The 61,467-nt window shown below is 36.3% G+C and overlaps 3 protein-coding genes across 4 annotated transcripts; 1 reads left to right on the top strand and 2 right to left on the bottom strand.

The window, feature by feature from the left end:
• Positions 1 to 22,967: 22,967 nt before the first annotated feature.
• LOC104244346 (uncharacterized) lies at positions 22,968 to 23,729 on the top strand. Its single transcript, XM_009799758.2, has one exon. The coding sequence runs from the start codon at positions 22,968 to 22,970 to the stop codon at positions 23,727 to 23,729; it is 762 nt and encodes a 253-aa protein (XP_009798060.2).
• A 1,470-nt stretch (positions 23,730 to 25,199) lies between these two features.
• Positions 25,200 to 29,873, bottom strand: LOC104244345 (GDSL esterase/lipase At4g01130-like). 2 transcript variants are annotated; one of them, XM_070169792.1, is made up of 6 exons: positions 29,725 to 29,845; positions 29,501 to 29,608; positions 26,939 to 27,148; positions 26,701 to 26,858; positions 25,696 to 25,966; positions 25,200 to 25,578 (listed from the first exon to the last, which is right to left on the bottom strand). In XM_070169792.1, exons 2-6 carry the CDS (start codon positions 29,562 to 29,564, stop codon positions 25,322 to 25,324), a joined length of 960 nt encoding a protein of 319 aa, XP_070025893.1. In that variant the 5' UTR covers positions 29,565 to 29,608; positions 29,725 to 29,845; the 3' UTR covers positions 25,200 to 25,321. The 2 variants fall into 2 exon arrangements, with proteins under 2 accessions (XP_070025893.1, XP_009798059.1); XM_009799757.2 differs by having other exon boundaries at positions 29,501 to 29,873.
• Positions 29,874 to 46,052: 16,179 nt separating this feature from the next.
• On the bottom strand, positions 46,053 to 49,495 carry LOC104244344 (GDSL esterase/lipase At4g01130-like). The gene is made up of 5 exons (XM_009799755.2): positions 49,148 to 49,495; positions 47,667 to 47,876; positions 47,436 to 47,593; positions 46,949 to 47,219; positions 46,053 to 46,411 (listed from the first exon to the last, which is right to left on the bottom strand). Exons 1-5 carry the CDS (start codon positions 49,380 to 49,382, stop codon positions 46,143 to 46,145), a joined length of 1,143 nt encoding a protein of 380 aa, XP_009798057.1. The 5' UTR covers positions 49,383 to 49,495; the 3' UTR covers positions 46,053 to 46,142.
• Positions 49,496 to 61,467: the final 11,972 nt, after the last annotated feature.

Below are 61,467 nucleotides of genomic sequence, written 5' to 3'. Positions count from 1 at the left end.
GGGCCCTCAGTAAATATTTGCTTTAAAATTGCTTAGACTTCAAGATGGACCGTTTAGCAAAATTCCACGGCCCTACCCAAAGTAGATGATACGCTAGTCGCTTTAGGCGCGCCTTTAATAATTTAATTTTCTTAAACTCGGGTGCACATTTATGTGACCCAAATCCAAATCTCAATGGAGTCAAAGTGTGTCGACGACCACGGGTACATTGATTGTGACGCGGTTCGAGATACATTTTCACAACGTTACAATTCCCTGTAAAAAATAATAATAATAATTATGAAAGCGGTAAAAAGTTAAAATTTGCACATAAGTTCATATTTGTATAAAATCAGATAATTAAGCCGAATATGACAGTTGAGTGACCGTGCTAGAACCACGGAACTCGGGAATGCCTAACACCTTCTCCCGGGTTAACAGAATTCCTTATCCTGATTTCTGGTACGTAGACTGTAATATGGAGTCATTCTTTTCCTCGATTCGGGATTAAATTGGTGACTTGGGACACCCTAAATCTCCCAAGTGGCGACTCTGAAATAAACAAACAAATTCCGTTTCGATTGTCCTTTAATTGGAAAAAACTCCTACGCCCCTCGCGGGGGCGGAGAAAGGAGGTGTGACAGCTCTGACGACTCTGCTAGGGAATATTTACTTACCCCAGAACCACTGGTTCAAGGTTAGAAATTCAAGCTTAGATAAATTGTTATATTTGGTTTTATCTGATTTTGTTACATGTTTGGGCTCAATGTGCTAAATGATGCTTTTACCGCTTTGATATTATCTGAATTGTATATAAACTGTGTCGAAACCCTTCTCTTCTTACCTCCGGGGAGAAGCTCGCTGGTCGAGACTCCCTATTATGTTAGTGTCAATACCTGAAATAAGAAAGAGGCCGGACAAGTTACAAAGCCGGACGATCCCGCAGGTCCCCGGTACGTAGCCCCCTCCTCGACTCGAGTTGTCCGCTCGGGTACACAGTCTAGAACAAATACCCAGGTTATGAACCTAGAATAACTCAGCTTCATGCCGGATCCCTAGTAGGAACGTTTATTTGCATCACGTGCATTTGACTTTGGAGGCTCAACACAGGGGTTGGGTCTGTCTAGGACATGTGTACCAAAAATGAAAATGACCATCCTGATGCATCTTACCTGCTGCTACTTGCGCATTTATTTGATTCAGACTTGTGTGTTGACCGATTTTGAATATCAGGAATATTGTGAAATTGAAAAAAAAAGGAAAAACAGAAATAGCGGTTAGGGAATTGATTGTTTATTTTTGGAAAAAACCAATGCCCCAATATTGTCAAAACTTTGCCGAAATTTTGAGAAAACGAGAAAAAAATATCTTATAAGTTTGTTTTATTAAAAGCAAAGGAAAAATAGGAAAAAAAAGTCGTTGTTCTGTTTTGTTTTTCAAAAAAAAAAAAAAAAATTTGTCTTGCCATTAAAATGAAAATGAAAAAGAGTCTTGTTAAATGGTTTTTTTAGTTTATTTATTTGTTTATGAAAATGCCAAAAATAAAAAAAAATAAAAAGAGTCGGGCGTTGAAAGTGGTTTTATTATTTGTTGCAAATATATATATATATATATATATATATATATATAAATCCAAAAAGTTTTTCTTTATTTCCAAAAATATATATATATATATATATCTTTATTTGTTGCAAAAAATATTTGTCTTTCCAAAAAGTCTAGAAAAGTTTTTTAGACCCCCAATTTTCAAAACAAAAAATCCAAAAATATTTTTCATTATTGACTTCTTTAGAAAGTCTTTTTAATTATTTTTAAAAAAAATAAAAAAAAATATAATAAAATAAAAAAATCCGAAAATATTTTCCTTCTTCTTTCAAAATTGAAAAGAAAATTCAAAATTCAAAAAGTACTTTTAGAAGCATTTCTTTCATTGAAAGTAAAATTCCAAAAATATTTTCTTAGAAATCCTTCTTTGCAAAAATGCTCCCTTTCTTCTTTATAAGTCTTTCCTTCAAAAAAAAAAAAGTTAGTTCATTTACTTATTCATGATCTGCCCGAACTACGCGGGTTTGATTCTCACCGGGTGTGAGATATGTAGGCAACCCTCATCGGGTCCAACCTCCCTTTTTGCTAAAATAACCAAAAACAAATAAATAAACAAAAAATCATGTCAAAATTTTAATTTTGTCATAAATAAGTCGGGTGATGTCCAGCCTCCACTTTTGCAAAAAATAGCAAATATATATATATATATATATATATATATATATATATATGTCAAATTTTAATTTCATCATGAAGAATGTCGGGTGACGTTGTTCTGTCAAGACATAGCCGAATGTTCCCGAAAGGGACGCCGGAAGGCTGACTTTGCATAAACAGCCACCTTTTGGGTCATGTTTAAGATTTGGTCCAGTTGACCCCCACAGCCTTAAAAATCTTCGTCCCCGAGGCGTTGAAAGGCCGTGTTTGCAATATTGAGTTTTTTATTTTGAAAAACGATAAAAAGAGTCATAAATAAGTCGGGTGATGCTGTTTTTGTCAAAAATAGCCGAATGTTCCCGAAAGGGACGCCGGAGGGCTGACTTTGCATAAACAGCCACCTTTGGGTCATTGTTTAAGATTTGGTCTAGTTGACCCACACATCCTTAAAAATCTCCGTCCCCGAGGCACTGAAGGGCCGTGTTTGCAACACCAGGTTTTTATTGTAATTTGAAGAAAAAAAAACAGTCAGCGGTCAGGTGAATACCGTTTGGATTTTTAGTCAAAAATAAGCCGAGCCAGCTTCGGTCGCGTCTTAAACCGTTCTTGCCGAAATAGCCTTAGAGTATCTTTTAGTTGTCGAAAGGCTATTTTCGTAAAAGAACAAACAAGTTTGTAAAGTGTCATAAAATAATCCTCCCCGGCCTCAAAATTCATGTGAAATTTGGAAGGGGCCACATTTGCAAAAAATAACCGTTCGGTTGCATTTGTCAAATGGAGAAAGGAACTGGCTGTTTGTTTTTGAGTTTGTAATTCTTTGATTAGAGTATGCGAGTTATTTGATTTTCGAGGTCGTTTGTTGTCTTTTGTCAAAGTCTGTTAGTATGGTCAGTTTTTAAACTTTTGTAATCAAGTTTGTTTTAATATGAAAATTGAAAATTCCAAAAAAAAAATGTTTTATTAATATTTATCTTTTATTGGGCTGAACTACGCAAGGTCTGATTCATGCGGGCTCATGATACGTAGGCAATCTCCATAAGATTCGACCACAACAAAAAAAAGAGAGAAAAGAAAAAAATGAAAAAAAGAGAAAAGCAAAAATGAAAGAAAAATGAAAAAAAAAGAAAGAAAGAAAAATGAAAAAAAAGAAAGAAAAAAAAGATCTTAATAATGAAGACCGACTGAGTCCATTCTAACCTGTTTTGTTTTGAATCGCAAGAAAGATAAGGTGGTTGGTTTGTGGTAAGCTGGAAACACAAGATCCAGAAAACCCTAATTGTGATCCAAGACAATGACACCCAGAATATCGCGCAGAATCCTTTACCTGCACATCATGATACACACTTTGCGGGGAAAAGGCTTGATAATAGAAGCACTCGAATCCTATCGGGGACTTGTTGACTAAAGTTGATGATATTGAAGTTGGCAATGGTCTGGGCAATACTGATGCGAAGCTCAGTGGCTAAGATGCCAGTTTTGATAAAGTGGGAGGATGCTCCGTTCCTTGGTTAGCAAGAGAGAAGCTTGTGGTGGCTTATTTTGTTGTCATTTCTGTTGTTCGGATTATTAGGGTTGTAATTCGGATATTGTCATGTGTCAAACTGTCTTATCTTTCCGTTTTGTCATAGCGGTTTGTTTAAGTTTGTCCAGGTTGTTTTAGGATTTTATTCTGGTTTGTTTTTGTTTGTTTTGTTATTCAAACCATTTCACCGGTAGTCTAATTCAAAATCCGGTCTTTTATTATTTCCAGTCATCTTTTTGTTTAGTCCTTTTATTATTTTGTTCAACGCCGATTCCAGTGACATGATATGCACACACAGTTTGGGCCTAATCTTAAAAGTTAATCATAAAACCCCGGAAAGGTGGTCAGAACATTTAAAGGAAATAAGGACGGTTGAGATTATTCGGAGCTCGAGTCATGTGGAACTAGGGCAAGTAAAACACAAAGAAAACCGTTTAAAAGCAAGATTCGCCAAATTGGCATGAGGGTCGTTCATGATAATAGGAGTGAGAGTGTCGCCCAACGGTGCTTTAGAAATGACAAATGAAAAGCAAATGTTGAATATAATTGTCAAGTCCAGCACCATCAGAAGAGACTATAAATCTATGTTCAATTGTGTTGTTTTCACTTGGCATGTTTTGAAGACTGGAATGACGAAGGCATTTCGTTCTGCTACCTAAACACTTTATCCTTCGTTATCCCTTTTGAGCCTTGTTTATTTTCTTCTTTCATACCCCTCTTTCGGAATCAGTAGCAAAGAGTAGAAACACAAACATAAAATATAAGAAAAGAAAAAGAAAAAGAAAAAAAAAACACAAAAAGAAAAAGAAAAAAAATCAACAAAACGACAAAAGAAAAATGAAAAAAAGGAAGGAAAGAAAAATGATAACAAAAAACAAAAGAGAGTCACAAGAAAAACAAAGGAATTGGGAACTATGTTTGACCTGATTCCTCAAAGAGGATACGTAGGCGCCTCACGGCTCGGTCATAGGGTGCATAGTGTGCATAGTGTAACATAGTGTAAAGCAAAAAATAATAATCCCCAAGCAAGAAATTGGGGCAAGGGTTGCGCTTGTTGTAAACAAATATGGTTCTGAAGGTTGTAATTTTGAACCCCAAATTGATTTGTTTTTTGAGCCTTTAATACCCTTTCTTTCTAGCCTATCCAAAAACCCACATTACGGTCCAAAGAAAGACCTTCTGATCAGTCTTCAAAAGATGCCAAGTCAGACAAATGAGAGTCTTACCGGTGAACACAACACTCTGTCCCACAACAGAAAGGACTCTAATCCCCAGCAGAGAGAGTCATACCAGCAACACTCCAAATCCCCAGCTGGAAAGTGATACAAATGAGAGAGTCTTATCGGTGAAAATCTTCACGGACACCATAAGGCGATGAAAGCTGAGAGAAAACCAAAATGAGAGAAGCTTGATAGTGAAAACCCTTCGGGCACTACAAGTCGAATAAGATTGAGAATCAGATGGGGAATCGCCAAGCGAAGATCTTGAAAGATGATTGACGGCAAAGGATAGGCCACATGCGCATGTCATGACCATTAGAGTCGATATCTGCGTTTGATAGGTTTTTATTTATAGTCTCTCTTGTTAAAAAGTTATCTTCTTACTTTGTCTTTTATTCGGTTCCTTTTTTGTTTATATTTCTCCTTTCATAGAAAAATTCCCCAGTAGAGTCTGTTTGGTCAGAACAAGTGAGAAATGACTTCAAAATAGGCCATCAACTTTCCAATCATGCAAGATGAGATCTGACTAGTACATCCAAGTGGTATAGTCAGCAAGGAACGAGGGCGAGGCCAGTGTCAAAAAAGATATCCCCAGCAAAAGGGAATTGACAAAAGGATTGACGAGTGTCAAGAGAGATGTCCTTGCCAAAATCAAAGGTTATAAACCTCAAGGCCGAAGCCCGTGGACAAAGCAAGGAGAGCAATGGGCATGATTTGGGAAATTCATACGAGACTAAAAGGTCGGGAAAATGTCAGTTTCCGAACTATGCCACAAAAGAAGAGGGATATCCCCAGCAGAAAGGGATTATCCCCAGCAAATAATATCACCCCCAACAAGTTTTTTGGAATGCAGAACAAGGAAGGAGAAAGGGAAAAGCCATCCCAGTGGAGTATCACAACCAACCACTGCGTTTTAAACTAACAAATTTTGTTTGATTTGAAACAGGTAAAGGAAATGGCATTGATGACAGAAATGCATGCCACAAGGGAGATTATCAAACTGGGGCAGAAAATTTTCCTTTCATTTAGAAAATTTTCTAAAAGTCAGATACCCATTTGGGGAAGAATAAAGATAGCACCAGTCTCAAGGGAAGTGGTCTTTGAACTAGTTTTACCCCAGCATAACAAGTTTTAATAAAGGAAGTTGTTCCCCAGCGGACAGAACAAAAGGATGAAACTTGTGCTCGGAAAAAGCAAAAGGCCAGTATCATTCCCAGCAGCCTTCAGAAGAGTGAAGCTCTAGTTTTGAAGGAATCAAAATCTCCCAGCAATGTTATCCTCAACAGCGTTATCCCCGGCTGATAACATTTTATCCCCAGCAATGTTGAGAGAGAAAAGTTTTGAAGGAAGTGGCTTTGCAGAAAGGGAGAAGAAAGGAGACTCCCCAATAATATTATTCCCCAACAGGTAAGTAAATAATTTCCCAGCAGTGTTATCCCCAGTAGTCTCGGGGAAAGACAACACGAGCTTTTAAAGGAGAAAATCATCCCCAGCAAGGCCACAAATCGGCCACCATTTTAAAAACTGATAAAATTTTCTTTGCTTGAGAGTTGAAACAGGAACAAAGCAGCGCAAGGGAAAAAGAAAAAAAAAAGGGAATTACAAAGGTAAGTTTCTCAAACCTTTGATCTTTACATTTTCCTCCTAGGATAAAAGTCCTAGTCTGATGAAATTTTCTCCTGAGATATCAAATCTTAGTCCGATCTTTCTCCAAAGCTCAAAAGGAGCTTGATTTATTTTTAAAAAATATTAGAGTTGAAGTCAGGAGCCCGCCTGGAGAATAGAGGTGATAGAATTTAAGAAGTTGTTGAAGTCAGGAGCCCGCCTGAAGAACGGAGGTTGTTAAATTTTAAGTTGGAGAAGTCAGGAGCCCGCCTATAGAACGGAGGTTGTTATATTTTAAGTTAAAGAAGTCAGGAGCCCGCCTGGAGAATAGAGGTGATAGAATTTAAGAAGTTGTTGAAGTCAGGAGCCCGCCTGGAGAACGGAGGTTGTTAAATTTTAAGTTGTAGAAGTCAGGAGCCCGCCTGTAGAACGGAGGTTGTTATATTTTAAGTTGAAGAAGTCAGGAGCCCGCTTGGAGAATGGAGGTGATAAAATTTTGAGGAAGTTGAAGAAGTCAGGAGCCCGCCTGAAGAATGGAGGTGATAAAATTTTGAGGAAGTTGAAGAAGTTAGGATCCCGCTTGGAGAATGGAGGCTGAATTATTTTGAGCAGTTGTTGAAGTCAGGAGCCCGCCTGGAGAACGGAGGTTGTTAAATTTTAAGTTGGAGAAGTCAGGAGCCCGCCTGTAGAACGGAGGTTGTTATATTTTAAGTTGAAGAAGTCAGGAGCCTGCCTGAAGAGAGGAAAGGCGTTTATTTTTCAAGGTTGTTGTTGAAATCAGGAGCCCGCCTGAAGAGAGGAAAAGCGTTTATTTTTCAAAGTTGTTGTTGAAATCAGGAGCCCGCCTGAAGAGAGGGAAGGCGTTTATTTTTAAAAGTTGTTGAAGTCAGGAGCCCGCCTGAAGAGAGGAAAGGTTTTTATTTTTCAAAGTTGTTGAAACCAGGAGCCCGCCTGAAGAGAGGAAAGACGTTTTATTTTTTAAAAAAAAGTTGTTGAAATCTCGCCAACCTAGAGAAAGGAATGACATTTTATTTTCAAAGTTGTTGAAGTCAGGAGCCCGCCTGAAGAGAGGAATGGCGTTTTATTTTTAAAAGTTGTTGAAATTTTGCCAGCCTAAAGAAAGGAATGGCATTTTTATTTTAAAGTTGTTATTGAAGTCAGGAGCCCGCCTGAAGAGAGGAAAGGCGTTTTATTTTCAGAGTTGTTTGTTGAAGTCAGGAGCCCGCCTGAAGAGAGGAAAGATGTTTTATTTTTCAAAGTTGTTGAAGTCAGGAGCCCGCCTGAAGAGAGGAAAGGCGTTTTATTTTTAAAAGTTCAAAATCTCGCCAGCCTAAAGAAAGGAATGACATTTTATTTTCGGAGTTGTTTGTTGAAGTCAGGAGCCCGCCTGAAGAGAGGAAAGGCATTTATTTTTCAAAGTTGTTGAAATCAGGAGCCCGCCTGAAGAGAGGAAAGGCGTTTTATTTTTTAAAAAAAAGTTGTTGAAATCTCGCCAACCTAGAGAAAGGAATGACATTTTATTTTTAAAGTTGTTGTTGAAGTCAGGAGCCCGCCTGAAGAGAGGAATGGCGTTTTATTTTTAAAAGTTGTTGAAATTTCGCCAGCCTAAAGAAAGGAATGGCATTTTTATTTTAAAGTTGTTATTGAAGTCAAGAGCCCGCCTGAAGAGAGGAAAGACGTTTTATTTTTAGAGTTGTTTGTTGAAGTTAGGAGCCCGCCTGAAGAGAGGAAAGATGTTTTATTTTTCAAAGTTGTTGAAGTCAGGAGCCCGCCTGAAGAGAGGAAAGGCGTTTTATTTTTAAAAGTTCGAAATCTCGCCAGCCTAAATAAAGGAATGGCATTTTATTTTCAGAGTTGTTTGTTGAAGTCAGGAGCCCGCCTGAAGAGAGGAAAGGCGTTTATTTTTCAAAGTTGTTGAAATCAGGAGCCCGCCTGAAGAGAGGAAAGGCGTTTTATTTTTTTAAAAAAAGTTGTTGAAATCTCGCCAACCTAGAGAAAGGAATGTCATTTTATTTTCAAAGTTGTTGAAGTCAGGAGCCCGCCTGAAGAGAGGAATGACGTTTTATTTTTAAAAGTTGTTGAAATTTCGCCAGCCTAAAGAAAGGAATGACATTTTTATTTTAAAATTGTTATTGAAGTCAGGAGCCCGCCTGAAGAGAGGAAAGGAGTTTAATTTTCAGAGTTGTTTGTTGAAGTCAGGAGCCCGCCTGAAGAGAGGAAAGATGTTTTATTTTTCAAAGTTGTTGAAGTCAGGAGCCCGCCTGAAGAGAGGAAAGGCGTTTTATTTTTAAAAGTTCGAAATCTCGCCAGCCTAAAGAAAGGAATGGCATTTTATTTTCAGAGTTGTTTGTTGAAGTCAGGAGCCCGCCTGAAAAGAGGAAAGGCGTTTATTTTTCAAAGTTGTTGAAATCAGGAGCCCGCCTGAAGAGAGGAAAGGCGTTTTATTTTTTAAAAAAATTTGTTGAAATCTCGCCAACCTAGAGAAAGGAATGGCATTTTATTTTCAAAGTTGTTGAAGTCAGGAGCCCGCCTGAAGAGAGGAATGGCGTTTTATTTTTAAAAGTTGTTGAAATTTCGCCAGCCTAAAGAAAGGAATGGCATTTTTATTTTAAAGTTGTTATTGAAGTCAGGAGCCCGCCTGAAGAGAGGAAAGGAGTTTAATTTTCAGAGTTGTTTGTTGAAGTCAGGAGCCCGCCTGGAGAGAGGAAAGACGTTTTATTTTTCAAAGTTGTTGAAGTCAGGAGCCTGCCTGAAGAGAGGAAAGACGTTTTATTTTTAAAAGTTGTTGAAATCTCGCCAGCCTAAAGAAAGGAATGACATTTTATTTTCAGAGTTGTTTGTTGAAGTCAGGAGCCCGCCTGAAGAGAGGTAAGACATTTTTATTTTTCAAAGTTGTTGAAGTCAGGAGCCCGCCTGAAGATAGGAAAGGCGTTTTATTTTTCAAAGTTGTTTGTTGAAGTCAGGCGCCCACCTGTATAACGAGAGGAATACTTTTCAGTCTTATACTGCATATTTTGAAATCAGTAACCCCACCGGAAGGCAGAAGGTTACAACAGGAATCCCCAGCAGGAAACAATAAAAATCCCAGCACCGGAAAGCAGAAGGTGGCAACAAGAAGTCCCAGCACAAATTCAAGCGCATGAGTCAAAAGGAAGAAAAGACGCGTCTTGAAAGAAGCGGCTTGTGAACATTAAATTATGCCCAGCATAACAAATCTGATGAAGAAAGCCGTATCCCCAGAGGAACCGCCGAAAAGCTTAATGAAGAAAGCCATATCCCCAGCGGACCGAACAAAATGATGAAAACTGGTATTCAGAAAAGCAAAAGGCCAGTGCCATCCCCAAAGTCTCGGAAGAAACACAAGCCGACAAGAAAGCAAGGCAGCAAGAACAAGTTGAAGATAGATGAGATCTTAGGATCCATAGTCTAGCCTAGCTTCTTGTTTTCTTTTAAGCACGGTGTAACAAGGAGATCGGTAAGCAGGGGTGATGGTATGCAACAGCAGTAACATTGCAGTCCCATGGTAGTCCCAGCTACCAAAACTTCCCGAACTACATTGACCCGATTCCTGTTTAGCCCAGGATATGTAGGAAACCTCTGAAGCAAAGGTTCGGTCAAATCTTTTTCAAAAAATGCTTCATACGGAGTACTCGGATGGGCAAAAATCGCTCACTTTATCTTTGCACGAAAACCCTTCGTATCTTCGGGCAAAGAGGGGCAGTTGTAAGCACGTGATTTTTGCCCTATATGAAAGAATTACTCCCAAAAATTTAAAATAAAATGATTTTCCTTGGTGTGCAATTTTGAGAGTTTTTGCGACATTTTTGGATAATTATTTGTATTTGTCTGTGCATGTTTATTTGTTAAATTAATAAAAATACAAAAATATGTCGCATTTTGCATGTAGGATTTAATTCTACAATTGTTAGTAATTAAGTTTGTTTTACAAAAATTAAAAATTACAAAAATAGGCATCTTTTGCATTTTTAGCATTTAATGTCCAAATATACAATTTTATGCTTAATTATTACTTAATTGTGTGTTAATTATTATTGAGAGTTAATTTGCGCTTTCATAACTTAATTTAGTTCTATATGATAATTTAAGGATTTTAAAATTTAGTTTTAGAAAAATAAAAGAAGAAAAGAGAGCAAAAATACAAAAAATCGGAATTGGGCTCTTCTTCAAATTCAAGCCACAGGCCCAAAAAATATCCAACCTTCCCCATGACCCGGTCCATCTCCACACGGGTCGACCCGGTCCGCCCCATTAACCCCAAAATGACCTAACCCTTCCTAATCTTCATTTTCATTTTTTTTCAAAAACCCTAACACTAAAGCCCCCCCCCTCTTCTCCTCCTTCTCCTTCACCTCTGCAAGACTAGCTCCCATGGATGCCCGACAACCACCCTCCAAACAGACCCCTCACGTCTTCATCTTCTTCCTCACCTCCAAATGACCCCTCCAATCACCAGAAAAAACCAGCCTCCTCCTCACGTCCTCCATTGACGAGCAACCATCGTTGTTGCGTCAACCATCACTACTGCGTTCGTCGTCCATGGCTGCTCCCCGTCGCTCGTCAACCACCATCCATGGCTGCCATGGCTAGTGCTTCCACCGCTGCCCCTTGCTGCTTTGTCTTCTCCATGGCGAGCTCAGGCTCGTCCATGGACTGCCCTCCACCACCATCTCCCTTGAACCCACGGACAGCCCAAACGACCACTCCGCTTCACCTCCTCGACAACCATGGCTACTGCCCATCCAGTTGAGCAGCATTTGCTGCCATTGCTTCGAGCTCCAGCCATGAGCGAGCAAGCAACGACAATCCAAGTTCAAGCTCAGTCCGTCAAGCTCCGGCTCAACGACGCAGCAACAGTCAGGCTCGTCATCGTTTTCATCGTCAAGTTATTTTGGTGCGATAATCGTTTCCGGACAGATTTGTTTTTCATTCACGTTCTTCGTCGTTTCGATCCGGTTAGTGGGTTTTGAGTTTTACTTTTGTCCGTATTTTGTTTTGATATTCTCAAATCTAAAATCGGTAAATATTTGTTTTGTTCGTGTTCATTGTTTTGTTAATTTTTCAGTTTGTTTATGTGAAATTGTTAGTTTAATGTTTGTTAGATGCAAAATTGAAGTTTAATTAATTATTTCTTCAGTTTGTTTTATGTGTTATGTATTTTTTTCATAAATTGTTAATGTTGGTTAAATCGTTTGAATCCGTCATGTTTTGTTGTTTAAAATAGATTTAATTCATGTTCATCTTTGTTTGAAGTTCGTTTTTAATCCAGTGATTTAATGTGAGTTTATGTTTTGGTTTTTGATTTGTTGATTTAGTTTGAATCATGTATTGTGTTGTTAATATTGTTGTTTCCTTGCTCATCCATTTTTTGTCTAAGTTAACCAGGATTGGTTCCCAATATGGTTAATTTATTTCCCTTAATTTGAAGTCGTATGATTCATCTGTGTTCATATGATTTGTTGTTGAATTTATTTAGAAATTGGTCATATTGGCTATATTTTGGTTGAGATTGATTATGTGAATTGGTTATAGCTGATGGGGTAGTTTGGTAAATTGCAGTACGTTCAGGGTTAAAATGGTAATTGCAATAAGGTAGGAGGGGTAGTTTGGGAATTGAACATTTTGAATAATTCTTTATAGTAAGCATGGGGGATAAGATATAATGGGGTGGGGTTGATATAATTGTTTAATATAGTGGGGGACAAGACATAATGTAGTGGGGTGGTAATAATGTAATTATTTATGTTAAGCATGGGGGACAAGGTTTAAAATAATGAAAACATTAATTAGTGGGGACAAAGCATGCCATTGGGGGAATATTTGGGTTGGGGATTCAAGACAAGAGTCTTGTTATAAATAGAGTCATTTGACACATTCTTAAGTTTTTTTTTTAAAAAAAGACTTGAGAGCTAAAAAGACTTAGAGGAGAAAGACTTTGACTTAGAAAAAGAGAAAGGAAGAGACTTTTAGAAGAAGAAAAAAGTTGAGAGAGTTGGCTGAATTTTGAAATCAGAATTTGAGAGTAAAAGAGAAAGACGATTTGAACTTTCACTTGAATAATTTCCGTTTGCCTTTCCTCGAGTGTTATTCAAAATCAGTAAACTACTGCATCTTGTATCCGTCTCTCTTCTGCTTTGACTGCGATTGCACTTTGGTATTGCTGATTTTTCAATCTGTTACTGGGTTATTCTACTGGTCGTTACTGGTTTTGCGGTGTTGCTGAACCTGTTGTTGCTGTGTTATTACTGTTGCTGACTCCTCCTTCTTTTCTTCTTGTACTGCCATTTCCAGGTACACATTTGTACACTTTCGGCCTGAAGCGAAATGAAATATTAATCAGGCTTTGTTCCTGTTGAATTCCTCCTGTTTAGATTTGTGTTTGAATAGAATTTTCCCTTCTTTGTATAAAAATGTAGTTGACTGATTAATGAGTAATAGGGTTGCATATGTATAACTTCTTCATCTAATAGTGTTAGTTTAAATTAATCAAAGACTAGTTAATTTGTTTTGATATTATTGTATGGCAATCTCATGTTCTAGTATTATTAAATAATAGAATATAGAATGAAAGCAGTCTTTCTTTGTACAAACTCGATCGCAATTTTCCATTCGCATTAGCCGTAAACTAATAACTAATAAGTTACGTTTTTCAGCATGTAATTAATTGAGAGATTTTCTTTTATTTTAGAGACAAACTTAATAGAAGAAATTTAGTCACTGTAGGTTTATCCTTTAAAATAAAAATGAGACGAGCCTCGCCAAATAAAACGCACAGATTGCGGGGTCTTCACAAAATGTACGTGTTAATTACTTAGAACTCGGGATAGGCCGCTTAGCGAACTCCACGGCCTTACCCAAAATAATAATACGCTAATCGCTTTAGGCGCGCATTTTAATAAATCATACCTTCTTAAACTCGGGTGCACATTTATGTGACCCAAATCCAAATCTCAACAGAGTCGAAATGTGGCTCTAATCACGGGTACATTGATTGTGACATGGTCCGAGATGCATGTCCACGACATTGCAAACTCATTTTAAAAGTAAGAATTAGATGAGCTTCGCCGAATAAAAATACAAAATTGCGGGGCCCTCAGTAAATATTTGCTTTAAAATTGCTTAGACTTCGGGATGGACTGTTTAGCAAAATTCCACGGCCCTACCCAAAGTAGATGAGACGCTAGTCGCTTTAGGCGCACCTTTAATAATTTAATTTTCTTAAACTCGGGTGCACATTTATGTGACCCAAATCCAAATCTCAACGGAGTCAAAGTGTGTCGACGACCACGGGTACATTGATTGTGACGCGGTTCGAGATACATTTTCACAACGTTGCAATTCCCCGTAAAAAATAATAATAATAATTATGAAAGCGGTAAAAAGCTAAAATTTGCACATAAGTTCATATTTGTATAAAATCAGATAATCAAGCCGAATATGACAGTTGAGTGACCGTGCTAGAACCACGAAACTCGAGAATGCCTAACACCTTCTCCCGGGTTAACAGAATTCCTTATCCGGATTTCTGGTACGTAGACTGTAATATGGAGTCATTCTTTTCCTCGATTCGGGATTAAATTGGTGACTTGGGACACCCTAAATCTCCCAAGTGGCGACTCTGAAATAAACAAACAAATTCCGTTTCGATTGTCCTTTAATTGGAAAAACTCCTACGCCCCTCGCGGGGGCGGAAAAAGGAGGTGTGACAGAGACTACGGATGGGGAGAAAAGGCGGTACTATGGGTACCTTCCCTAGAAGAGAGCATCATGGCTCATGTAGAGGGTTTTTTGAACGTATACACGTACCCCTTTACATTGGGCCCTCTCGATAGAGTCGTGCTCGAGTTTTGTAGAAGATATCGGGTTACCCTGGCACAAGTTCACCCGTTGTTTTGGAGGATAGTGTTGATAATAAGGTTCTTTGCAGATAAAATTGAGTCCTGATTACTCTACGATGTCGATCCACCCGACCCTTTGTCGCCAGTAATGAAGGAGATGGGGACTGAGGGCTGATGAGTCAATTTTTTAGAGTGTAGACTGTTGACATTATCCCCTAGAGTTCCTGCCATTCCCTAGGAAATGGAATTTCACACGTAAGTGGTACACTTGTGCTTTTGCCATTTTTGTTCATAGTGGAGGCAGACTCCGTAAAGGTGTTTTCTTTCCCTTTTCGCAGCAATCTCGTGGTTTCCATACGAGGTCCCTGATCTGGAAGATTGGACTTGGAAACAGGTAGCTTGCTCGACCTATGATGAGCGTAAGTGGCGAGACCTGTTGAAGGGTTGATGGGAGGCAAAACACCACGGTCAGTACCGTATAATTCTTTTCTTTAAGGAATATTTCCCTTTATGTTTCCTAACTTCTTTACTGCAGGCGTTGGAGAATTTTCCGAGATGAGACCATGCCCTCTCGGAGCGGAGGGAGGATCATCGGTTTCGGGGCCGAAGAGTGATAACATGCGTAAGGAATCCTCGGTGGGCGAGGAGATTTATAATGAGGCAAGGTTTACCCGGAGGCGAAAAGGAGATCCAACCGTTGAGGTAGATCATGTACCTATCGGCCGTCGTGTGGACATTGGTGCAACAGAAGGGAGCGGCTACATACCGATGGTCTGAGCCGAGAGACCTCTCGGGGCAGCTGAGCCTGCAATACCCAAGGTTTCTAGCCTCGGGGAAGTGGCTCCTCTTTTGCCACCGTCTTCTTCCCTGGTCGAAGGTACTTAGAAGGACAAGGATCTTTCGCCGCTATCTTCTTCTCCCGTCGAAGGTACTTCGAGGGATACAAATTTTCTGCCGCCGTCTTCTTCTCCCGTCGAAGGTACTTTGAGGACGTTCGAGGCCAGGGGCCGCCTAAATCAAGTGAGGTCTCGAGCGATCATATCCCAACCGAGAGTGGTTTGATTGGGGCCAATGAGACCAAGTGAGTAGATGTACGCTCAACTTTTGAGGAGGCTCAGCGGCTCTGTTCTGTGGTGAGTTTTGGTTGACTTCATTGGTTTTTCGGTTTTGTATTTTCATTTTCTCACTGAGCTTCTTTTTCATAGGCTTTGACAAACTTAAGTCCGAGCTGCTCCGCCGTGAAGCCAGGTTGCGGAAAGCCTTGGACTGGGAGAAATCCCTCGGGCTTCTTTGTGATAAAAGGGCAAAGGATTTGATACACCTTCAGTACGAGATGAATCGAAGCCTAAACTACGAAGGCCATCTCGAGAGACAGGTAACCTTTGTTTCGAGGGGGTACATGTTTCTTCTTTTATCCCCGGAGATTAATATTTTGATACTTCAGTTGAAGAGTAAGACAGAGGACCTGGAACGCCTTTGGGGCAAAGTTGGTCAGGCCATGTATGAGTGTAATGAGCTAAGGGCTCAGATAGATGCCCAAGTTACGGCCAAGAAGAATGCTTAGGACAAGACTTCTACCCTCGAGGTGCAACTCTGGAATGCTCGTGAAAATAGCTTGGTCCAGATGAGCAGGATTGTAAGGCTCGAGTCTGACCTTTTGAAGATAAAGGCCGAGTTCGTGGACGCCCGGGCTGAAGCTGAAGAGATTCGAGCTAAGGCTGATAAGAAAGTGGCCGTCTATTTAAAAGACACTACCGACGCTCGAGCTGAGTTGAGAGGGGCTTCCTATTGGTAGAGAAGAAGTAATGAATATGCCCGATGCAGATCCCAGAGGGAAACCCTCGAGGAGATCCACGCTAGGGGCCTCGATCTCTCGGAAGAGATAGAGCAGGCCAAGGCGGATGAATATGATGTCAAGTTCCTCATATCCGATGCCGAAGATAATGAGGAAGAGGCAGATGGAGCCGCAGTCCCCGAGGGGAAAGTAGACTAGGCCTTTCCTTTCTGATTCTGCACACAATGCTCTTAGAGAACATTGTAAATGAAGCCTTGTATTATTTCACATATACATATAAAAAGAAGCCTTTCGGTTTTCCCCTTTCATGAATTTTCCTTTGCTTGTGTATGTTTTTCTTTTGTTTTGAATTTTGACATTTGCCAATGATTAGCCAAATGAGTTGGATTTCGAGGTAAAACCCTTAGGTTTACAAATCGTCCCTAAGGCTTGTTGGGCTGGCCCGTAGGCGCTTACGCATTTGCCCTTAGGCGTTTTTTGGTTAACCGTTTCGGTCTCAGTCTTTGAGTCGGGTTTCGACTCGAGCTCATCGACCCTTAAGTTTTTGAATTTTAAGATGGCTCTTAGGCTTTTACGCGTTGGGTCGGCATGACCTTTAATATGGGTTGGCGCTTGGGCTCTTGCGTGTTGGGTCAGTACGACCTCTAATAAGGCTGGCACTTAGGCTCTTACGCGTTAGGTCGGTAAGACCTCTAATATAGGCTTTATTTTTCCCTCGTCAAAGACTTTTTGAAGTTTTTGTGTTCATCTGACTCTTCGATGGTTCGATAAGAACCTCGATTGTGAGCCGTTATGTGATGATAAATGAGCACCTCGGGAGGTTTTGCCCGATGGCTGAATTGTTTCGAAGCCTTTTCATTGTTTGAGGATGACATGATTGAAGCTCTTTTGCTTATGTAGAGGGTAGCCTAATTAACCGATTCTTTTCAAAGTATTTCGAAGTAATTGAAGGCCTATGATTTTATGGCGACGGTCGGGCGTCCCCGAGTCGTGTTAGTTTAGCCGGAGCCTTATGACCATAGTCATTGTGTTTGGTTGTAGCCTTTTAGTCCCCGAGTGATGTAGTCTTAGCGTCTATATCGAAGGTATGCCTTTTTAGGGGTCTTACAATTTTGAATATATAACCTTGACTTTAAGATCGAGATTATGACCTTTGTAAGGTCTTATAAATTTGAACATGCCTTACTTGAGGTCTTACGGATTCTTTGGTTACTTGGCACAAGTATAATTCATGCCTTGCTTGAGGTCTTACAGATTTGGTATTGCCTTATAGAGGTCTTATGAGCTCGAGTTTGCCTCATGGAGGTCTTACACTGTTGATAATGCCTTATGGAGGTCTTACTTTTTCTAGCATTGCCACATGAAGGGCTTTCGAGATCGAGGTTGCCCGCTTGAGGTCTTATGGCCTCGAGTTTTTGATAGATCGATGGGGTGACAGTCGGCTACATTCCCCTAGACATCGAAAGTTTTTTATGTCAGTTCCCGAGTGTTTGGGAAATTTCTGGCCCTGGGGTCGTTTCTTGTAAAAATAGCAAACTTCTTTGAAGCGCGAAGCATTTTGATGGTAAAAGATACTTCTTTGATTACTTGGTACAAGTATACATTTTTTTCGTTGTCGGGGGTTTGATTATTCTATGCGGACACGGTTCATTTGACCATTTAGCCCGATACATCAATTTTCTATCGAGACACTCTTTGGCTCATCTTGATTTCTCCGGGGAGATGATCTCCCGGGGGGATTCCCCCCAGTATTCGAGGTTGATTGCAGAGAAGCCTTGAATACTTGTTAAGTTCTCCTTAGGTAGCATATAGATGTTGCCTCGTTAAAAAACTTGCCGGTAAAACCCTTCTTGGGATAAAATCCGATCGAACGAAAAGAGTGCAACGCATGCTTTAAAACCTAAGGTCTTCAAGCTGGAAGGTGCTTTAATTTTTCTAACCAGACATCTGCACACACAGGTTAGTGTAATACGTAAATAAAAAGTGAGACGGTTATACCTTAGTAGTGATGGCGCTTCGAGCCTCGATATGCTTCAACTGCTCGCTTCGAGGACGCAGTACGGTCCTTTGCTCATTCACTCGGGTGCAACCGAGAATGTAGCTTGTGATTGCTACTTCGTTGTTTGCTTATCTTTTGGCTCCTTCGATGTTGAAGGTGTCGATGCCGGTGCCACATCGTGCACCGCAAACATCTCTCTTGTTGCATGCTGCTCCCCGTATACCATTTTTATTCCGTCCTTCGTTGGAAACTTCATCATTTGATGAAGGGTTGATGGTACTTCTCTCATGCACTGTATCCATGGACTTCCGAGCAAGGCATTGTACCTCATGTCTCCTTCGATGACATGAAACTTTACATTTTGGGTTGTGTCGGCCACGTTAGCCGGGAGTGTGATCTCCCCTTTCGTTGTCTCGCTCGCCATGTTGAATTCGTTGAGAACTCGAGAGGTGGGCACGATCTGGTCGAGTAGTTCGAGCTGCTCCACCACCCTCGACCTGATAATATTGGCCGAGCTACCTGGATCCACAAGCACACGTTTAATTTGAAATGTATTTACAAGAAAATAAATTACCAATGCGTCGTTGTGAGACTGAGACAAGACCTCGATGTCTTCTTTGCTGAATGTGAGAGTGTCCTTGAGTATGTACCCTCGAGTTCGCTTTTTCCTGGTGATGGATATTTTTGTTCGTTTGACAATGGGTTCATATGGGATGTCGATTCCTCCAACAATCATGTGGATGACATGTTATGGCTCTTCTGTTTCATTTTTTCTGTTCGCCTCTCTTTCCCGGAATTGATTTTTGGCTCGGTCGCTGAGGAACTCTCGAAGGTGCCCTTTGTTGATTAGTTAGCCTATTTCTTCTCGGAGTTGTTTACAATCTTCGGTCCTATGACCATGTGTGCCGTGAAATTCGCACACCAGGTTAGGGTTCCTTTGCGACGGATCTGATAATATGGGTTTTGGCCACCTGGTGTCTTTGACTTTACCTATGGCTGATACGACGTCCAAAACGTCAATGTTAAAGTTGTACTAGAAAATCGAGGTGCCTTCGTCGGTCCTGCATGTCGGTTGAATCCGGCTATGCTCACGAGTCCCCGAGGATTCTGACCTCGATCTGCCCTTTTGGTCATTTCGGGGTATGTTATGCCTTGGGGCATATATTCGATCTTCAGTGTACGATTGGTACCTTTCCTTATTTGGCCTTGGTTCCTTTGCCAGGTGCATGCTAGGATATACTGAGCCCGAGGGGGCTCCTAGTTGGTCATCCTCGACCCTAATCTTTGATTGATACCGGTTGTGGACATCCGCCCAAGTCACAGCGGGATATTCAACCAAGTTCTGCTTTAGCTGCTTCGAAGCTATCGAGCTTCGTTCTTTCAAACCTTGGGTGAAGGCCTGCACTACCCAATCATCGGAGACTGGTGGTAATTCCATTCGCTCATTTTGAAAGCGAGATACAAACTCCCGTAGAATCTCGTTTTCTCTCTGTTTGATTTTGAAGACGTCGGATTTCCTTGTAGCAACCTTGATGGCACCGGCATGTGCCTTTATAAAAGAATCTGCCGGTATGGCAAATGAGTTTATCGAATTCGGGATAGGTTGTGATACCACATCATGTCTCCTTTTGAAAGTGTTTCTTCGAATTTTTTTAACAGGATGGATTCAATCTCGTTGTCCTTCAGGTCATTTCCCTTTACAGCACAAATATAAGCAGTGATGTGCTCGTTAGGGTCCGAGGTTCCGTTGTACTTCGGGGGATCGGGCATTCTGAATTTCTTTGGGATGGGCTTTGGAGCAGCACTCGATGGGAATGGCTTTTGTACGAATTTCTTTGAATCTACATCCTTCAGAATTGGAGGAACTCCCGGGATATGATCGACCCTTGAATTGTAGGCTCCACCTTTTTGTCATTGGCTTCTATCTTCTTTTCTCCCGATTCAATCCTCTTTGCGAGGTCCTCGAGCAGCTTCATAATAGCGGGGTCGGCTGCTGACCCGTTGTTGCTCAATTTTTCTGGTACCTGTTCGGCTCGAGGAGTCATTTTCGGTGTTGCTGTGCTTGGAGTTTTTTGGTGGCTTTGCAGTTGAGCAATCGCCAACTGTTGTGCCTGCAACATCTCAAAAATGACGTGAAGGCTAACCTCTTGTTCCTCCCGAACTGGGGTTCTCTGAGTTTCTTGTTGGTCTTCTTGGCGTATACTCCCGTTAGTGTGGGAGCTTATATCGACGTGTTGGGCGTTGCGTGAGCCCACATCCACGGGGATTGGCTCTAGTGCGTCCTCAGGGTTTCGCAGGTACACCGGTGCCTGGAACAACTACACCATTGATCCTCAGGACCGTTGTTTTCATGTGCATTCACTGAGTTAGACATTTTGACCTGAAATCAAAGATTCTTGGACAATAAAAAGTGTGAAGAATAACTTGTGTTTTCAATAAACCAACACGAAAACAATCACTATTATTTTTAGCCCTACAGTGGGCGCCAAACTGTTTACCTAAAATGGTAATTACAATTAAATTTGATTTTGTGGTTCTTAAAATATGTGATTTATTTTAATGCTAGTTGTTAAGCGATAGATGCTAAGTGTGAGTCAGGAAAATGAGATAAGAGCTTGAGGACAGTGTATTATGCAGACCGAATGGGCGTGAATCGGGGTCTCGAGCTGGCCTATGCTGGGCCTCGAGGTCGGGCTGAAGTGTCAGACTGGGGATGGTTGTTGAAGAACTAATAGTTCTAAGGACTGTGAGATTGCTCTTTATGATCAATGATGAGTAATAAATGAAGAACAATCAATAAAACACAATAAATGTAAGCAATAAGATCAAAGGAGCGACAATAGAATATGTTTTAGTTGAAGAGCAGAGAATGTTATTGTTCTTTTAGTGATTATCATGTGTGTTACAAAATGATAAGGGTCCCCTTTATATATAGGAGCGGGAATCCTAACATAGTATATGTACATTTATTACAAAGATATGCGGTTGGTACAGCCATTTAATACCACGGTATGGACTTGTACAGACCTGGTCAGCTCTAACCACGTGCCTTGGGAATTTTCCGCTTGTCCATCATAGCCACCGATTTGCACTGCCCCGAGGTCGAACATAGGGAACCCTCGAACCGTGCCTCGAGCCTTCTAGAGACGGGCTATAGAATGTCATAATGATCATAAAATCGGATTCTTCGATTTTAGCCTATACACTATTAGCCAACAATACCAAACATGTTATTAACATTCAGAAGTGCACCCAAAAATAATTGGTGAATTCCTTCTTTTGTTAAGTATGTCAATAACATTTTCTTAGAATAAATTGAGGAATTTTACATTTGTATTTTTGCAGTCTTAGCACTAATACCGATTCTTATTGCATAGTGAATGGCTTGTGGAGGTAAGCTTTCGGCTAATATGGTATCTTGAGTTGGCCGCACTGAGGCCACCTAATCACCAAGTTGACTCAGCACAAATATCCACGTGTCAGCTGGCCGTCCTTAGTTAGTACCCCTCGTACAAAATTTACTTACCTCTAATATTTATACCAATTCAAATAAATTTATTTTAGTTAGGTATAAATTAAGATTAGAATATATGCTAATTAACTTTGGTCAAGTGGAAATTATATATTAAAGACTTATGAAATGAATTGAACAACAAGTATAAGTAAAAAATTCCATTCTCGTACCATATGTGCACATTTATCTTAAGAACATTATGCCTAAATAATCAAAGACGTATTTGGAAACCAAACTTAAATCAACTTTGTCGTCTAAACGAGTCATTTTTGCATCCTAGATATAGATCCAATATAAGCGGTGTTTTGTTCTAATTTTGAAAAAGAGTTTTTGCAAAAAAAATAAAAATATTTTGTTGCGAAAAAAAAAAAAAACTATGTATCAACCAATTGAGGTTTCTGCTTCATATTGAATTTTTTTTCCTAATAAGCAAAATTGTAACTTGGAATACAGATAGATTTGACAACAAAATGGACCATTCAACCCACCCCCTTGAAATAAGCATTTTGTGCATATTTTGTATGCATAGATTTGTCCTTCTTGTAAGATTGATCCCAACAAAAACCCAGTTGGCACATTTTATATAGTACAATGGATTAGGAGAATAAAATTAATATCATATTTCCAACCAACCCAATTGACACAATCTTGATTAAACAAATTGAATAACAACATAGAACAGATTCCTAAGGGACCCTTTTTTAGTATAGTATCTTTCTTTTTGAGGTGCCAGATTAAGGTTAGGCCCCTAACCTTCCCTTCTAGCCACCCCACGAAAATATTACAAACCATATTTAAAAAGCCCCTTTTTTTCATTTATACCTAAATATTCTTGTTTGTTGCATTTACCAATCATTACATCAAAGAGTCCAGCCTCTCTCATACAACTCATACTCCAAATCTTGGGCATTGCCAAGAAGATTAGCAATGCTAATTCTTGTTTAATATCCTCACTCCACCCCAAAACCCTGACTTTATTTCAGAGGTTCAATTATTATTTAGTTGTGAATAATTGTGATCTTCTCTATATTCTTTCGTGCAATATATGTCACATTAGGCTAGAGAAGATCAAGATTTTCATATTTTTGAAGAAATGAGGATGAAGAGGTCATTTGGCGATTGTTGATGGGGTCTAACAATATATGTCACGTCATCCCACTGATGTCTTGGCTATTATTGTTATTATTGTTATTGCCATCAAAAGTACGAGGATCAAATCATATATTAGATCGAGACTCATTAGATTCATTCATTCATGACTATGCAATCAAGAATATGACGAGACATTATACAGGTAAATTGTATAATATTCCCCTCCCTACAAATTTTTCTGGCATGGAAACTTCAATTGTTCGTTTTAGAAGTGCAAGTTTTTGGAGAAAAGGAGCCAATTTTAGCTTCTTCCACATCCCACCAAGTGTATTACCATGGCCTTTTGTTAAGAGATTTGACATCGTATATCAAAATCTTGGTAATTGGTCATCAAAATACTATGATGTTCCAAATTACACATTTATAACTCCTGTCATAGGCTTTTTAGCATATGATGCAAATAGAAGCAGAGAAAATTATGGAATGGTTGAGCTCAACATTATGGCAAATCACATTTTGGTTCATTTTCCACACATATATATGCCACAAGACCACAACAAGAATGTGACAATGAAATGTGTTAGATTTGTCACAAATGGAAGCATAGAGTTCAGCAATGTAACGATGAATAACTCGTGTATATCGCGAGGACAAGGTCATTTCTCCATAGTTATTCCTTCATTGAAACCAGAGGAGGAGGAAAAGAAAAGATGGCAATGGAAATGGTGGGTAATAGGATTTGGAGTAGGAGTTGTTGGATTAATATGGTTGATTGTGATTGGAATTTTGGTATATAAATGTGTTAGGCTAAAAAAGAGGAAAAAAATGGAGAGACAATCTGAAAAAAGTGAGGCTTTGGACACAGTTTGGGTTGGGAATAGCAGAATGCCTTCTGCTTCAGGTATCAGAACTCAACCAGTTCTTGAAAATAGTTATGTTCCTTGATTCAATTTTCTTTTTTTCCCCCTTTGTTGTTTTCACTATTTCAATTTTTGTTCTTTCCATTTTAAGGTGTATATACATTCAGGTCTCATCAAATTCATTTATTATAGGAAACCAATGTAGTATGAATCATGAATATTGCTCACATTTCTCCCCCTAACCAGAATTCTCATGGATAGTTTCTTGAAATTTTACTTGAAATCATCTTAACCGGTAAAGTTCTTGTCATATGATCAGAAGGTCACGGGTTTGAAACGTGGAAACAGCCTCTTGCAGAAATGCAGGATAAGGCTGCGTACGATAAAACCTTGTGATCCGGTCTTTCCTTCGATCTCGCGCATAGCGAGAATTTAGTGCACCAGACTATTTTTCTTTATCATCTTATATTTTTTTTAGGAGCAGGGGAATAATTCAACCCCAAAATTAAATTCTGCTCCTACCCTCCAAATAAATGAATAAAATAAGAAGGCAAAGTGCTTTCTCTAAAGAAAACTATGCATAAAAGGTGAGATTCCTTTTCAGTGTACATACTGTCATTAGACTTTATAGTTGGTTGAAGATATTAATTTAATCCAACGAAGAAACTCCAAAATGATTAGAATGTACTAAAGCGAGATCATTAACTTATTATGCTTAAATAATACAATGCCATTTAAATATTAAGTTGACTGTTCTATGTGAAAGAAACATTCAGAGTCTATATAATTAGTGAAGTCACCTCATTAGGTTTTTATCTGTAGTTTTAGGCTAACATACTTGTTTGTTTCTGTTAAATACTAAATTTATTCTTGACAGGTAGAAGGCACAATTGCCTACAACTTTGTACTAAAACCAAAATTTTATACAATTTTTTGACATAAAGATCAGCACATCTGACCTTTTCTCCTCAAAATGTATGGGCCAGCCTTGAATTTTAGAATATTCTTCTTTTGAGCTGTCTGCTTGTTTGCTAAAAGTTTGATGTGTAAGCTAAGAATTTCCTAAATGATTATAGCATTTGAAATTGTTGTTTCTGATGTAAAGAGTAGTATTTTTTTTTTTTTTTTTTTTTGTGATGACCTCTTGATTAAGTTGAATTACAGTTTTAGAAGAAGAAAGGTTTTTTCTTTTTCTTCAAACATTTTGCAAAGTCCAGTCTCAAATTAAACAATACCTAATGATAAATTGACATCATATGGATTGAATTTTTTAAGAAAATTAGATTAGGATATGGATCACAGCTCATAAATTAAGTCTGTTTTCATGGGATGCAATTCAATAATCTTAATTTCAATTATCAAAGTCCTGTAAAGTTTTTTCCATTATCTGTCACATTTTAAAGATAAGTCATACTACTAGGCAAATCTTAAAAATTTAACAAAATACGTAATCATTAGATCAATTCAGCATTTAAAGGTTCTTTTAAGCTTGTAATGCTTACCAACTACTTTCAATCAGTAAAGCCAAACGGACTATCAGGTTATTAACTATCTATTATATGAACTTGATGCTAAAAATCAAAGCATCAAGAAATTTTCATTTCTTTGGCTGGTAATGACTCATGAGTCATGGTTTATCATTGCTACACACAAGAAACAATAGAGTCAACCTATAGGCTAGATATCACAAATGTGGTGAAGTGGAAAAGGAGGATCAAAATAAGAACCATTTAGAATGGCATGTACAGTGAGTTCGTTTGCTGCATCTGTAGTATGTATTCCATCCCAGCTTACATAATTTTGTGGATCTTCACAGGCATTGGCTGTCACTTTAGTTCCATTAACTTGTTTAGTTTGTCCACAGAATAAATGCTGGTTAAAATTGTAGTCACCACCTCCATATCCACAACATGCTTTAGTTCCATATTTTAGCCCTGCAAAAAAGAACAAAAAAACAAAAAAACAAATTATCATTAGAATATTTGGCCTTTCAAGAGCACAACATGTACTATTCAGCATCTTAAAAAAGAAAGAAAAAAGAAAACAAGAACCATGAGAAGTAGGGTGTTGGAAGAGGTCCAAGAGCACAGCGTGAGAGTCCACGTATACTACATTTGCATCAGAAATTTCTTCTCTTGTTTTTGCCAATGCTGCTTTGAGCATATTGTTATAATCCACCACTGCATTATTGTATGATACTAAACAACCAAACTGGTCAATATCAGAAGTGTTATGAGGCAGCTCCACCAGAAATGCAGGGTAACATCCAATCGGTGCTAAATTTAGCACCCAAAATGTTCTCCCACCCAATGCATATATCTCCTGGCAAATAGAACAGAACCAACATCATATAAGCGTTTAGTTAGTTTGAGATAAACTCATAATCAGATGTTTCCTCAACAAATATCTTCTTTTATTGAATGTCCCATCTCTCCGCTCAATGCTTTATCAAATAGCTAGCCAAACTTATTTTATAAGATCGTTAAACACTTAACATGATATTAGAGCTCGTTTGGATTGGCATATTTTAAGTGCTTTTAAGCCAAAATAGCTTTTTAGTCATTTTGTAGTGTTTGGATAAAGTAAAAAAGTGCTTTTAAGCACTTGTTTTTAAGCCAAAAGCTAGAATTCCTAACTTATGGCTTTTGGCTTAAAAGTCACTTAAAACAAGCACATCCAAACGGGCTCTTAGAGCAGATAGAGGTCTTGATTCAAATCTCTCAGTCATTTATTTATCAAGGAGAGTTAGCATGTGCTTCATCTAGGAAAAGAGAGTCAGACCACATATTGAAGACATAATTAAGTAAATCAAAGTTTATTTTATTCAATAATTTAAGTTTTTAAATAAGATGGTTACACAATTCAACAGATTAACTGTATTATTAGTCTGAAGTCAGAACTTGGGCTTGATCATAGCTAAATGCACTTTCACTTTATGCTCACCCGGACTCACATTGGTGTTCCAAAAGAAAACGTAAAATAAAAAGAGAAAGAAAAGACGAGCGACTAAATATTCATCGGATGCTAGCTAGGAAATTGAAGGTCAAAGATCTTACCTTGATGGTGCTAACAATTTGAGAAATCAGTTGAGGTAGAAACTCTTTCACTCCAATTATTCCTATTCTTGCCAGATTTCCAGTGAAGTCATTTTGACCAATGTAGAATGTATAGAGCGACTTTCCAAATACGTCTGGGGAAGGCAGATTAGTTTGCCCTGAAAATTTTTCGGTTATGGTTAACAATAAAAAGTAATATTCCTCGAAAATTTTGTAGAATGGAACACTAATGGTATACCTTTATGCTGAAGTTCATCGACTTTAACCTTAAATTCTTTCATTTGTCGAAGCTGAATCTCAAGAGAAAAAGGACTAACTCCAGTAACAAATAAAGAAGTTTGTGGCAAGCGCACTGTGGATGCCGCTGTTGCAAAATTTGCACCATGCCTGTAATCAGATCCTATTGATTGCAGATATGGACTCAAAAATGGCAAACCGAACGCTTGAGCTGCACACAAGGAATGAATAGACTTTCAAAAAAAAATTACAGGTTTAAACAACAATGTAGGAAAGGCTGGATGAAGGACAGCTTTATGTGATCATCTTATCTAAAAGCAAAGGCGTATGTAGCCTATCAGTACCGGGTTCATCTGAACCCAGTACGTTTGATGCGGAACATAAGTTTATATTTAAAAATTCACTAAAATTGCACCAAATAGTAAATATGAATCCATAACCTTAAAGATACAATAGTTTCAACATTAATAATGTTAAAGGTCTGGATTCATCGGTCATCATCAGTGTTATAGTATGGTGGCAAGAATTAGGGACTAGAACACTCAATAAAAGGGCTAAAATGGTTAGGATAAGGATCTAGGACAGAACCTATATATTATTGACAAACAACAACTTCCGATGATAATCAGAACATGCATGGACCTATATTGCTGCTTTTTCCAGCAAAAGCTATTTCATTTACTTGTAAATGCAAACTTCTGTAATCTCGGTCCGAAAGTTTACAGGTCCTTAAAGACATGACACTAACACAGTACACTTCGTCTCCTTCATATTATCTATCCTTTAAGGTATTTAATAGTCTAAATCATAATACTATTCGTAAAAACTATCCTTTATCTCTCTGTTAAACGTCTGTCTTAATTAATTTGATTGAAACAGCAAGAGCATAAACTAGAACCGATGTTGGGAGCGATGTTTTTGTTAATCTAATTTTACAATGTTTAATGCTTATCATGGAACAAATAAAAACCATAATTGTAAGAAATCATGTTTTCCAAGATGGCAACATACTACAGCGACAGCCAACAAGCACGCATTACTAAAAATGTAGTTCAAGCATAGTCAATATGATCACTCCTTAGTCGTCCGAAGAACAACAGAAGGCATCACTATAGTGTTAGTATATGTTGATGATATGTTAATTACAGGGGATAGCTTGAAACTGGTTGAGGAGAGAAAAGCTTCATCACAGCAGGCTTTTAAGATGAAAGACTTAGGGGAACTAAGATATTTTCTGGGATTGAGTTTGCGAAATCCAAGCAACGGATTATCATGCACAAAGGCGGACTTAGGTATAAACTTGAAGGGTCACAGGAGCCCGTAAATTTCGGCATAGATCTTGTATTTGTATATGTGTATACTTTGAAAATGGTTAATTTAAATCACTTGGCACCCTGAACACTAAAAGCCTTTAGGGGTACTGGTTAAGCAGAATACTGGTGCCCCTGTCACGTTAAAATCTTGGTTACGCCTCTGATCATGCTTCAAAGGAAATATGCACAAATTATCTCAGAAGTAGGGCTATTTGCAGCCAAACCAATGGAAACTCCTATTGGCATCAATGTCAAGATTACCTCAAAGATGTATGATATCACATTAGTACAGCAGGAAAAACACAAGAAGATCCTCTTACTGATCGAACCTCTTATCAAAGATTAATAGGTAAGCTCCTATACTTGACTTTTACTAGTCTTGACATCTCATTAAGTGTTCAAACACTAAGTTTACTTCAACCCAAAAAATAACATATGGAAGCTGATCTAAGAATTGTGAAATATGTGAAGAACCAGCCAAGTCAAGGAATACTATTATCCAGCAATTACAGCAATACAATTACTGCATACTGTGATGCAGACTAGGTAGCATGTCATCTTACCAGAAGATCTATTACAAGGTTCCCAATCAAAGTTGGTGACTACTTAGTTTCCTGGAAATTAAAGAAACAAACTATTGTATCCAAGAGCTGAACAAGGACTTGTGTCTACTAAATACATCTCTATTAAAGACCAACCAGCAGATATTCTCACAAAGGGATTAACAACATCAATATCTAACCTCCAAGCTAGGTGCTCTTAACATCTTCACCCCACCTAGTTTGAGGGAAGTGTTAAATGAAGCAAAGGCATTTTGGTCATTATATGTAATAGTCCAATTAGTCATTATGTACTGTTAGTTCAGCTTCTAATGTATTACTTGTTATCAGTGCTTCTTTCATCTTGTATCTTGCTATCTTAGTCTCAGTTTTCTAAATATCTTGTACTGTCATTACTTGATACAAGTGCCTTTTTCATCTTTTCTTTAGCTGAGCGTCTATCGAAAATAGTCTCTCTGCCCGTCCAGGCTGGGTAAGGCTGCGTACATCACACCCTCCCCATACCCCACTTGTGGGAATACACTGGGTCGTTGTAGAACTGTTAGTTCAGCTTGTATATATATACACTACATAAGTTTTTTACACCATCAGATTAATTTGATCAACAATTAAATAGTGTTCTTCATAGCAAGTTTGATATGCTAATCTAAAAAAATAGGTCGGTTAAGGAATGGAGAAGAATCATTTGACCTAGAAAATCAAGGATGACTCTGCCATCAGTTGCCCGGCCAACAGGTTTCTTGAAGTAGGTCATTCCATGGGGAGGACCCTGAGCTGGGAAAGCTGCCCAATAACCACCTGTATCAGTATTCGAATCTCCAAAGTTAAAGATTGCCTTAAATCCACAGTTTTTGCACTGTGTTGTATCCACCATAAATAAAATTGCTGCAAAAAAAACCCAAGTAATCACCGACCATAAACTCATTCTTACTAATGGCTTCATGTTTTCTAGTGCTTTTGTTTTGGACAGAATGGAGCTTGTTGTGCGATTCGCTGAAAGCACTGTTCTTTCCATATTTGTAGGTAGAGAAGCTGTGCACGCGGACAACAACTGGTCAAGCAATGAAGTTCATGTCAAAACATTGTTTGGTAATGTTTTCCGGTCATTAACGTGGACTTTAATTTGTTTTTCACTTTCTTTTTTCGCTTTTTCTGAATTATTTTATCAAATGGGACATAGAAATTTTAGAAAGTATATTTCTTATCAAGAAAATATGTAAAATTTTCAAAATATTTGCATAATGAAGTGGAAAAAAAAAAGTTATCCACAATCTTGAAATTTTTATTGTGTAATCCCCGCCACTTAAAAAGGAATAATAGGTTTTGGAATATAACGGTCAAACTATCTCATTTTCAGCCTTAATTCGTATATCAATTTCTTAATTTTTAATGAAAATAAAGCCCACATATTCAAAAATTATATTATAAAACTACTTGAAATCATTATTGTACATAGTCAAGAGAAAAAAATCAGTATTTGATTCCCCAAATATTAGTAGTTTTGTACACAAAATTATGGAAATTAATGTACATCTATGAGACTTGTTTTTCATAGTTCCAAAGATATACAAAACTCAAATGAAAGATGTTAGTGTCATTATTTTATTGATGCATGTAAGTATTAATTCACAAATTATTGGAGATTTGATGTGGGAAAATGCATGAGTTTTTTCCCTATATCAGCTTGGTTTTAGAGTGTAAGGGAAATGCAATGAACAATAAGATTGTATTCGTTGGATTTAGTTTAGAAAAGGGACAACGTGTATCAACGACTGTTTTTTTTTTTTCTACTACTAAAAACCATGACAGATTACAATGGTGAATATTTTTCCTTTGAGAAAACAATATTATTCACACGTCCGTTTTATGTGACATTATTAATCCATTTTAAAAAATGATGCATTTTTATATCTAAAAATAATTCAATTTAAAATCTGAGCTTTTATTGTTAAGGTTAGGTGGGAGAACAGTACAACTAAATACTAATTGATTCAGACACATCTATCTTGCAAAAGATTTTGTAAGGGTTTATGGAAATCTTTCACAAATATAATAGTACTTCCCCCGTTCACAATAAGTGACCAATTTATTTTTTCAATTTAGTTCAAAATAAGTGTCCAGTTATGTAATTAAGAAAGAATTCAATTTGTTTTTACAAAATAACCCTTATGTACATATCCCTAAAAAGTTTTCTTACTCCTCACATTAAATGTTTAATTAGGGGTAGTTTAGTCATAGTAGGTATTTTTGTATAGAATTTAATATTTTTCTTAATGGGCGTGCTAAAAACAAATTGGTCACTTATTGTGAACCGGAGGAAGTAGTAAATAATAACACGCAGTTGGCCTTGACACTCAAATTAATTCAGATAGTCCACAAACAACTAGTGCTTTTTTTCTAGTAAATAACAATGAGAAATTTTCATAAAGCACTATCTTTTAGTAGCAATAGTCATCTATAGATACTATTTGCTATATTATGGAATATAGATACCTTTTATGTGGTTATAAGATGTATTTGATGTATTTAAGCTATTGTATTCATGAATACAGTAGCAAAAATAAGCGTGAATCAAGGAAGTCCAGCTAATCAGTTATTGTATTCGAGTGTATTCGACTGTATTCATGGAGTGAAACATGGGATTACAGCTGGACAGATTATTGTATAGGACTGTATTCACGGCGTGAAATAGGGGATTACATTGTTTTTAAAACGGAAAGTGAATCAATTAACATAATAGACTCCTAATATAACTCAACAAACTCAATTATAACACACAAATTTTGTATTTTTCAGTTATAAAAAAGATTCTCAACCGCAAAATACAATGAAATAGATAGAATACAGAGGGATACATTAAAATACAATAAGAAAAAAAGACACTTAATACAATAAAATACATGAAATATAACGAGATACATTGAATTACAATGAAAAAAATGATAGTGAATACAATGAAATACATAGAAATATAGCGAGATACATTGAAATGCACTTAAAAAAGGTAATAGAATCTTCAAATTGCTCAATCCCAAACTTCAGATCCGACGACTCATCGGATTCCGACTATGATTTCATAAGCAATTTGAATGTATCTCGTTGTATTTGAAGATTCTGTATACTCTGTTTGACTTTGATAAGGGCATCACTTGATTACTTGCTAATTTGTGAGAAGTAAGTTTCATTTTGTTGATAATTAATTTGTGCTTGGAGATGAGAGATCTATGTTGAGAACTAGTATAAGGAAAATGGCTACTTCAGAGGTATCGATTAAAGGTTACATCGAGCCAATTGATGGCTCTAAGGCCGGTCTCAGAGACTGTTCGGAGTGCTCTCGTTGTCGGAAAAGGCCGGTCTCTCAACCGGATGCGGGAGCCGGAGCAATTTTTGAAGTGGGTTTAGCACAAATCCAGTGGAAGGAGGAGGATATCGGAAATTTTAATGGAATGAGGGAAGAGAATGAGATGTATCAAAGTAGAGAGAGAAAGAAAATAGTGTAACTGATTAGCGTATTTAGTGGCTTAGGGCTAGGAGGTAACCAAAATTAAATATTTTGCTATAAACCTTAAAAGGTATCTATAGAATATAATTTTTTTAAATTGTATTTATTTAAAATAAATAAGGTGTTAATCTTTGCTATAGGAGGTAAAAATTCCAATAAGAATCTCACGTTATCCACATGACATGATTAAACTAACACTAAACATAAGAGCCCCATCTGAAAAGAAAGAAGAAAAATACATGGCGAATATTTCTCTGTTGATTTACTCTCATGCCAAAGCATGCACACTGAATTTCTCTTTTGAACAATCAAAGCGCCTGTGTTCTCTACTCCTAATTAAAAAAAATCCGCCTCCTAAGCACTAATGATAGTTTTAAAGAAGTCAATGGGTTGGAGTTCGGGAATTATTTGAGGGGTGACCCATGTTTATAGAGTGGTGACGCCATTTTTTCCTTTGTTTTTTCCTTCTTCTGGAATAAGGAATTTTGTTTGTTTTTTCCCCTCCAACAAATATGCTATTTTGTTGAGTTCCCACTGTTTAATCAAAAATTGTGTATTTCGGTCCAAGCTTATTTTAGAAGTATTCGGGCTATTAATAATTAAAAAATTCTATATTTTTTCAGTGATAAAAAAAGAAATATAATAGCAAAGTAATCAATAGAAAGCAAAAGAAAGTAATTGTATTCCAATAATAATCAGAACGTGCCTTTACAAGTGAAATCCCCTTCCCTTATATAGAAATCTATAAGTACAATGTATCTTCCTTTTTATAACTGAATCATTATGAATATTAATGACATTAATTAGACGTTATAATTGGCAATTGTAATTGTTTATGAAGATTCTGTAATGCCTATGATCATTCATGCACATTAATTGACGATTCGTGAATCTTCCTTCTTTACTGTCTTGATTCATTATGCCAGTATCTCTTCATATAGCAATTCAGACTTGAGCGACCATACCTTTTTATCGCGTGGGTGATTTGCTCGTACCTATTAAGACTCGTGCATCTTTTAATGCATCTCTCAAGCTGTCGCTTTCTTAATGATCCACGTGTCTTGCAACATCAGCCACTTATATAAATCCTCGTGTAGAGCCGTCAAAATGGGCTTGGCCCGTGAGGCCAGCCCAACCCAGCCCGCTACTTGGGTAGGGCTGGGTTGGAATTTTTTAAGCCTATTTAAAGCTAAGGCTTATAAGCCCGGCCCAAGTCAGCCCGCTGGCCCTTGAGGCTTGACTGATGTTGGGCCTGGGCCGGCTTGTGGGCCAAAAATTAATTAAATTCAAATTTAAATATTTAAAAAAAGTAAAAACTAAAAAATATTAATTATAATCCCCAAATTCCAATCTTAGATTGCTCATTTACCTTGCATATCAACTAGAATTTATATTTTTGACATACTTGTAGTATGGCAAGATTAGTTTTTCTTTTGCTTAACTAACAACGAACTAGGAAAGTTTTAAGTGGCCAACAATAAACTTTTTCAAAAGAAAATATTATTCAGTTTGGTTACTTTAATATATTATTAATTATTAAATTGCTCTTCAGTATAGAAAAATGTCAAGTTTTAATACCCAAAGAAAATTGACAACACTGGCAACTTTCGTGAATTTTAAAAATTTATGGACTACAATGATGAAATCAACAAATAATGTTAAACCTAAATTAAAAAACCTTAACATATAAACTTATTGATGCAATTCCTGAACCTAAGGAAAATGAAAGAAAAGTACTAAAAAAATATTCATGTAAAGTTAAAAAAAGAAGAGCTAGAGATATAGAGAATTTGCATTTGAGTTACGAGATTCCTTGTCAAATATCAAGATTTTTGTACACTCTAAATAAACAGAAGTCGTTCATATGATTAAGAGATTATGTCACGAAAAAATATCTAAAGATTTGGAAAAATATTTTTTCTAAAAAAATTGAAGGGTCGGCCGGCCCTAGCCCACAACCCTTTTAGGGTTGGGCTGGGTTGGCCATTTTAAGACCCATATAGATGGAGGGCCGGCCCGCCCTAGCCCACCAAATTTAAAAGCCCACAAGGCTTGGGCTTGGTATGGCTGGGCTAGCCCATTTTGACAGCTCTATCCACGTGTAATTTTTATTTTTGCCGATACACCCACATCCGTGGATTAAGTAAAAATTGCACCGGGCACCCTATTTGGTCGCCCCCATTTAACCTATGCCCATTTTTTTTTAAAACTTTTAATTTGTACCTACTTTTTAAACAACTTCAGCCCCTTTCTCCTCCTCCTTCTCCTCCTTCGTTTTCTTTCGCTTTCTTCTTGCAAACAACCACAAACGTTTACAAACTGTCTGGTGGTTACGTGAATTGACCAAAGGCAAAGGACCTGATCATTTGACTTTGTTATTTCCTTTCGAAACATACTTTTCAACTACTTTTGACGCTTTGTAATACTTTAATAAGTGGATAATTTTGTTAAAAAAATAATATAGCGATAATACGAATAATAATTTCATATATAACAGATCTGACTTGTATACAACATCAATTTTAATAAGGCAAGCAAGCATCGTCGTTCAATTTGCAAAGGGTTGCTTCCTATGTGTTGTTGCGTTTTATCAAGTTTGATAGAGAAGGAATATTTAAGGATACCCATATTGGAACTCTCGAAAACTTTAGCTCTAGAGCTGAAGTTTCCCGGTTATAACACAAAAACTTCAGCTCTGGCGAGTTTTTGTTTTGTAACTGGGGCTAAAGTTTTTGTTTTTGTAACTGGGGAACTTCAGCTCTAGAGCTGAAGTTTTTGTTTTATAAGTGAGGAACTTCAGCTCTAGAGCTGAAGTTTTTGTTTGTAAGTGAGGAACTTCAGCTTTAGAGCTGAAGTTTTTGTTTGTAACTGGAGAACTTCAGCCTTCTTAGATTTGAACTTCAGCCTGTAGATCAAGATTCAGTGGCTAGAACTTAGTTTATGTGATAGTAACAGGAAAAGTTGCAGATTTTTTTCCAGAAAATGCAATATGTTTTGTTGGATAGTAACATGGAAGATATTATACTTTATTCAATTAAATCCTTTATCCATTGCTTGGAGTATTTGGTTGGGTCTGTATCTGAAATTTTCTGGAGTAAACTGTACCGAATATTGCTTCTAAGTAACTGTTATTGTATAAATGACCGCCAAAATTGCTAAATAAAGAGCAGAGCCAAATTATCAAATATTTGTTGTATGAAGATTAATCCTCGACATTGCAGATTCTGAATAAAAAGATTTACTTGTGATAAACAGTCCAAGAAACTTCAGCTTTAGAGCTAAAGTTTCCCAGTTACAACACAAAAACTTCAGCTCTAGAGCTGAAGTTTCCAGTTACAACACAAAAACTTCAGCTCTAGAGCTGAACTTCAGGCTCGGCTACTAGAATGCTGAAGTTTTGCGTGATTGCCTTTGCTACTTCAGCCCCGTGTGCTGAAGTTATGCGAAAAAGCGGGTACGCTTGCAATTTTTTTTGCAAAGCGGACACAAATTAAAATGTGACACAAAAAGCGGGTATAGATGTAAATACCCCGTAGATTAATGGGATTTTGATCCCGTTATATTGGTTTGAGATTAAAGTTAACCTCAAAGTATATTTTTTTATCGCATTTTCCCTTTGTTCAGAACTCACATGGGTGTTTTGTGGAGTTTTGGAATTGTTTTAGGGGTGAGTCATCGTTCTTCAACCACATGGTGAAGGACAAAGAGTCTCAATTTTGCAAAATCTGGTCTCAATTTAAATCCAAAGCTATGATCAATTATCCATTGATAAATAAAAAAATAACAAAATAGACTAGTTGTCCAGTGATCACTAAGTTATTAACTATGGATCAATGAATCTTATGATAATTATTAAAGTGTCAAAAAAAAATTTGTTAGTATACTGATTTGTAAAATAATTTTGGAGAAGAAAAATAACGTATAAACAGAAATATAGAAGAAACAAAATTTAATCTGAGCCCACTGAATTCACAGTGTTTCCTTAAGGAACTTAATCCCCTCCTAGTATCCGAGCTTGTGGATTATTTCTTCCCAGGATAGAACGGATTACACATTGGTGTAGCGGTACTTCAAACCCTAGTGTTTCAATGAACACAAATGGCGGCAGCAAATCACACTTATGTTGTTTGTTTTGTAAGAAAACAATGCAGAAAGGAAAAGGAGAACTCAGAAATTTTGCATAGAAAAACTGAGGGAATAGTGTGCTTTTTATTGCCAACATGTTGAGTTTAAACGAAGAGGTGCAACTCTTCAGAAGGTCTGTCATGATTGTTCACGTAAAACAGCCATAACGTAAATGGCTATTTACGCAAAATAAAGCAGGAATTCAAAACGCGAAGCAAAATTAATTTTTCGTTACAAAAATGTATATTTGGATTAAATAATATTACATTATTCTTTAATATTATAAATTTGGTCCAAATAATTAATCAATCAATCATTTGACCAAATCCGAATCCGAATCTGAATCCGAGTCGAGCGAGCGATGACGATGACGGCGCGAGGCTTGCCTTCTTCTCAACTCTTTAAGAGCTAGAAGAAGAGCAATGTATATATACACATCAAAAGTCTTTTCCTCTTCCAATATGGAATAATGTCTCTTTGTCAAAGAGGGAAACTCAAATATTTCATTTCCCCTCCATTTCTCATTCACCCTCTTTTAAACTAAAATAAGCTTAAAACCCCAATAATCCCCCACATGAATGGGGAATGGCTATATCAAGTAAATATGCATATAAACTATGTGATTCGCAAGCAAGGATTAATCGCATCTAGATAAGTAGGTTTTCCTTTGAACTTTCCGTAATGAACTTATGTCGGATATACTCGATCAATCGGTAAATTTGATATCTTTGAACCGTCGAACTTTGGTGTATACCTAGACAACCATAAGTCACACAATCAACCATTAACCGTCTTGGATTCTCATCGTTGTGTTCGTTTCAGCCATGAACACCACCTAGTTTCATAAGTGCATAGAGAATTGGCCTTATGGAACTCTCCTTGAAGCCGCTAACACTTCACACTTACATAGGTGATTCCTAAATGTGTCATCCTGTAGATACACTATTTGATATACCCAGTGCTAAATTTAAAAACCATTAAAAAGCCTTAATGCTTTATCATTGGTACTGAACATTGTCTCACCACGAGAATGGACCAAAATTTTAGTTGACAATGTTGAACCATCATTAATAACTTTGTTTGATCTCCTTGAACCTAGATCTTGGGATCTCTAGTCTTCTAGGTAGAGTTACCGCCACAATGACTTGTCATCGGCCATATTCCCATTCCCCTAGATGGTTTTTCAACTACCTCTCTAGTAGGCCTTTCGTAAGTGGACCCGACGCATTATCGCTTGACTTTACATAGTCAATTGTGATAATTTCTCTAGAGAGTAATTGCCTAACGGTTTTATGTCTTCGTCGTATATGATGAGATTTACCGTTATACATAATGCTCCCAGCCCTTCCAATTGCCGTCTGACTATCGAAATGTATATATATTGCAGCCAACGGTTTTGGCCAAAATGGAAAATCTTCCAAGAAATTTCGGATCCATTCAGCTTCTTCACCGGCTTTATCTAAGGCTATGAACTCAGCCTCCATTGTAGAGCGGGCAATACAAGCTTATTTAGACGACTTCCAATATATCACTCCTCCACCAATAGAGAATATATATCCACTTGTGGATTTAGAATCAGTTGAACCGGTGATCCAATTTGTATCACAGTATCTCTTAATCACCACAGGATACTTACTGTAGCGCAAAGCAAAGTTCTGGGTATGTTCTAAATATCTCAAAACTTGTTTCATTGCCATCCAATGAGATTGACCTGGATTACTCGTGTATCGACTCAATTTACTTATAGCACAAGCTATATCTGGTCGTGTACAATTCATGATATACATTAAACATCCCAACACATGAGCATAATTCAATTATGATATGTTTTGGCCTTTGTTCTTTGGTAGTGCAAGATTTACATCAATTGGAGTCTTTGCAAATTTAAAATCTAAGTACTTGAATTTTTCAAGTACTGTTTTAATATAGTGAGATTGTAATAATTCCATACCTTGAGGAGTCTTATGGATCTTAATACCTAGAATTAAATCGGCAACTCCCAAGTCCTTCATATCAAACTTGCTATTTAGCATACACTTAGTCACATTTTTGTTGGCAATGTCATTACTCGTTATCAGCATATCACCCACATATAAGCAAATAATGACTATGTGATTTGGAACATTTTTAATGTACACACATTTCTCATATTCATTTATCTTAAAACCATTTGATAACATTTTTGATCAAATTTTGCATGCCATTATTTGGGTGCTTGTTTTAATCCGTAAAGGGACTTAACAAGTCTACATACCTTCTTTTCTTTACCTGGAACCACAAACCCTTCAGGTTGTTCCATGTAGATTTCTTCCTCCAAATCTCAATATAAGAAGGTTGTCTTAACGTCCATTTGATGAATTTCAAGACCATAAACTGCAGCTAATGCTACTAACGTTCGTATGAACGTAATTCTTGTAATTGGATGTCATTATTTTTAATTTTCCTCTTAAAAATCCATTTAGAACCCAACGGTTTATTTTCATGAGGAAGATCAACCAATTCTCATGTACGGTTGTTCAATATGAATTCTATTTCACTATTGACTGATTCTTTCCAAAATAATGATTCCGAAGAAGGCATAGCTTCTTTAAATATTCGAGGCTCATTTTTTAATAAGAAAGTCACAAAATCTGGTCCAAATGAAGTAGACGTTCTTTGACTTTTATTACGTCTTGGATCCTCCTGATTAAACATACTTTCTTTTGTTTCTTCCCGAGGTCGTTTAGATCCTTCACCAATTGAATCACATTCCTTTTTATATGGATATATATTTTCGAAGAACTCAACATTATCTGATTCTATAACCGTATTATTATGAATGTCGTGATTTTCTGATTTATGAACCAGAAATCGATATACTTTACTATTGGTCGTATATCCTATAAAAACACAATCAACGGTTTTCGGTCCTATTTTTACCCTTTTGGGTTTAGGAACTTGCACTTTTGCCGAACACCTCCATGCTTTAAAATAATTCAAGCTGGGCTTCCTTCCTTTCCATTTTTCATATGGAATGGATTGCGTTTTGCTATGGGGTACTCGATTTAGTATCCGGTTAGCCGTAAGAATGGCTTCCCCCACAAGTTCTGTGGCAAACCAAAACTTTTCAACAATGCGTTCATCATCTCCTTTAATGAATGATTCTTTCTTTCCGCAATCCCATTAGATTGGGGCGTGTAAGGGGTCATTGTTTGATAAATAATTTTATATTCTAAACATATTTCTTCAAAAGGAAATTCATATTCACGACCCTTATCACTTCTTATCATTTTGCTTTTCTTGTTAAGTTGCGTTTCAACTTCATTTTGTATTGCTTGAATGCATCTGTTGTTTCATCTTTACTATTAAGTAAGTAAACATAGCAATATCGAGTACTGTCGTTAATAAAAATTATAAAATACTTCTTTCCACCGCGAGATGGTATTGACTTCATGTCGCAAATATCTGTGTGAATTAAGTATAAAGGATTTGAATTCTTTTCAACTGACTTATAATGATGTTTAACATACTTAGATTCCACACATATTTGATATTTTGATTTGTTGCATTCAAACTTAGATAATACTTCCAAATTAATCATTTTTCGCAAGGTTTTATAGTTGACATGTCCCAAACGTATATGCTATAAATCATTTGACTCAAGTAAGTAAGAAGAAGCTGAAATTTTATTATTCTCAATGACTATTACATTCAGTTTGAAAAGGCCTTCAGTGAGGTAACATTTTCCGACAAACATATCATTCTTACTTATTACAACCTTATCATATACAAAAATATACTTAAACTCGTTCTTAACGTGAAGTGCAATAGAGACTAAGTTCTTCCTAATCTCGGAAACATGAAGGACGTTGTTCAGAGTCACCACAATGCCAGAAGTCATTTTCAGAAATATCTTGACACATCCTTCAATTTTGGCCATTGCAGAATTTTCCATAGAAAGCGTCTCTTCGGGTCCAATGAGAGCAAATATATCAAACGCTTCTCTAACATCACAAACATGACGAGTGGCTCCAGAATCAATCCATCACTCCTTAGGATTTCCCACCAGGTTGCATTTAGAAAGCATAATACACAAGTCATCAATATCTTCCATTTTTGCTTGACCCTTCTTCTTGTCTTTCCTTGGAGCATGACAATCTACAGATTTGTGTCCAGATTTCCCATAGTTGTATCAATTTCCTTTGAACTGCTTCTTGCTTGGGTTGCTTTTCGGTCAAGAAGCCTTCTTCCTCTTTCTATTATTTTGAGGAGCATCCTCAACAATGTTTGCTCCCATTATTGTTGAGTTTCCACGACCCTTCTTTTCAGCAGCTTTGTTGTCCTCTTTGATTCTCAATCGAACAATGAGATCTTCGAGCGACATCTTTTTGCGTTTGTGTTTCAAATAATTTTTGAAGTCCTTCCACAAAAGAGCCAATTTCTCAATCATCGCTGCAACTTGGAATGCTTCATTGATGACAAGACCTACAATAAAAATTCTGTTAGTAATAACAATATAATTAATACTTTCAACATAAGTATTAATTCGACTTATACCTTCAGCAAGGAGATCGTGAATAATCACTTGCAATTCCTGAACTTGGGTAATAACAGACTTGCTATCTACCATTTTGTAGTCCAAAAATTTAGCGACAACAATTTTCTTCAACCTGACATCCTCAGTTTTGTATTTCTTTTCAAGTGCAATCCATAGTTCTTTTGACGTCTCCACATTACTATAGACGTTATACAGATCGTCCTCCAGTCCGCTAAGAATGTAATTCTTGCACAGAAAATCAAAATGCTTCCACGCCTCAGTCACGAGAAAGCGTTCATTGTCTGGAGTTTCTCGGGCAGAATAGGAACATCTTCCTAAATGAACTTCTATAAACTTAAAGTCTTCAAGTAGAAGAACATCTTCTGCTGCCACCGCTTGAAATCGATCTCGATTTTTTTTTTTGAGTTTTTCTGCCGGTATTGTTCGGCTTGTCGATGCATTGGCATTCACCATAGGAACAGTCTGGTTTCTGTTCTCAGTCGTCAATTCTGCAAAAGAATGACACAAACAAACGTTTAATAAACGGTGAAGTTTTTATATCTTCAAACCGAATAAAACATGAGTAGAAAATCACTTAGATTTTAATCTCCAATGGAGTAGAAAATCACTAGGATTTTAATCTCCGAATAACTGATAGTAAACCAAAATAGGATATATGTTAAAGTAAACAAATGGCGTAGAAAACCAAGAAGGCTTTAATCTCCAAAACGGGAGTAGAAAACCACAAAGGTTTTAGTCTCCAGAATAGTGAGTATAACACAAATACAGAAAATAATTAAGTTCCTTAAATTTGTTAGTATACTATATTTGTAAAATAATTATGGAGAAGAAAATAACATATAAACAAAAATGTAGAAGAAACAGAATTTAATCCGAGCCCACTGAATTCACAGTGTTTCCTTAAGGAACTTAATTCTCTCCTAGTACCCGAGGTTATCGATTATTTTCTTCCAGGATAGACGGATTATACACTACTGTAGTGGTACTTCAAACCCTAGTGTTTCAATGAACACAACTGGCGACAACAAATCACATTTACGATGTTTGTTTTGTAAGAAAACAATACAAAAAGAAGAGGAGAACTCAGAAATTTCATATGAAAAATCTAAGGGAAGTGTGCTTTTTATAGCCAACATGTTGAGTTTAAACGAAGAGGTGCAACTCTTCAGAAAGTATGTCATGACTGTTCACATAAAATGAACATAACATATATGTCTATTTATGCAAAATAAAATGGTAATTCAAAATGCAGAGAAAAATTATTTTTTTGTTACAAAAATAGATAATTTGGATTAAATAATATTACGTTAATCTTTAATATTAACAAATAATTTTGGTCCAAAATTAATCAATCAATCATTTGACAAAATCCGAAGCCAAAGCCGAGCGAGGGACAACGACGGCGACGGCGCAAGGCTTGCCTTCTTCTTAACTCTTTAAAAGCTAGAAGAAGAACAATTGTATATATACCCATCAAAAGTCTTTTTCTCCTCCAATATGGGACAATGTCCCTTTGTCAAGGAGGAAAACTCAAATAGTTTATTTTCCCTCCATTTCCCATTCACCCTCTTTTAAGCTAAAATAAGCTCAAAACCCCAACAATCCCCCACATCAATGGGAAATGGCTATATCACGAAAATATGCATGAATACTGTGATTCGCAAGCAAGGATTAATCGTAGGTGGATAAGTAGGTTTTCCTTTGAACTTTTCGTAGTGAACTTATGTCGGATATACTCGATCAATCGGTAGATTTGATATTTTTGAACCGTTGAACTTTGGTGTATACCTAGACAACTATAAGTTACACAATCAACCATTAACCGTCTTTGATTCTCATTGTTGTGTTTGTTTCAGCCATGTACAACGCCTAATTTCATAAGTGCATAGAGAATTGGCCTTACAGAACTCTCCTTGAAGCGGATAACACTTTACACTTACATATGTGATTCCTAAACATGTCATCCCATAGATACACTATTTGATATACTCTGTATCAAATTTAGAAGCTATTAAAAATCCTTAATGTTTTATCCTTGGTACTGAACATTGTCTCACCGTGAGAATGGACCAAAATTTTAGTTGACAATGTTGAACCATCATTTATGACTTTGTTTGATCTCCTTGAACGTAGATCTTGAGATTTGCGGTCTTCTAGATAGAGTTACTGCTACAATGACTTGTCATCGGCCATAGTCCTATTCCCCTCGATGATTTCTCAACTACCTCTCTAGTTAGGCCTTTTTTTAAGTGGATCTGACACATTATCGCTTGACTTTACCTAGTCAATCGTGATAATTCCTCTTGAGAGTAATTGCCTAACGGTTTTTATGTCTTCGTCGTATATAACGAGATTTACCGTTATACATAATGCTCCCAGTCCTTCCAATTGCTGCCTGATTATCGCAATGTATACATATTGTGCCAACGGTTTGGGCCAAAATGGAATATCTTCCAAGAAATTTCGGAGCCATTCAGCTTCTTCACCGGATTTATCTAAGGCTATGAACTCAGCGTCCATTGTAGAGCGGGCAATACAAATTTGTTTGGACGATTTCCAAGATACCGCTCCTCTACCAATAATGAATACATATCCACTTGTGGATTTAGAATGAGTTGAATAGGCAATCTAATTGGCATCACAGTATCCCTCAATCACCGCAGGATACTTACCGTAGTGTTAAGCAAAGTCCTGGGTATGTTCTAAATATCCCAAAACGTGTTTCATTGCCATCCAATGAGATTGACTTGGATTACTCGTGTATCGACTCAATTCACTTATAACACAAGTTATATATGGTCGTGTACAATTCATGATATTCATTAAACATCCCAACACACGAGGCTAGCTCAGAAGGTCTGTCATGATTGTTCACGTAAAACGGCCATAATGTAAATGGATATTTACGCAAAATAAAACAAAAATTCAAAACGAGGAGGAAAATTAATTTTCCGTTACAAAAATGGATAATTTGGATTAAATAATATTACGTTAATCTTTAATATTAACAAGTAAATTTGATCCTAAAAATTAATCAATCAATCATTTGACCAAATCTGAAGCCAACGCCAAAGCCGAAGCCGAGAGAGCGACGACGGCGGCGACTTCGCGAGGCTTGCCTTCTTCTTAACTCTTTAAGAGCTAGAAGAATAGCAATTATGTATATACCCATCTAAAGTTTTTTCCTCCTCCAATATGGGACAACGTCCCTTTGTCAAGGAGGAAAACTCAAATATTTCACTTTTTCCCCATTTCCCAATCACCCTCTTTTAAGCTAAAATAAGCTTAAAACCCCAACAATTCCCCACATGAATGGGGAATGGCTATATCATGAAAATATGCATGAAAACTGTATGATTCGCAAGAAAGGATTAATCGCATCTGGATAAGTAGGTTTCCCTTTGAACTTTCCGTAGTGAACTTACGTCGGATATACTCGATCAATCGGTAGATTTGATATCTTTGAAACGTCGAACTTTGGTGTATACCTAGACAACCATAAGTCACACAATCAACCCTTAACTGACTTTGATTCTCAATGTTATGTTCGTTTCAGCCATGAACACTGCCTGATTTCATAAATGCATAGAGAATTGGCCTTACAGAACTCTCCTTGAAGCAGCTAACATTTCACACTTACATAGGTGATTCCTAAATATTCATCCCGTAGATACACTATTTGATATACGCGATATCAAATTTAGAAACCATTAAAAAGCCTTAATACTTTATCCTTGGTACTGAACATTGTCTCACCACGAGAATGAACCAAAATTTTAGTTGACAATGTTGAACCATTATTAATGACTTTGTTTGATCTCCTTGAACCTAGATCTTGGGATATCCAGTCTTCTAGATAGAGTTACCGCCACAATGACTTGTCCTCGGTCATAGTCTCATTCCCCTCGATCATTTGTCAACTACCTCTCTAGTTAGGCCTTTTGTAAGTGGATCCGACACATTTAGTCAATCGTGATAATTTCTCTAGAGAGTAATTTTCTAACGATTTTATGTCTTCGTCGTATATGACGAGATTTACCGTTATACATAACGCTCCCAGCCCTTCCAATTTCCGCCTGACTATTGCAATGTATACATATTGGGGCCAACGGTTAGGGCCAAAATGGAATATCTTTCAAGAAATTTCGGAGCCATTCAGCTTCTTCACCAGCTTTATCTAAGGCTATGAACTCAGCCTCCATTGTAAAACGGGCAATACAAGTTAGTTTGGACAACTTCCAAGATACCTCTCATCCACCATTAGTGAATACATATCCACTTGTGGATTTAGAATCAGTTGAAACGGTGATCCAATTTGCATCACAGTATCCTTCAATCACCGCAGGATACTTACTGTAGTGCAAAGCAAAGTCCTGGGTATGTTCTAAATATCCCAAAACTCGTTTCATTGCCATCCAATGAGATTGACTTGGATTACTCGTGTATCGACTTTATTTACTTATAACACAAGTTATACCTGGTCGTGTACAATTATCCCAACACATGAGGCCAGCTCAGAAGGTCTGTCATGACTGTTCACATAAAACGGCCATAATACAAATGGCTATTTACGCAAAATAAAACGGGAATTCAAAACGGGGAGGAAAATTAATTTTCCATTACAAAAACAAATAATTTGGATTAATAATATTACGTTAATCTTTAATATTAACAAATAAATTTGGTCCAAAAAATTAATCAATCAATTGACCGACGCCGAAGCCGAGCGAGCGACGACGACGGCGCGAGGCTTGCCTTCTTGTTAACTCTTTAGAGCTAGAGGAAGAGCAATTGTATATATAACCATCAAAAATCTTTTCCTCCTCCAATATGGACAATGTCCTTTTGTCAAAGAGGGAAACTCAAATATTTTAATTTTTCTTCATTTCTCATTCAACCTCTTTTAAGCTAAAATAAGCTTAAAACCCCAACAATTTTTTCTTCGCAATAACTAAAATTTAGGTGATTTCTTTTAATTTGGTACATGTAGCAAGTACTTAGTAGAATAATAGAGGTACACACTAGCTGATGAAGACACCGCCATTATGAAATAAATAAGTAAATAAATTATCAAAGCATCAAAAAAATTTAAGTTCGTTTCATTCAGTTTGCTAGTAAATGACTCATGAGTCATGGTTTATTATTGCTAAACACAAGAAACAACAGTGTCAATCTATAGGCTGGACATCACAATAATGGTGAAGTGGAAAAGGAGGATCAAAATAAGAACCATTTAAAATGGCATATGCAGTGAGTTTGTTTGCTGCATCTGTGGCATGTATTCCATCCCAGCTTACATAATTTTGTGGATCCTTACAGGCATTGGCTGTTACTGTAGTTCCATTTATTTGTTTGGTATTTCCACAGAATATTTGCTGGTTAAAATTGTAAGCACCACCGCCATATCCACAACATGCTTTGGTTCCATATTTTAGCCCTGCAAAAGCATATTTTTCACTAAATAAAGAATGACTTTTTTTTTTGGTTGGCTAGAAAGAATGACATTTTTTACTATTTGAAGAGCCGGACAATCCTTTTTTCTAAACTATGATTATAATCAAATATATTTTTTCCCAATAATTGTCTTAGAAAAAATTTAAATATAAATGAATGTGATTTACATGATTTTTTAAATAATTTTCGAATATGTAAATTGTATTCTGAAGGTCAAGGAAGCTATATAGGAAAGGAATTGAAAGATTTGTGAATGAAAACCATTACCAGTACCCTTGAAATACTCCTCAAACAATTTTTTTAATATTTCCTTACTGTTTGAAATACTAAAATTCAGTACTCCATTTACAAATATTATTCATGACAAAATGGGGCCTAATTGCTGTGGATTATGTGCAGAAAACCAGTATCTTTCTAGCCTTAAAGCGTTAGATTGATAAAATGTCAGATTTTGCGGCATTCAAAACAGAATTTCGGACTGTTGAGCATTTTATCTTAAATAGAAAAGGAAAACAAATACCATGAGAAGTAGGGTGTTGGAAGAGGTCCAAGAGCACAGCATGAGTGTCCACGTATATCACATTTGCATCAGCAATTTCTTTTCTTGTTTTTGCCAATGCTGCTTTGAGCATATTGTTATAATCCACCACTGCATTATTGTATGATATTAAACAACCAAACTGGTCGATATCAGAAGTGTTATGAGGCAGCTCCACCAGAAATGCAGGGTAACATCCAATTGGTGCTAAATTTAGCACCCAAAATGTTCTCCCACCCAATGCATGTATCTCCTGGCAAATAGAACAGAACCAACATCAATATCAGAAGTCGCACATGTCTGAGCCAATAACACGCATAATTAGGTAAATAAAAGTGTACTTTATCTAATAGCTAGTTTACGCTCACACATTAGTAGTTTTTCAAAAGAAAAAGAAAAAGAAAAACAAGAGAAAAAGTGACAAGGGACTAATTATTAATTGAATGCTGGGACCAATTAAAGATGCTACCTTGATGGTGCTGGCTATTTGGGAAACAACTTGAGGTAGATACTCTTTCACTCCACTTATTCCTATTCTTGCCAAATTTCCAGTGAAATCATTTTGGCCTATGTAGAATGTATATAGTGACTTCCCAAATATGTCTGGCGAAGGCAGATTAGTCTTCCCTGAAAATTCAGACTCGATTACGAATAACATTAATACACATTATATCTATTTGTGGAAAAAAATATGATGTACCTTTGTGGTGATGTTCATCGACTTTAACCTTAAATTCTTTCATCTGTCGAAGCTGAATCGCAAGAGAAAAAGGGCTAACCCCAGTAACAAATAAAGAAGTTTGTGGCAAGCGCACTGTGGATGCCAATGTTGCAAAATTAGCACCATGTCTGTAATCAGATCCAATTGACTGCAGATATGGACTCAAAAATGGCAAACCTAATCCTTGAGCTGCACATGAGGAACAACCAAACTTTCAAATAACTGTTACAGATTTAAACTGAAATTTATGAGAGGCGGGATGAAGTAAGGAGGACAAATATTTTCCTAAATACATAATTGTGTGAAGGATCCAGATTATTAGCCAATTAATCATTATTGTAGATATTTTAAATGGGTGACCATCTCATTCTATAAGTTTAAGCTGCAAAAAATTGGCAATTTTATATACTACTTAATTATATCTTCAACAAACATTTTCACGTGCGATTTCTTACTTTTTTTACGGTCGAATTCTTTTTATTGATGAATGACAGTGAGGCTTGAACCGAAGACCTCAACTATACTTATCTGTATATATAATCGTCTTAACTAAAAATTTAAATTGTTCGAGAAAATACAATTCTATTTAATTAATTCCTCCAATAATTCTGGAAATGACTTAACTGATTCACCCTTTATAATTCACTAGTCTTATGGTATGGTGCCAAGAGTTAGGGACCGGCCAGAACACTGAAAAGGGCTAATAATGTAAATCGAAATTAAGCACACATATGAAGCGGTCACGGGTGCAATAGTTAGGATAAGGATCTAGGACAGAAACTATAGGGACAAACAAAAGCTTCCAATGATAATACAAAGCATGGACCAAGTTTGCTGCTTTTTCCAGCTACGGCTATTTTGTTCTCTTTTAAATGCAAATGCAAACAGGCCTGTAAACTCTTTTTCTAACATACATTTTAAATCTTCAATAGTAGCTTTTAGCTTGAAACTAGAACCAATTAATGCTGGGATATAAGTTAATGCTTATCATGGAACAAACAAAAATAAAGAATTGAAAGAAATCTTGTTTTCCAAGATGGCAAAGATGCTATAGAAATGCATCATTATATAGTAGGATCCATTCAAGAAAAGAGTTTTAAGTTATGTGCGCTCACAAATATATAAAACTTTTTACACCATCACATTAAGTTGACCTACAATTACATAGGTAACTCTTTATAGCAAGTCTGATAAATAACTTAAAAAGTAGAGTGATAACAAGGAGGTCCACATCATCCTGCGCTCGAGAAATACGCTGCTTCAGCCCTCGAATCAAGGAAAACAAATTAGAGACAAGAATCAGGAGATACACAGAGTTGTACACACAAGTTTTATTAAAAAAAGAATTTTTCTTTACATTTGTTTCGTAACCTGCTCGGTTAAATATCATTTATAATTAAATTCCTAACACAATCACCATATATAACTTAAAGAATGGAGATAGAATCATATATATTGACCTAGAAAATCAAGGATGACTCTGCCATCAGTTGCCCTTCCAACAGGTTTCTTGAAGTAAGTCATTCCATGGGGAGGGCCCTGAGCTGGGAAAGCTGCCCAAAAACCACCTGTATCAGTATTTGAATCTCCAAAGTTAAAGATTGCCTTAAATCCACATGATTTCTTGCATTCTGTTGTAGTCACCATAAAGAACAGCATTGCTGCAAAAACAACCCTTGAATAAGACGGCTTCATGTTCTGTGTTTTCTCTCAAACAAGAAGTAACTATGGATAAAATGGAGTAGTACTGTGGGATTCAGTGAAAGCACTTTTCCATATTTGTAGACAGAGAAGCTGTGCATGTAGACATCAACTAGTGACGCAATCAAGTGTATATATGTCAAAAACAAACATTGTCACTGTAATTCTTTCCAATCATTAACCCTGGATTTTTTAAGTTTTTCCTTTTTTTTTTCTTTACTGCTGAATTATTCTATCACATTGGGAAATACAAATTTCAAAAAGTATTTTTCTAAATCTAGAAAAATGTGTTGAAATCTTCAACATTGCTTAAGTCGAATGGAAAAAGAGGGTTACTATTTCATATATAGTCTTGAAGTTCTTATCTTGTAATTCCTCTATTTAAAAAGAATGGCAATTACGAAAGATAGCAGTCAGCGGTTAAATAATCTAATTTCAGCCTTAATTTGAATATCAATTCCTTATTTTTTAAATTAAAATAAAGCTTTTACATTAAAATCTTATATAAAATTACTGAATGTCATTTTTATATCAAAAGAAAAAATTATTCGACACCTCAAAAAAACAATATAATAGTTAATTCTTCTAGAAATGGAAGTACACAAAATTAAATTATGAAAATTAATGTTCATGTGTGAGACTTATTTCATAGTTCCAAAGATTGGCAACTCAAATGAATAATGTCATCATTTTCTGATTGATGCATATAAAGTACTAGTAATTCACAATTTCTTGGATATTTGAGGTGGGAAATTAAATACAAGACCGTTTTTTCTAGATCAGCTTGTGTTTAGACTTTAAATTGCGAGGGAAATGCAACGAACAAGATTATGTACATTGGATTTTGTTAGTTCAGAAGGGGCAACTATCAATGATTGTTTGTTTTCCTACTACTAAAAACCATGACTTGCGTAAAGTTGACGATGGTGAATAAATGAATATTCGATCTTCCTAGAGAAAATAGGAGTATGACTAAAATGACAGGTACAAAATATTTGAGGTTTCAGAACAATAAGATGGAGAACTTATTACTCGTTAAGATTTACCATTACCACTCTAATTGGTGAATTCTTGATTAAATGAGACATTTAAGAGATGGATAAATGGTATATTAGACAAAAAGACATATATATAAGGGATTAATTTCACAAATGATCACGTAATTTTTATTTTATTGCACCAAAATTTTATTGTAATAAAAAGTTTCTCAACTTGACTTTCTTCTTTAAAACCCTCATATTTCTCCAATTCACTATCATAACACAAATTGAAGGGAAGCCTTGGCATAATTGGTAAAGTTGTTGTCATGTGACCAGGAGGTCACGGGTTCGAGTCTTGGAAACAGCCTTTTGCAGAAATGCAGGCTAAAGTTGCGTATAATAAACCTTTGTGGTCCGGCTCTTCCCTGTACCCCATGCATAAAAATGCAGGCTAAAGTTGCGTATAATAAACCTTTGTGGTCCGGCTCTTCCCTGTACCCCATGCATAACGAGAACTTAGTACATCGGATTGCCCTTTTTGTTATCATAGCACAAATCATCTAATGTAAAACAATGTAACCCATAAGTGGCAACGTCCAAAATAACATAAAAGGCAGCAAACATGAGAGCTGTGGATTACACTTCACAGGCAATCTAGAATAGAGAGGTTCCCTTTCCTTTCTTTTGTAAGTTATTTTCCTACGTGTATATGACCCAATAGGTTAAGACCCATAATTAATATTTAATTAATTATCAAATTTCATCCGTCCGATTGGTTACTTGACGGACGTATCAGATTAAGTGAGAACCTCTATAAATTGGTCATCTCCCCACCTATTAGGGTTACCGTATTTTTATTCTCTCTTCCATCACTAAGTCGATGGTAACATAAAGTTAGGGCAAGGGGCGAGAAACCAATTACCGATTAACGCTTCTGCTTCAAGATAATGGATTCCGCTTCAGGTATATTTTCTGTAACGATTTTGTGTAAGATTATCATGTTTAAGATCCTGGTGTGAATTAAAGTTTATGCTTACATGTGGTATCATGAACATGGATATTTCAACTGATAATCTTCGATTGAAGAGATTAATTTGAAAACATACGGAAAGAAAAAAATCTGACCGAATGAATGTAGTAAAAGTATTTTCCTTCTCTGTATGTTTTAAGAGTTAATGAGGTCTCAGACCGTGACCTTGTAATCAAAAAAATTTGAGGGAATCTTTAGTTTAATGAGTTCTGCCTCTCATCCTCTAATACCAAGATGAACCATTAATTTATGTACATATTGAATGGTTAAATACAAAGAGTAATATAGCTTTGTGGGTTGATAATTATGAATATGTGCCTCTGTCTGCAATTTATGAATACAATTCTATTTTTCTGTGTTCAACTACAATGATTATATGTGCCAGAATAGTATATCATGATATAAATATTTATTGGAATAAACAGCAGTAATATTAAATAATGAAGAATCTACGTATTAGTTTGATGATTGAAAAAGCGGCACAGCACGATAATGAATTTGCAGTGCCGTATATGGATTATGTTGTACTAAGTTATCCCCATTATGTCCCTATTTTATAATTGTGGTCATGAAATTATGTTTGTTTCTTTAGGCTACTGTTTTAAAATTAGGGCCATTGATTATTTATGTATGTGCTTAAAATTATATAGTTTGTTAGTCACCAAATTGATCAAACTAGATTGTTTAAAGTATTCACATGCATAAAATCTTTAGATATTTATTTTATGTGTGCATTTATATTTATATAGTTTGTTAGTCACCAAAGTGGCCAAACTAGTATGTTCATGAAAAATATGCATACATAAAATTATAATTTATCCATGAAATTAATGAAATACCAATAATTAAAAATTAATGGATAAATTAATTTTCACTATTGCTAGAACTTAAGGATTTACCCAAAGGTGAATCAATTATTCTATGAATAGTGAATATGATGAGGTAAAATTAATATTCTTTAGTCAAATATATATTGTTTGTCCAAAGATGGCATATATATTTGGTTAAAAATATTTAATTACCTATTAAATACTAAATGATACTTAAATTATAATAGCGTGTCGTAGTATTTACCCAAAGGAGAATTGCGATATGCTTTAACTGTTTTATTGAATCCATATTGATTTGTGAGCATGTATTATCTATTTTGCAGCTATTCCTTTTCATTCGCTTGCTTCGTCTGTTACTGTGTTCAATGGATTGAACTTCTTTGAATGGCGTGAACAAGTCCAGTTCCACTTAGATGTGATGGATCTTGACTTGGCTCTACTAAATGATAAGCCCGTTGCCATTACTGATTCGAGCAGTGCGGATGAGTAGTCTTTCTATAAAGCATGGGAACGCTCTAACATGCTAAGCCTTATGTTTATGCGAATGAATATTGCCAACAACATTAAGAGTATTATTCCACAAACAGAAAGTGCCAGGGAATACCTGAAGTTTGTGGAAGAACGTTTTCGTTCTGCAGATAAGTCTCTCGCTGGTACACTAATGGCTAAACTCACGACCATGAAGTTTAATGGGTCACGTAGTATGCAAAATCATATCATCGAGATGATTAACATTGCAGCAAGACTTCAGACCTTGGGGATGAAAGTGGATGATTCCTTTTTGGTTCAGTTTATTCTGAACTATTTGCCTTCTGAGTATGGACCTTTTCAAATTAACTATAACATTATTAAGGATAAGTGAAATGTTAGTGAATTGTCCAGTATGCCCAAGACTTAAGAAACAAGGGAATCATTCAATTAACCTCATGGGTCAAGGAGCTGGTAAAGGACTTAAAGTGAAGGCCAACAAGTTCAAGAAGAAGAAAGCACCTGCTAAAGCTCAACAGGGTGCTAACAAGGAACATAAGGCAGATACGTGTCGTTTCTGTAACAAGGAAAGATTGCCTGAAACGTAAAGCTTGGTTCGAAAAGAAAGGTACAATTAGTGATTTTGTATGTGTCGAATCAAATTTAGTATAAGTTCCTAATAATACTTGGTGGCTTGATTCTGGTGCAACTGCTCATGTATCTACTACGTTGCAGGGATTCCTTACGATCCAAACTACAAATCCAAATAAGGATTTCTTGTTCATGGAAAATCGTATGAAGGCTCCAATTGAAGGCATAGGGACTTATCGTTTGATCATGGAGACTGGACGTCACCTTGATCTATTACAGACTCTTTATGTACCTTCAGTTTCTAGGAATTCGATTTCTCTTTCAAGACTTGATGTTTCTGGATTTGATTTAAAGTTTGGAAATGGATGTTTTAATTTTTATAAGAATGCTATTTTTTTATGGTTCTAGTTTTCTTAGTGATGGTTTATATAAATTGAAACTCGACATTGATTTTTCTGAATCCCTTCTTACTGTTCAATATAATATTGGAATTAAACGTAGTTCACTAGATGAAAGTTCTGCTTATTTGTGGCATAAACGTTTGGGTCATATATCCAAAGAAAGTTTAGAAAGATTAGTAAAGAATGAGATTCTTCCGAATCTAAATTTTACTGATTTTACTATGTGTTTGGATTGCATTAAGGGAAAGCAAACCACATAGTAAGAAAGGTGGCACAAGAAGCACCCAGCTTCTTGAAATTATACACACCAATATTTGTGGACCCTTTAATGTTCCATCTTTTGGTGGAGAGAAATATTTTATCACTTTTATCGATGATTTTTCACGTTATGGATACATCTATTTGCTGAAAGAAAAATCTCAAGCAACAGATGCTCTCAAGGTGTTTGTCAATGAGGTTGAAAGGTAACTAGATAGAAAGGTGAAAATCATTAGGTCAGATAGAGGTGGTGAATATTATGGAAAATATAATAAATCAGGACAATGTCGAGGTCCATTTGCAAAGTTCCTTGAGGAACATGGCATATGTGCACAGTATACTATGCCAGGAATACCTCAACAAAATAGTGTTGTAGAAAGGCGTAATTGAACACTTATGGATATGGTTAGGAGCATGATGAGTAATTCCTCATTACCTAAATCATTGTGGATGTATGCTCTTAAAACCGTTGTATATTTATTAAACAGGGTTCCTAGTAAGGCAGTTCCAAAACCCCTTTTGAACTGTGGACAGGAAGGAAACCTAGTTTAAGGCACCCGCATGTTTGGGGTTGTCCAGCGGAAGCTAGAGTTTATAATCCACAAGAAAAGAAACTAGATTCTCAAACAGTAAGTGGTTACTTTATTGGTTACCCAGAGAAATCTAAGGGTATGTATTTTACTGTCCAAACCATAGTTCGAGAATTGTTGAAACTGGTAATTCAAGATTCATTGATAATTGTGAGGTTAATGGGAGTGTTGAAAAGCAAAGTGTGGAAATAGAAGAGGTGAGGGTCAATATTCTATTACCCACGAATGTGCCTACTTTCACACAAATACCAAATATTGTTCCAGTTGTTGAAGAACACTTTGACAACACGGAGCAACATTTGGATGAAACTATTCATGAAGAAACTAACTCACAAATATCTAACACAAGTGAACCATAAGAAATGCCATTAAGAAAATCTCAAAGAGTTAGAAAATAGACTATTTCGGATGATTACGTGGTTTATTCGCAAGGGTCAAATTTTCACATTGGTCTTAATAAGGATCTGGTTTCATTTTCACAAGCCATAGAAAGTAATGAGTCTGAAAAATGGATTGATGCCATGAAGGAAGAGTTAAAATCCATGGAATACAATAAAGTCTGGGATCTTGTTGAATTGCCAGAAAGTTCTAAAAGAATCGGGTGTAGATGAGTTTTTAAGACCAAACGCTATTCAGATGGCAATATTGAACGATACAAAGCCAGACTTGTTGTCAAGGGTTATACTCAGAAAGGAGGCATTGGTTATAAAGAGACCTTTTCGCCGGTCTCAAAGAAAGACTCGTTAAGAATTATTATGGCTTTGGTGGCTCATTATGATTTAGAGTTACACCAAATGGATGTGAAAACTGCCTTTCTTAATGAAGATCTCGAGGAGGATGTTTATATGGACCAACCAGAGGGTTTCGAAACTAAAGAAAAATGTCAAATGGTGTGTAAACTAAAGAAGTCAATATATGAACTTAAACAAAACTCACGACAATGGTATATAAAGTTTAATGGTACCATAACATCTTTTGGATTTGTGAAAAATACCGTTGATCGGTGTATATACCAAAAGATCAGTGGGAGTAAGTTTATATTTTTAGTCCTATATGTTGATGATATTCTACTTGCTCCTAATGATTTAGGCATATTGCGTGAGACAAAAGATTTTTTCTCTAAGAATTTCGAAACGAAAGATATGGGTGAGGCATCCTATGTGATAGGAATAAAAATATTTCGTGATAGATCACAAGGATTATTGGGATTGTCTTAGAAAGGCTATATCGAAAGAATTCTAGAGAGATTTAATATGAACAATTGTTCAGCAGGAATTGTTCCAATTCAAAAAGAGGACAAATTTAGTCGCATGCAATGCCCTAAGAATGATGTAGAACGAAAGAAAATGGAATCAATTCCTTACTCTTCAATTGTTGGTAGTCTTATGTATGCTCAGACTTGCACAAGACCGGATATTAGTTTTGCGGTCAGAATGCTAGGAAGGTATCAGAGTAACCCAGGAATTGATCACTGGAAAGATGCAAAGAAAGTTTTGAGGTACCTGAAAGGAACGAAGGATTACATGCTCATGTATAGGAGATCCAAGCATTTGGAAGTTGTTGGATATTCGGATTCAGATTTCGCTGGATGTATTGACACTAGAAAATCCACGTTTGGTTATGTGTTCCAATTAGCTGAAGGAGCAATATCGTGGAAGAGTGTCAAACAGTCTGTCATTGCTACATCCACAATGGAAGCAGAATTTGTGGCATGTTTTGAAGCCACAATTCATGCATTATGGCTGCAAAACTTTATTTCAGGACTTGGGGTTGTCGACACCATTACCAAGCCGCTGAAAATTTACTGTGATAATTCTGCAGCAGTATTCTTCTCCAAGAACGATAAGTATTCCAAAGATATTTAAAGAATATGTACATAGAATGTGTCTTGGTTGTATTAATGATTGATGTATTTATGATGTTTTGACACTCTGAGTACATTTATAAGTTTCTGATATACATTAATGCTTTCCTGTTTCTCATAATGATGTACACATTATTGTTTTGAGATACTACAGGATAAGTCTCAATGAGACATTATTGTGGACCATAATATTTTATAGTTTATGGACCTGGTACAATGAATTGCTAATATTGTAGTATATGGAAGGGAGTATGTAGACAAATTATATATAACCGCCATAACTCACATTTAGTAGTTTATCATATTATGGTATTTATGATGGACATTATAGAAGAGATTTGTTTATGCGCAACTAATGTTCATATATTAAATATTAATATTATGTGATTATTGGGCCAAGTGGGAGAATGTAAGTTATTTTCCTACGTGTATGTGGCCCAATAAGTTAAGTCCCATAATTAATATTTAATTAATTATCAAATCTCATCCGTCCGATTGGTTACTTGATGGACGTACCAGATTAAGTGAGAACCTCTATAAATTGGTCCTCTCCCCACCCATTAAGATTACCGTATTTTTATTCTCTTTTCCATCACTAAAGTCGGTTGTGACATAAAGTTAGGTTAAGGGGCGAGAAACCAATTACCGATTAACGCTTCCGCTTCAAGATAATGAATTTCGCTTCAGGTATATTTTCTGTAACGATTTTGTGTAAGATTATCATGTTCAAGATCGTGGTGTGAATTAAAGTTTATACTTACATCTTTGTCCACACCAATTTCAAAATGCTTGCACCTCCTGATTGGGTACTGGGATATGTTTGCTACCTTGGCATTGCAACCTCAGCACAATCTTCTTTGTGGTTTTTACTTTTTGTGGAAGTCGGGCTTTGTTTGATCGGGATGCTTTGTGCATCGGACTGTTTTTTTTTTATCGCCTTATAACACTTCTGATATTGACCAGTTTGGTTGTCTAATATCGTACAATAATGCAGTGAGTCTTCTCTAACTATTAGGTGATTCTTTGTCTTCTTTGTTGAATTATCTCATTCCAGCCTTCCGACTCACTTATACATTTTACAAAGGAAGAAACAATTGAAATAGTTCTTTTCAAATTGAAGTAAATAAGACTCGATTAGATTAGATGATGGATCTATTGAGATACCTGTGCAAAGCAAAAGGGAAAGAAGAAGAATGGGCAAAATGATCGTTTTCCCAGTCCAAGCTCAAAGATGGGGATTTTTTCCTTTTCGTACTCCTTTCCTTCCCCAGTAGAACAAAGCAACGACGCGTACTCTTTGGGCCTTCATATACTTACCAATAAAAGAATTAACCCAAATAGCCGTCACCTGACCGTTTAAATTAAAAATAATTCGTAAAAGTAAGATATGCATAATTTATATATTATATGTGTTTAAGTATATATAATAAATGTATAATCTATATGTATAACTAAAAAGGTAAAAAAAAAAATATGATCGGCTATTTATGTAAAATCCCTTACCAATATCTCAACGATTTATGGACCGTAGAGCTGAACGTGGATTCTGGGGCTTTGGGCTTGATGGACCAATGCCCGTAAGCTCTTTTAAGCTATAAAATATCCTTTTCCCATTGATCAAATTTTATTTTATTTTATTTTTTTTTAAAAAAATAGTTTTTGGAAGAGTGGTCATCTCATATGGTATGCATTCACACTAAAAATCAGATCATTGTAAGTTTGAAATTGTAATCAGCTTCTAAATACAAGACCACAAAAGCTGGCCATGCCCATCTAGCGTAAAAAGCACGAGATTAGCAACACATGACCGGGAGAAATTAAAAAATAGCTAGATTTACAACTGATCGATCAAAAATAGCCTAATTTTAAAAGTAATCGAAATATAAAGATAAATTTGAGCGAAAATACTGTTCAAAACACAGAAAATATGCCAGTATATTATGCTGGAGTTCCAGCATAAGTATACTTGAGCTCCAGCATATTATACTGGAATTCCAGGATAAGTATGTTGGAACTCCAGCATAATATAATGGAGTTCCAGCATAAGTACACTAGAACTCCAGCATAATATACTGGAGTTCCAGCAAGTATACCGGTCCAGCATAATATACTGGAGTTTGGAGCACCGGTGCTCCAGTTTTCAGTATATTATACTGGAGCCAGCAAAATATACCGGTCCAGCATAATATGCTGGAGTTCATACACAGGTGCACTGAACTTCAGTATATTATACTGGACTGGTCTATGTTGCAGCAAAATAGTGGCTATTTTTTATTGACTTGGTAAACGTTGACTATTTTTAAATGACTAGTCCGAAAACTGGCTATACGGTGCCACCGTTCTCCCTCCATGGGCCAACCCAAAGCCTGATTTATGTTAGATTAGTAGAACGATTCCAACGTGAAATGACACCAGGTAGCAACTTAAATGGTTGTTATTTAAAAATTAGTCAGTTTATCCTGAATTTAGTTTTTCAAGACAAAAATATCGTGAATTGCTCCGAAGTTATGATTTTTAGTTTAAAATTTCAGGACAAAATAAGTACTGACTAACCCCTAAATAGCATCCCTGAGAATGACTATTTAGGCATTTGCCCTAGTTCAACCTACTCGTCATATGCTTTTTGTATAAAAAAATTGTATATGAAGATAAATAAAGATAGTAATAGTTTGTTTTTTATATAAAAAATGCATAATGTTACTCTAGAATTAATTGTTTACCTCGAAAATACGAGTAACAATTAAATTTGATTAGTAGTTTTAAAGATATGTGATCTAGTTCAATACCTATTGATAATCAAAAAATATGAAGTACAAATGAAAGAAATAAGTGAATCAAACCAATGTTACCCAGCAACAGTGACCTCGAGGTGGATTTAGAACAATTAGACAAGAAAATTAAAGTGAGAGCTGTAGAGCTTAAGGACAATTATGATGAACAGTAGGCGAAAAAATAGAGAGTATATTCTTTGCTCAATGATTAGATGATGTTACAAATGATTCGGGTCCCCTTTATATAATAGGGGAACCCTAAATAAGGTATATTTCTATTTACAATAAGGAATATTCTAGGTACAGTTGTCTAACCGCCTAGTACGGAATAGTTCAATCATATTCCAGGATTTGCGCCATGATCTTGGGGACGTGGCATGAATCTAGCTCATTCTGCTACAAATCCATAACGGTATTATTTCGAAGTCGAGCATACTCGACCCCGGTATTCCTCGTACTCCTATCTTCGAGATTGCATTCTGTCTCCGAACTCGAGTCTGGTCTATCGGGCTCGAACTCGACCTTACCTGGACTCGAGCTTTGGACGACCTCTCGAGCCTATAAATCGTATAGCCCCGATTTCTACCGTATACACTAATTATATGGGAAAAAATCCATTATTGGAAGAACAAAGACGAGAACCCGAAAAATGTTCAAAGGAAAAATCTCCTTGTCTATGTAAAGTTTTTGATCTTTTTAATTCTTGAGGGACCAAATAACAAATGGAAAATCTAGCTAGCGTTAGGATATAGATTTAGTTGAAACTTGAAAAAATAATTTTTGAAATAGTTTTGGAAAATAATTTTTGAAAGTTGAAATTATGTTTAGACATACATTTTATTTGAAAAAAATTTAAAGTTTTGTGAGTGGGAGAACAAGTTTCACCCAAAATCTACCCTAAACTAAATTTTGTTAACTTGAAAAATAATTTCAGAAATTTTTCAAAAATAGACATTAATCTTAATCTATGAACAAATAATATTTTCAAAAAAAATTTAAAAAAATATTGCCAAAATATATGGCCAAACGGGGCCTAGTTTCAACTTTGAAGTAATGACTCAAATATATCCAGAGACCTTTTTTCTCTTTTGTCAACAAAATATATCTAAAGATCGGATCTGAAAATTTTGCTATGGACCACGTCAGCTGGACCCATTGGGAAATTGGTAAAATCATGTGCCTGCAAGACACGTCACCCTGTCGCTTAACGGCAAAAGGCTACCCACGTCAGAGGCCTTTCGTCAATTCTCTCTCTCTTCGCCGTGAATCATGTATCTGTCACTCAAGTAATAATTTTAGCTTTAACGTGTAACTCATATGATTAAGAGTTATTTGCATGTAAATATTAAGTACGAAAAAAAAATTACTAATAGGAAGATTGACTGATTAATGAGATGAAAACTTAAATATCTCATAACCCATTTGTTTGAATTTTTAGAAATTGGGGTTTAATTTTTGTAATAGTATTTGTTTGAATAATTTGATAAACCAAAGTGAAAATTATGCAGAGAATTTTTAATCCAAATCTTCAAAAACTCAAAGCTACACTTATTTTGGTAAAAATAACACGGGCTAGTCAGTTTTCGGACTGTTCATTCAAAAATAGCCAGCGTTTGTAAAATCATTAACAAATAGCCATTATTTTACTACAATACGGAAAGTTCCAGCATAATATACTGGAGATCGGTATACCTGTGTATGAACTTCCAGCATATTATGCTGGAACTCCAACATGCGGAAAGTTCCAGCATAATATACTGGCGATTGGAGCACCGGTTCTCCAATCTCCAATATATTATGCTGGAACTCTAGTATATTATACTGGAAGATTTTCCGGATTTTGAATAGTGTTTTCGTTCAGATTTATCTTTACATAAAAAGTGGCTACAATTCGATTACTTTTAATACTGTGGCTATTTTTGAATGATCACTTATAAATCTGACTATTTTTAAATTTCTCCCCTTATTTTGAGCACATTTTATTCAATCTACTTGGCAACTTTAACGACATATAGAGCCCCTTTAGATGGGCTTTTTTAAAGTGATTTTTAAGCATATTCTAATAAGTTAAGAATTCTTGTTTTTGGCTTATTTTGTCATTTTAGCTTAAAAATAAGTGCTTAAAAGTACTTTTTTGTTACTTTATTCATACACTACAAAATAACTTAAAAGCTATTTTAACCTAAAAGCAAGTCAATTCAAACGGGCTCATATTCTTGTAGTTACAGCGAACCATTCAATATATTAGCCGAGTGCATGTTAATTATAATGAACACCATCATTTATCACAAATAAT

This window comes from Nicotiana sylvestris, chromosome 1, assembly GCF_000393655.2.
Source record: "Nicotiana sylvestris chromosome 1, ASM39365v2, whole genome shotgun sequence".
Lineage (NCBI taxonomy): Eukaryota > Viridiplantae > Streptophyta > Magnoliopsida > Solanales > Solanaceae > Nicotiana > Nicotiana sylvestris.
Note: the sequence above shows the minus strand (reverse complement) of the source record. Positions and strands in the feature narration are given on the sequence as shown.

Excerpts from the sequence above, each read along its gene's own strand:
- LOC104244346 (XM_009799758.2), top strand. The coding sequence starts at position 22,968 with ATGACGAGACATTATACAGGTAAATTGTATAATATTCCCCTCCCTACA.
- LOC104244345 (XM_009799757.2), bottom strand. The coding sequence starts at position 29,825 with ATGGAAAGAACAGTGCTTTCAGCGAATCGCACAACAAGCTCCATTCTG. Across the intron at positions 26,859-26,938 it reads CGATGAACTTCAGCATAAAG|GGCAAACTAATCTGCCTTCC; the intron begins GTATACCATTAG and ends AAAAATTTTCAG. Across the intron at positions 25,967-26,700 it reads AAATTGTTAGCACCATCAAG|GAGATATATGCATTGGGTGG; the intron begins GTAAGATCTTTG and ends TCTATTTGCCAG.
- LOC104244344 (XM_009799755.2), bottom strand. The coding sequence starts at position 49,382 with ATGAAGCCGTCTTATTCAAGGGTTGTTTTTGCAGCAATGCTGTTCTTT. Across the intron at positions 47,877-49,147 it reads AGTCATCCTTGATTTTCTAG|CTCAAGGATTAGGTTTGCCA; the intron begins GTCAATATATAT and ends CCTCATGTGCAG. Across the intron at positions 46,412-46,948 it reads CCAACACCCTACTTCTCATG|GGCTAAAATATGGAACCAAA; the intron begins GTATTTGTTTTC and ends ATGCTTTTGCAG.